This window comes from Schistocerca americana, chromosome 5 (genome assembly GCF_021461395.2).
Source record: "Schistocerca americana isolate TAMUIC-IGC-003095 chromosome 5, iqSchAmer2.1, whole genome shotgun sequence".
NCBI lineage: Eukaryota > Metazoa > Arthropoda > Insecta > Orthoptera > Acrididae > Schistocerca > Schistocerca americana.
Window position 1 is genome coordinate 105,726,923 of NC_060123.1, and position 72,089 is coordinate 105,799,011.

At 42.4% G+C, this 72,089-nt stretch overlaps 1 protein-coding gene across 1 annotated transcript; it reads right to left on the reverse strand.

Annotated features, from left to right (window-relative positions):
• Positions 1–2,878: 2,878 nt before the first annotated feature.
• On the reverse strand, positions 2,879–52,704 carry LOC124616222. Its single transcript, XM_047144525.1, has 4 exons — positions 52,303–52,704; positions 51,879–51,983; positions 26,346–26,501; positions 2,879–3,025 (listed from the first exon to the last, which is right to left on the reverse strand). The coding sequence occupies exons 1-4, from the start codon at positions 52,702–52,704 to the stop codon at positions 2,879–2,881; spliced, it is 810 nt and encodes a 269-aa protein (XP_047000481.1).
• Between the last annotated feature and the right edge of the window lie 19,385 nt (positions 52,705–72,089).

Consider the following 72,089-nt stretch of genomic DNA (forward strand, 5'->3'; position numbering starts at 1 on the left):
CGGCAGACATGTTGGTCACGCATCCAAGTGCTAGCCGAGCCCGACAGTGCTTTACTTCGGTGATCTGACGGGAACCGGTGTTACCACTGCGGCAAGGCCGTTGGCTCTGTAGACCCTCGTCGCCAGTTTTGTGAAGACCCCGTCGCTACTGCTGTGGAAGCTTAGATGCCACGGTTCTTAAGGTAGGTCGAATTTGCGAGTTCGTGAAACGGCTTGTGGTGCAGCACACCGAAAAGACGATTTGTCCCCCGCCAAAATCTAACAGATATGCCCCAGGGTCATACAAAAGGATAGGAGAACGAAGGTTCTACAATACGCCCAAAAACTAGTAACAAAGTCACGCAAATGAAATAAAAAGTTTACTTATATCTGTGGCTACTCGAATAACGACGTCTGCAGGACTGCATTTAAAATAACACAAAAAAGGCCGTCGATGGCTAATTGCAAAAAACCGTAGGTAAACTTCAGAGTACATAGCAAATGGAATTTGCAACAACTGTCTGTTCAATTCTAAGAGTTCACTAAACTACATTCCCTATCTAAGTCATCCCTGGACGATGTTCTATAACCTAGTACGGGAGCTGTTCTTCTGAGTTGGCTTCTGCCCGTAGTCGTCCGATTATTGGCGATTGTACTCGACAGGCAATTGGCCGAGGCGAAGTCGATACCTTAATCCTCAGCGCCACCCGTGGGGCTAGTGGAACTGGAGCAAGTGGCGAGTCTTTGTGGCACTGGTACCAGTTCTCATCTTAACGCCTGTCATGCTTTTGCCCTGGCTGTGTCTTGTTCGGACGACACAGCAGTATCATCGTTACTTATTAAAATATCTGGGAAAAAGATAAATTGTTTTACAGTCAGCTTTACATTGAATTAACACTTGATACTGAGCGGAAGATTTGGATGGGATTCAGTTAATGAAAAGGGGACATGTAATTCAAGGTTTATTTCCGCAAAACAATTAATTAAGTGTAATAAATTACACTGTGGCTCACAAATTAGAGTGACAAAAATAAATCAAGCTGCTTACAATATGAGGTAATAAAAATGTTATATGCCACGGGTGAACAGAGAAACTTCAAAACTGTTTACAATTTGATACATTAACAAGTAATCATTGTGTATTAAACTACACACTTTCACCTAATACTGTTAAATTTTATAATGTGAAGCACAAATGTGTAATTTAAAATTAAATTTTCAGTCGACGTTACTCCTTCCTATACCGTCTTTAAAAGAGTGATAAAATTTCCAAAAAGTATCTCAATTAAAAATGCCCTAAAACTCTTAACACAACAACACGTACATGACTAGCTCAAATAATAAATATATGTACGGCTAAGCCCAACATCAACAGCGCAGACCACATTGAAACTCTAGCCAACATGGGCCGCTTGCCGGTCAAAACATGTTACGACTGCGGCAGCGGGCAAACTTGCATAGGTAATAAAAGAACACAGGCCACCTAACAATCTTTCCAAAATCAGTTTACACGAAGGCGGAAGAAGGGGGGGGGGGGACTTATTAAATACCATACGCAAGTGCACTTGCCAAACCTACTACTAAAAATACAGTATAAAAGGATCTCAATTAATGACCAAATCTGGGATAGGCCCGGCAATATTGCACCTGAGCGCTAGTAGCCAAAATAAGGTTGACAGATCCAAATTCTGACATCATCTTAGGGCTAACTGGCACAACCAATAAATAAGAGTAACAGAATAAGCAAATGGCAACGCCCAAGAATTTAAATAGGATTAAGTTCACACGAGGCTAAAATCAATTGCTAGCACCTTGGACATCGTCTTAGGCTTAATTGACACTACAAATAAATAAAGGTAAAAGAACCAACAAATGACAATGCCGAGCAATTTAAAAAAAAAATAAGTAAGCACAAGGCTAAAAGCAATTGCTAGCAACTTAACAAGCACACATAAAAATATCAGACTGCTGCCACATCACAAAAAGGAACAGGCGCGCGCGCAGTCCCCAGCAAGCCAGAAAACCAATAACACACATTAAAACTGTGTGCCCGACCGAGACTCGAACACGGGCACGGTCGGGCACACAGTTTTAATCTGCCAGGAAGTTTCATATCAGCGCACGCTCCGCTGCAGAGTGAAAATGTCATTCTGGAAAAATCCCCCAGGCTGTGGCTAAACCATGTCTCCGCAGTATCCTTTCTTTTAGGAGTGCTAGTTGTGCAAGGTTCACAGGAGAGCTTCTATAAAGTTTGGAAGGTAGACGAGATACTGGCAGAAGTAAGGCTGTGGGACCGGGCGTGAGTTGTGCTTGGGTGGCTCAGTTGGTAGAGCACTTGCCCGCGAAAGGCAAAGGTCCAGAGTTCGAGTGTCAGTCGGGCACACAGTTTTAATCTGCCACGAAGTTTCATATCAGCGCACACTCCGCTGCAGAGTGAAACTCTCATTCTGCAATAACACACACGCCAGCAACCGATCCAACCCGACGACAGTAATTTCAACTCAGAATCAGGGCGCGTGAGCACACCGGGTCCACGCAAAACACACACTGCCAAATAATTCCCACCAACAGATATGGCTGCCCCCGGTCGGGAAAACAGGGGCGACGACCGAGCACACCGCAGCAGAAAACTCGACACCCAGACTCCTGCCAAAACGAAATCACGCAGAAAATATTAACAAAAGCTGAAGTAATGTGAAACGTACCCCGCCACGCAGACAGGACAGAGCAAACACACAGAAAGCCTGCCCTGCAGTCCTTACAACTCCTGGGTGCAGAAACCCAAGCGATTTCGTGGCACCCTTTTCAGAGGCGGAGAACCTCGAGCGATCGCGCGCGGGGATCCATCAGTTGTCCACTACAGCACATCACCAACACGCCGCACCGCCCAACGGCCAAATCAACGAGGCCCACCAACAACTAGACCACACCTCCGTGCCGGGGCGGAAGGCAAAATACCACCAGCTCGGTGCGAATCCAATTGCCGAGCCGAGCGCGCGCGGCCCCCCACGATAAACGCTCCAGAGGGCAGCGGCCGCCTCAGCGCCTGCGCAGGCCGAACCAGACGGAAACAGAAATACAAGTCGCTATCGATAGTGCCGGAACAGCAACGCGCCAGAGATATGGCACAGATACATTTATTTGAACAAAATTACAAATTTTTTGCTTGAAAGAGAAAACGCCTTGTCCTCGAAAGTGTTTTACTCCCTGCATTACATGTCTGAGGGACAATCTAATGTTTTACATGGCCAGAAACCGAAAGTAAAACCAACTGCCGCAGTGGTATTGACAGGTTTACTGACGAAGTGTTAGCCTATTAGAATCTCGTGTTGCGGATCACTGCTTCATTGGAGCAGCGGACCACCGACGCAATATAGTGCTGTTATCGTAGCGATGACAGTCACATCACATTCTGTTTGCAAGTGTACGTTAAAACCTACAGGTAAACAGATATTTCAGTGTGAGAACCGAAGATACGTGCGTGAAATGCCATCACCCAGTCCGACACAGATCTCATGTTACACACGATTAGCGACAATAGTGCGGGTAGCAATCGACGTGTAGCATGACCTCTGATCACATGCCTGTTTTGAGAATACTATGTGGACAATAGCATTTAAATTACCAGCAGCAGCTGCAGTCTTTGCAGCCGACAGACGTACCACGCTGAAATGGGTATTCCAAATTCGTACCCACAGCAAAATAAAGAAAGCCATGATTTTCTCACTGTTGGTTACACACGAGCCAACTACCCGTGTTAAAATGGAACGTTACCAATTGCGGAAAAGGTCGATATCGTGTTGATGTATGGCTATTGTGATCAAAATGACCAACGGGCCTGCGCTATGTATGCTGCTCGGTATCCTGGACGATATCATTGAAGTGTCCGGGCCGTTCGCCGGATAGTTACGTTATTTAAGGAAACGTCAACCACGACCTGCAACAAGTGATGATGCCCAAGTAGGTGTTTTAGCTACTGTCGTGGTTACTCCGCACATCAGTAGCAGACAAACTGCGCGAGAATCGGGAATCTTAAAAACGTCGATGTTGAGAATGCTACATCAACATCGATTGCATCCGTACCATATTTCTATGCACCAGGAATTGCATGGCGACGACTTTGAACGTCGTGTACAGTTCTGCCACTGGGCACAAGAGAAATTACGGGACGATTACAGATTTTTTGCACGCGTTCTATTTAGCGACGAAGCGTCATTTACCAACAGCGGTAACGTAAACCGGCATAACATGCACAAATGGGCAACGGAAAATCCACGATGGCTGCGACAAGTGGAACATCAGCGACCATGTCGGGTTAATGTATGGTGCGTCATTATGGGAGGAAGGATAATTGGCCCCCATTTTATCGATGGCAATCTAAATGGTGCAATGTATGCTAATTTTCTACGTAATGTCCTACCGATGCTACTATAAGATGTTTCACTGCATGGCTGAATGGCGATGTACTTCCAACATGATGGATGTCCGGCACATAGCTCGCGTGCTGTTGAAGCAGTATTGAATAGCATATTTCATGACAGGTGGATTGGTCGTCGAAGCACCATACCATGGCCCGAACGTTCGCCGGTTCTGACGTTCCCGGATTTCTTTCCGTGGGGAAAGTTGAAGGATATTTGCAATCGTGATCCACCGACAACGCCTGACAACATGCGTCAGCGCATTGTCAATGCATGTGCGAACATTACGGTAGGCGAACTACTCTCTGTTGAGAGGAATGTCTTTACACGTATTGCCAAGTGCATTGAGGTTGACGGACGTCATTTTGAGCATTTATTGCATTAATGTGGTATTTACAGGTAATTACGCTATAACAGCAAGCGTTCTCAGAAATGATAAGTTTACAAAGTTACATGTATCACATTGGAACAACCGAAATAAAATGTTCAAACGTACTTACGTTCTGTATTTTAATTTAAAAAACCTACCTGTTACAAACTGTTTGTCTAAAATTGTGAGCCAAAAGTTTGTGACTATTACAGCGCCATCTATCACAAAGCCAAAAAAGTGGTCCATCTAAGACATTCATATTTCTTTACGTACTATACGAATATGTAATAAAAAATGGGGGTTCCTATTTTTTTAAAAAAAGCTGTTGATATCCGTTTGACCTATGGCAGCGCCACCCAGCGAGCCAACCGTAGCGCCATCTGGTTTCCCCCTTCAAGATAGACAAGTTTCGTACTTGGTAGTTTTTTCGTTTGACGCTCATTTCGTGAGATATTTGGCCCGGTCACGATCAGTGGCCCACCCAGTATATTTCCTGTGCGCCTTGTACTTTTACTTACCGTAGAAGATTATTATTGTAGATCAGTTGTCAGCGTGTTGTTCACCCATAAGAAACGAAGATGTCACCTTCAATAGGCCTCATGAAAATCTAATAATGCAGTTTACCGCATTAGGAAGTCTGTTAGCGCTCGGGCTTCCCCTAGCACATATTATATGTCTCCTATGATAGTACTTTTATCTTGTGTGTTGCTAGGTCTGGCGGTACTTCAGATAGAAAGTAGGAACTCTGGAGTTGCACCTCACTACGAGTCATATTTTAATCATCTGTTTAACTCGTGTGCTGATTAGAGCAGGTGACGGAATGTTGTGGACAATTTTTCGAGCAGAATGAAAGTCTCCATGTCTCTCTGAAGTATGTAACAGATAACGTCAACCGGCCGGAGTGGCCGTGCGGTTCTAGGCGCTACAGTCTGGAACCGAGCGACCGCTACGGTCGCAGGTTCGAATCCTGCCTCGGGCATGGATGTGTGTGATGTCCTTAGGTTAGGTAGGTTTAATCAGTTCTAAGTTCTAGGCGACTGATGACCTCAGAAGTTAAGTCGAATAGTGCTCAGGGCCATCAGGTAATGCCATAACTTTTTTTTATTATTCAAAACGACTGCAGCATAAGACACCTCTCAAACAATCACATGGAAAAGAATATTATTTTATCCAATAAGCGCCATAAGGGCAAGGGATAAAGCGTAACAAACTGGACGGTATGTATCTCACCGCGACCATCTACGAATACTTCTATGTCTATCCCTGTGATTGGAGGTCTGAGTGACTTCGGTCGTTCATTTATGTAATAAAATGGAACACCTACAGCCGTCCTTACGATGTTATTTATTATATGGCTACCACTTTCGGTACCTTATCTGACGGGTGAGGGAGTTATCACCCTCCGTATAACACGATTTATCAGTGGCGAACGTCTATAACTGGTTTTTGCAGAATACCGGCAACAGGGATATTATCTCTTCAACGATCAAGTATGATAGTTGGAGAGAAATCATCGCTGTTATTGGTAGTCTGCGAAAACCAGTTTTACATGTTCTGCAAGGTGGTCATGTCATTTTGGTTCTTGTACGTTATAGATGTACAAGTCAGAGAGGGCATTGCGCCCTAAAACCATAACATCAGAGAGAGGGCAAACAACCTTTGGCTTCGTCATGGCGCAGTCTTTGCCTCTGCGCAGTCTAATACATTCTCAGTGGAAGTGCTATAGGTGATGGACACATTTAGTAGTGCTGTGTTGACTTATTGTATCTGTCAGAAGAAGAAAGATGTATCTTAAAGAACAGAAAGGCTGAATATTTTGTATATTCTGAAAAGCGAAAGGACTATAATTTTCTTTTTTTGCTATAGAGAAAAAGTTCGAGGTAAGACTTGCAGCACTGCGCACATAATTTGTAGAAATGATTGTTGGCTACTAGTTCACTTCGTTCATTTGCTCAGAGCTGAGGGAAAGACGGCCCCACTTCCCTGAATCATGCATTAAGATATCAATTGATTAATACAAGTTCTCTGTTAATATTGGACTTTTTTTAAACCATTGTTCACTTTGTTAAGCATAGTATTGTTCAAGAGAATGTTATGTGTAAACATCACGTAAAATGTTACTTTACCTGTTTGAAGATATATTTCATTCTAAAATCAATATCCTCGAATATCATTCCATAGGAATTCCCATCCCGCGGTCTATCGTTACGCGTTATCCCAATGCACCATGCGATATGCAGTATTTTGGAAATATTGCTTAGAAATAGAGGTTTACTTAAGCCGCTGCCTGCTTGCTGTATGCTGTTTGCTGTCGTGCTTTCGAGAAATCTGCAACACTGTTGTCAAGATGCAAGGGAAGTGTAAATTTTGACTGGGGCCTGATAATTGCTTTACTTCAGTTGCGCGTTTTGTATAAAGGGAAGGTGTGTTGAGACAGTTAAAGTTCAGTTCAAAATAGGTTCTGCTTAATCTGCGGTCAGCATAAAAGCTTAAGTTGGGTAACACTTGCCAGGGACATAGATTTGGTAACATGCAAGTCTTTTATACAGTGGGAGGTAAAGTCGGGCTAAATTTCATACAGAAACTGTGGTGTCACCGCCAGACACCACACTTGCTAGACGGTAGCGTTTAAATCGGCCGCGGTCCGTTAGTATACGTCGGACCCGCGTGTCGCCACTATCAGTGATTGCAGACCGGGCGCCGCCACACGGCAGGTTTAGTCTAGAGAGACTCCCTAGCACTCGCCCCAGTTGTACAGCCGACTTTTCTAGCGCTGGTTCACTGTCTACATACGCTCTCATTTGCCTTCAGCTACGTCATTTGCTATGTCCTAGCAAGGTGCCATATTCAGTTACTATTCTGAACAGATAATATTGTGAATCATGCACCGTCGAGAGCGACGATAATCATAAATGGATTAAAGTTAAGTATCAACTAGCTACGTCCGCTTTCTGAATTCTAATCCCTTGTCATGTTCCGGACTTCACGTCACTATAGTCCTTCCCTCCTCACGCCAGTCTGCGTGAGCTTAACGCGTGCATTTCGGCCTCCTCTAGTAACACGGTGTTGCCTCTTTAGCCAACACTACAGAAACGATTATTGTGTGGAGGTTATAGTTGACGCCTGCTGAATCGTGTATACGGATGCTGTTAACCCCCTTAGCGTCAGCTAAGGCCTGAAGATGGTGCACTAAAGCACCGAAACAGGTAGCCATATAATAAATAACATGATAAGGACCCATATAGGTGTTCCATTTTCCAGCATTAGCTAGAAACTTTTTACGAGAGTGCAATTTATCCACAAAGCAGACTGAAGCGCCTAGAACCGCTCGGCCACAAAGGCCGGCTACAGCAGTTTTATGAGTAACTACGGTGGTCATTGACCTTGGTTTCTCTCCGCTTCTATGCAACAGGCTTGCACCACAAACGTCTCCAAAGGTGAAAATGCTAAAAGTTGTGCAGTAACTGCTTTTTCCTAACACACGCATTTTACATAATATCAGCCAAAACGAAAACGAGTTTTTGTCGCATTCTCTGCATTAGCCTGGCGGTGAATTGAAATAACTTCGGAAGAGGGCTGATGAACCCGATGCGGCCTGTATTAAATATAGCAGTGGTACTCCTTCTGCCCCTGTCACAGCAAAGAAATCGCTACTCCACACAACAGTGTCTAGAAGATTCTGAAGTTGGTATGTGGATACTTAGACGGAGAAGTTGAGTGTCTTAGCGCGGAAACTGTGCACGAGAATTTTATAACACGCATATGGCAATAGCATGCAGCGAGGGCAATGTTATGATAAAAAAAAGTGCCGGATTGAGTCTTTTGCGGTTGTACGAAGCATTTTGATTATTGTTTAAGTGTTAAAATAATCCTATTTCATTCGTAAGTAGACTCGATCAATCGATATTCTCTTTCATATGCATGAATATTAACTTTTGCTGTTTACTTGAATTTTAGTGGACGTTTGACTTTACATTTCCTGTTAGTAAAACTCAAAAAGATTGCTGGGTCAACCTCATGAATAGGAGAGATATGAAGTCGACCAAACATAGCAAAATATGTTCTCAGCATTTTCGGGAAGAGGACGGAGAGCGAACATCAGTATGAAAAAAATACTAGATTACTAAGGCAGCATTTTCATGTCACATACTTCTCTTTATGGTTATTCTAAACGTGTAACAAAAAGGAATTTAGGTTAACGAGGCGGAATTCGTCGTATTAATTTATCAAAAATGCATTTACGTCAAGGAAAATCTTCTGAAAATACCTTCATGCCACTGTTTTGCACACGATAGCGCTGTGACATTTTCTGTTTGAAACTACTGTGCACGAAACAGAAGTAGCAATCGTAAACAGCATCTAACATAGTGACGCGGGCGTCTAAGCAACGTAGAACACAAGTCTGTGGAGCCATATCCTCTTATTGTAGGTACGTATCGCTGACCATTCTGCTGGTCATAACACCTCTGAACAGCGAGTTAGTAGATCTTTGTTACCTTAATTCGTGTGGTGACAGTGGAAAGGATACATATCAAAAGTTCAATTTTTATTGGAAAAATTTTAGCCTTGCATTACAGTACGGTATAGTACTCGATAATGGAAGGATAAGGGTATTATAAATCAAACTAAGTAAGGAACACTAGTTGTCCAGATTTCATTTGAAAACGATACGACACCTCTAGGCTTACGCAAATTATTTTCTCTCGATCTTTCTACTACTCTGTGGCTTTGAGCACTATGGGGCTTAACATCTGTGGTCATCAGTCCCCTAGAACTTAGAACTACTTAAACCTAACTAACCTAAGGACATCACACACATCCATGCCCGAGGCAGGATTCGAGCCTGCGACCGTAGCAGTCGCGCGGTTCCGGACTGCGCGCCTAGAACCGCTAGACCACCGCGGCCGGCTCTCGATCTTTACACAAGCCTGTAAAGATTACTAAGCACATCGGAAATAGGGAAACTTTAACTCGTATCACTAAAGGCATTCTAGTAGAGCAACATGGTACCAACAGAGAGTGTGAAAGATCAGTTGCTGCTTTGAATAGATTCTTTGAATCCTATATTCGAAAATTTTGTACTACTATGTGGGAAAATCTTACCAAATTGTGGCATGGCTTACCATGGATCAGTACGATTTCTATCGGGCTGATTAAACAAGTACCTTACTAGATACACAAACATCCCATTATTGATTTATTACTCATTAAACTAACATACCGGGTGAAAGGATATTCTTTGATTTAATTGGTGGTAAGAAGCATTTAGTTTTTATTTTATTCTGACCTGGGTACGGCAGTAAAGCCAGTTGAAACATGCAGATTGGTGAGTGATTTCAATGTCCGTTTTGAACGTCGTACGCTTCCGATCACTTTACATATATATCTTGCTGGAAATATTGATAGAGAGTCGCTCCGACGAAAAGTATTGCAGGATTTATAAAACGTTCCGTTGTTTCGAGATTTGTCAACAGGTCGCTATCACGCTGATGTTAGCTAGACAGGAAGCTCTTAAATGAACCTAATGGCCAGAATATCCAGTTACGGTTTCGCAGTTAAATTGCCATGACAGTTAACGACCAAGCCATCGGTTTCCCTTCAGCCACCACGTCGGCTCTCGCTACTGACGCAGCCAGTAATCGACTATGACATCGTGTCTCCACCATCACGCCATGTGTATCTCCCTAAACTGGCTACAATCTTCTTCCTCAGTTCCTCACCAGTACTGTTAAACTTCAAGAATTGCAGCTCATATACAATGACAGCAAGACTGTGGAATTGTATCAACAAAACAAATAACAATAACACGTTACGCAAGGTTTAATCTACCGATAGATGGAAATTATGAAATAAAAAAACAAAAGTGAAAAAGTTAATTCAGTCTTGTGGGACTTAACTGCTAAGGTCATCAGTTCCTAAGCTTACACACTACTGGAACTAAATTATCCTAAGGACAAACACACACACACACACACACACACCCATTCCCGAGGGAGGACTCGAACCTCCGCCGGAATCAGGCACCCAGCCCATGACTGCAGCGCCTTGACCGCTCGGCTAATCCCGCGCGGCAAAGATTTTATGACAGTGTCAGTGACAACAGTCGTCCATTCTGAACATTGCACGCTGTTGATCACTTTAATATGTTAAAAACAACAGTAGTTTACATATATATATATATATATATATATATATATATATATATATATATGCAACGGTTTTTTTTATTTAAAGGATGAAATACATAAGCTTATGGTGGCAGTTGGTCCATCATTTATGGTCTATCAGAACTTAATATTCGCTTTTCTAAGAATTATTATAATTATTACTGTCATCCTAATATGTGACATTGTATTGATGTATCTAAAAAGCACTGAAGATGTTTTAAGAAATTCTGTCAGCTACAAAAGACTGATATTTACAGACTCAGATAACTAAACCTCGTTCACATATGCGAGTTTATTTATCTTGCCGCAGTTGCTGAAGTTGGGATTCATTCAGAGAAATTTCTCAATTTGTAGATACTTGTTAGGAATTTTAAGAATTCCAAGATCGGATGAGCAATCTAATCGCCTACTTGCCGCGAGTTAATGCAGAAGCTCATAATTTGTCGTCTCCTTTACTTTTTTTTATTATTGAACAATGTAGTTTTAAGTTTAACATGTTCCTGTCCTTCTTTATAACAACCAAAAGAGACTATTTTGTTGAATGTCGATAGAAATAAAGAGATAGTCTTCAGTTACTTGTTATTTCAAACATACATTTTATTATTACATTAATCGTGATTGGTATAGCAAACTTATTGTGAGTGTTCATTTCTTGAACACTTGGTAACCCCATCTGTGCGTTAATCTAACCATTAATTTTGAAAGTTTAGAGTTCTTGCTTAAGTGAGAACAGAGACCAGTACGCGTCTATACCAATTATGTAAAATTATGCCATTATTAAAGGACACGTCAGTAACGCCTATACATTTTATCTCTGGATTTTACTTGTCCAACATAACATGGAAGTAATTAATGACTAAGAACCCACTTTCTAACTCAATGATGGAAGTATTCACGAAATGGGCCAGGAATAAGATCTAACAATCACTATTAATCACGCCGGTTTAGACATCGCCATTTAATGTGAATACATTTACATCTACAATTATGAGTGGTAGTATGTGCGTCGTATATACGACATGTTGTATCACTATGATTACAACCACTGACTAATCGTCAAGGAAATACATAAGTATCCAGCGAAATCATATTTTTTTATTCACCTGGAACTTCCATAAGTTGAAACACAAGTTTCATTGACATTAACGTCCACACATATCTAAATACAGCAGAAAAAATGTCTCAGCATCTTAGGTTAAGAAATTAGTTCCTAGGTAGCAAAATACACACACAACTCTCCCCTTCCCCCAGCCATCGTTGTGCGCGGTACGTATGTAAAGGGGTAGTCATAAAATCCAGATTATGAAATGAAAGAAATAATATTCCTTCATTAAATTCTTGTTTAACTTCTTCCGTCACGTACATTCAGGGAATCCGACAAACTGTGATAGCTGCTGAGTAACGCAGATGTGTGTACGGCAATGCAGGTAACATCTTTAGCACTATAACTGCCATGGATGACTTTGATCACGAAAACAATTATATTCAAGAAGTTTGAGATATCTGTACAAATATATAAGAAACATTCTCGAATAGATCGTGACCCATTTACCTCAATTTTTCACACAACATTCTAGTTAATAATCGAACGGATGTAAGCTATATATGAAATTGCATGAAATACACAGGTAAAGTGTATGAATATAAATCTTCTTATTCTACAACGTGATCAGGCCCATTGGACCATACGCTGCTATAAGTTTTCTCCAGTATTTTATTCTGTCAATTGCTGCTGTCCGCCATCCGTCCACATCTGTTGACCCTTGGTTTAAATCATCATGGAGACTATCCCTCCAAACCTTTTAGGGCCTCCCTGGGGGCCTCTTTCCTGTAGATGTGAAATCCAGGAGCTTCCGAGGCCATCTGTGATTCATTCGGGCCACATGGCCGACCCCTTGTATTCGTTTGTCTTTGACATTTTCTGCTATGTGGGGCTGCTGGTATAGTTCCCCAAGCTCTTGGTTGTTTCGGATCCTCCTTTCCCCTGTGTCTGCATCGAGGACAGGACTGAAGATCTTCCGAAGCATTTTTCTCTCAAGAACGAAGAGCTTATGGAAGTCCTGTTTTCGGATACTCCCATGTCTTACAACCATACGGAACAACTGGCTGGATTAGGGTTTTGTATAGTCGAATCTTGAATGTGTGGAGAGATATCTGAACCGAAGCAGTTGTGGTAGGCTGTGGTAAGATCTTTTTTATTTTTTTTTTGCTTCTATTCGTGCATTGATCTCAGTGAAAAGTGCCGCTAGGTATTTAAATTCATGCACTCTGTTGTAGGACTGGAACACCCCCCCCCCCCCCCCCCCCCCGCAGCGATTGTAGATAACCAGCAGTCTGACTTTGACCACGCGTCATAACAAGGTACTCTGTCTTGGCTTCGTTTATGCTTAGCCCAAATTTGCTGGCAGCCTCCTTTAGTGCTCTGGTCATTTGCTTCAACTCCTCTTCAAACCTAGAGAATAAACAGATGTCGTCTGCATAGGCTAAGTATGCCAGTCTCTCTCTTCTTCGACGTCAATCCCTTCGTTCTCTTGGAAGGCCTCACATACGATCTTCTTGAGGGCAAAGTTGTACAGGAGTTCTGTCGCTATTTCAAATTCATTAGTTACGCGATTTCCCATCTTCACATTGGCAGGTGTTTCACTGAGACAAGTCTTTATCAGATTCATGAGTTTCTCTGCCATGCGAGACTCTCTTAAACAACTGAGCAGGCTCTTGTGATGTATAGAATATATGTTGTTGTTGTGGTCTTCAGTCCTGAGACTGGTTTGATGCAGCTCTCCATGCTACTCTATCCTGTGCAAGCTTCTTCATCTCCCAGTACCTACTGCAACCTACATTCTTCTGACTCTGCTTAGTGTATTCATCTCTTGGTCTCCCCCTATGATTTTTACCCTCCACGCTGCCCTCCAATACTAAATTGGTGATCCCTTGATGCCTCAGAACATGTCCTACCAACCGATCCCTTCTTCTGGTCAAGTTGTGCCACAAACTTCTCTTCTCCCCAATCCTATTCAATACTTCCTCATTAGTTATGTGATCTACCCATCTAATCTTCAGCATTCTTCTGGAGCACCACATTTCAAAAGCTTCTATTCTTTTCTTGTCCAAACTATTTACTGTCCATGTTTCACTCCATACAAATACTTTCAGAAATAACTTCCTTACACTTAAATCTATACTCGATATTAACAAATTTCTCTTCTTCAGAAACGCTTTCCTTGCCATTGCCAGTCTACATTTTATATCCTCTCTACTTCGACCATCATCAGTTATTTTGCTCCCCAAATAGCAAAACTCCTTTACTACTTTAAGTGTTTCATTTCCTAATCTAATACCCTCAGCATCACCCGACTTAACTCGACTACATTCCATTATCCTCGTTTTGCTTTTGTTGATGTTCATCTTATATCCTCCCTTCAAGACACCATCCATTCCGCTCAACTGCTCTTCCTAGTCCTTTGCTGTCTCTGACAGAATTACAATGTCATCGGCGAACCTCAAAGTTTTTATTTCTTCTCCATGGATTTTAATACCTACTCCAAATTTTTCTTTTGTTTCCTTTACTGCTTGCTCAATATAGAGATTGAATAACATCGGGGAGAGGCTACAACCCTGTCTTACTCCCTTCCCAACCACTGCTTCCCTTTCATGTCCCTCAACTCTTATAACTGCCATCTGGTTTCTGTACAAGTTGTAAATAGTCTTTCGCTCCCTGTATTTTACCCCTGCCACCTTTAGAATTTGAAAGAGAGTATTCCAGTCAACATTGTCAAAAGCTTTCTCTAAGTCTACAAACGCTAGAAACGTAGGTTTGCCTTTCCTTAATCTTTCTTCTAAGATAAGTCGTAAGGTCAGTATTGCCTCACGTGTTCCAGTATTTCTACGGAATCCAAACTGATCTTCCCCGAGGTCAGCTTCTACTAGTTTTTCCATTCGTTTGTAAAGAATTCGTGTTAGTATTTTGCCGCTGTGACTTATTAAACTGATTGTTCGGTAATTTTCACATCTGTCAACACCTGCTTTCTTTGGTATTGGAATTATTATATTCTTCTTGAAATCTGAGGGTATTTCGCCTGTTTCATAGAATATAGGCCTTCTTAAAATCAACGAATAAAATATGCAAATGTTTACCATTTTCACCCAGTTTCTAAGTGAGCTGCGCGAGATTGAAGATGTTATTTACTGTTGACCGCTATGGGCGGAAATCTCACTGGTGCTCCCCAATCACTGATTCTGCAACTGGCTGAATTATTTGTATGAGGCAATTGGATTCTGTTTGCCGCCTTCTAATGTATTATACAAATCAGAGCTGTTTTCCATGCTGCCGATAGTTCTTCTTTGGTCCATATTTAACGTGTGAGTTGATGTATTCTTTCTGCAAGTTTCTCAACTCCTGCCAGAATCATTTCTGCCTGTATTCCATCTTCGCCGGGACTCCGATTCTGGTTTCTTTGTCTCATTCAGGGTAGGTGGGGGATAATCTGCATCGGCTGTAATTGGGTACTGGATATCATATTGCAGTTCGGATTTAGCAGCTGTCGAAAGTACTCTTTACATCTCTCATGTATATCGCTATGGTTTGTCAGGATCTTATCATGGAAGTCTGACTAATTTCTACTTGGCCAGGTGACTTTTGCAGATGTACTTCACCTTCAGAAACATCTTCCTGGTCTTTTCTCCTCTGAAGTCTGTTTCTGCTCCATTGATGAGATCCCTTATATATTTCCTCTTTGTTCTTCTCAAAGTTGCCTGTATAGTCTTTGGGAGCTTCTCAAATGGTGCTTTCCCCTGTGCCAGATTTTACCCCTTCAGCCACTTACTCCTGGCTTCCTTCCTCCTTTCCGGGCATCTGCACATTCCTTTCAAAACCAGATCTTCTTGCCCACTGTGTTTCCTTTACCGTATCCCTAACTGAGATCTGTATATCTCCCTACGTTAGTTCAAGGTCATGATTCGCCTCCATTTCACTGAGTGCTTCAAAGTGGCTACTAAGTTGCACATGGTATTCGGTCTTCTCTGCTTCATATTTTAGATTCTCCACATGGTACCTTCCAATTGTTTTTAACTAAGGCCCCGTTCTTCATTTACATTGTACGTTTAAAAGGCTTCTGACCAGCCTCGCGGCATTAGCCGAGCGGTCTAGGGCACTGCAGTCATGGACTGTGCGGCTAGTTCCGGTGGATGTTCGAGTCCTCCCTCGTGCATGGATGTGTGTGTTTGTCCTTAGGATAGTTTAGGGTAAGTAGTGTGTAAGCTTAGGGACTGATGACTTTAGCAGTTTAGCCCTATAAGGTTTCACACACATTTTTTTTTTTTTTTTTTTTTTTTTTTTTTGTTTCTGACCAGGAAATGATCACTCTCGCCCTCGACACCCCGTGCTTTCTTAACATGTGATCTCTTGGCTCTTAGACCAATGACAACATGGTCAATTTGATCTATAGTTCTCGCATTTGGTGACACCCAGGTTAACTTACGTATGTTTTTCAGCTGGAAGTTTGTGCTGGAGATGGACAACCCTGATGATTTAGCGAAGCTGATGAACCTCGGTCCATTATCATTGCTTACGTCGTGTAGACTGAGCCTTCCTGTTGTGTCTTCGATTATTTGTTCTTTCCCAACCTTGGCATGCATATCGCCAAGGAGGATCCTCAGATGTCCATTTGGTATAGCGTCCATCACTGCCTCTAGCTGTGCATAGTACTCGTCTTTCACTTCACTTTGGCTTTCTTCTGTGGGAGCATGACAGTTCAAAAAGCCAGGTTAATATGCTTTACGTCCACTGTTAGAACAGATATTCTTGAATTGACTGACGCGGACTCTGAAACATTAGTGGCCAAAGTGTTACTGACGCAAAAACCACTGCCTTGCAGATGACCTCTTTCACAGGCTCCATACAAAATAGTACATTTTTTCAACATCTACGCTGCCAGCATCCTCCCACCGGATTTCTTGCACTGCAACTAGGTCTAGTTCGTACCTCTGATTTTCTTTGACAACACTGATTGCAGGTCCTGCCTTGTAGTGACTCCTTACATTCCACATTCCAAATCGTATACCATTTCTTTGCCACTGACGTCGTCTAGTTTTATCAGTAATGTTCGGAGGCTTACTTTTAGTCTTGAAAGCATGTTTAACTTTATTACGAACAGAGGGTGCTGGACTCTCGTCCAATCTGCGGTGCTACCCTCACAGCATACAGGATTGCTGCTTTTCTTAAGCAGTGGACTCCCCTCAAGAGTTGGGTTAGAGATAGGAATGAGTAAATTGGAAAGATACTCTCGGGCCTCGAAACCTTATAACGTTGGAATAGAAAGCAAGAGTTGGCCAGGGGAGGCCGACAGGGGAGCAGAAAGAAGGAGCCTGAAGCAACGTCAGACTCAGCCCGCTGACTCCACCCTCGTACTTCTAGCTACTTCTACCTGAAGTCCCCTGGGCGAATGAATAAAAATAAATGTAACATAATATAAAACAGAAACCTTGTTGCCGATATCCCAAATAGTCGTCAGATTTTTGCAAGATACTCGTAAACAACACTGTACAGGTCTTCTTTTAATATAGACTGGGAGAAAAGAAATGCTGTGCTACGTAGTGCTGTGAAAATATGGAATTTCAGCGTCTTTCTCGGAGATGATTTTAACTACGGCAGCTTCCATTCATTTGGTAAATTAATTGGTAACGTATGCAAGAGACCACCACAGCAGCTAGATATATGAAGATATCAGCTTCAGTCACATTACTTTGTAGTTGTAATTTGTGAAAGGGCAAAGTTACGGAAGATTGAGATTACGTAGCTGTATCATACTCATAAAACAATGTAGTATAATACAAATTTCCTAATATAAACATTTTCTGTTTAAACCGGTTTCGAAGACGATAACATAACATCAAATTATCGTGTATATAATTTTTATTTAAAATTAACAGTACCAGAAAAAGTTGCAAACCCATAAAGAACTGTTTTCAGTGACACCAGGATGTAATACGAGGGTTATCCAGAAAGTAAGTTCCGATCGGTCGCGAAATGGAAACCACTGAGAAAATCCGGTAAAGCTTTGCACAGGTGTGTTTTGCAGTGTCTCTAATATTGATCATGTCGAGTCGCTCTTTTCAGTTTTGAGTGAACAGTGAACACGTAAAGATGCGTAGGGAATAGCGTCTCCCGCCAAATATGGGGGCCTGGTTAGAAATTTCGCCTGTGTCATGCAGCCCACATAACACCCCTGTCGAGGATTTCCTTCTTCACGCTAATTCTCGGCCGCACACTGCAGGGGCAATGAAGACGCTCCTGCAGCGTTTCCGACGACAAGTGTTTGAACACCCACAATACAGTCTGTAATTGGCTCCCCTGATTCTCATCTCTGCTCACAAGAACCGCTGGCTATGAAAACAAAATTTTTCCACAGACAACGAGCTGCAGACCAGTGCAGATAACTGGCCGAAAGCACAGGCGGCTGCTTTCTATGACGAGGATATTGGAAGGTTGATACAACACTACGACAACACTCGACGTTGGAGCGGCGTGTATGTAGAGAAGTAGGTGGAAGGTGTACCTAACTGTTGCAAATAAAACGTTTCTGGTTTTCACTGTGGTTTCCATTTCGCAACCGATCGGAACTTACTTTCTGGACAACCCTCGTATGTGCATTCCGGGGGATTTTAGTGTTGGTGATTCATTCGTCACGGTCATCGTGAACGGATGGTGTTCAGCAGGCCAGTCTGTACACGTTTTGAGTCTGCAGATAGTTACTGTCGAACATACTCAGCTACATGAATAAGATCGTTGCATTGTGGGATAGCAGGAAGATGAATAGATGTAACTATGGATCTATGCTCATGTCGTGCACAATATATCTAAGATGTGTCGCTGCTTTCAGTTGTGGTCTGTGGAATATTTCCAAGATTCTGGATGTCCGTGTGTTACTGACGCACGCCAAAACCGCTGCGTTATGCGGGCAGCGATGGCCGACCAAACATCATCCACGGACGAAATCTGCGCACATAACAGCTGGTATGTCACTAAGGACAATCGGGAACAGTCTGCTTGTAGTAGGATTGAGATCACACGTACCTCTGGCCAGGATACCACTAACACTTGGATTTCGCCATGCATCGCTACTGTGGTGTCGCGAAAGAATTGCTAGAGAGCGGATAGGCCCCCTGTTGACTTCAGTGATGAGAGTAGGTTTCGTCTGCATAAGACTGATGGATGTACACATGTATGGGATGGAACTGGTGAGCTGCGTATTCCGGAGTAAATTGACCCAGAATGCTTAAGTCATAACCAAAATTCCATTGTATGGGTGGCCATTATAAATAGCGGTCAAATTCGACATTTTTGCAGGATAGAGTAACCGGAGCTCACTACATTTCGCTGGTCGCTACCAGCCTGCTTCTGCCAATTCTTCGATGAGATCCTGATGTATTTTTTCAGCAGGACAACGCAGGGCCACGCAGGGCTGCTGCGCCGCTACGTGCTCTTCGTGGTGTACTACAAATACCCTGGGCGGCAAGTTTGCTAGTTCTGTCGCTAACTGAACACGTATAGACGTGATGAAGCTGGAGCCTGCTCATTATCTAGGGCTCATTATCTAGGGTCTGCAAGAACCATGACCGAAATGCAGCGAAGTGCGCAAGATGGTTGGGGCAGTCTGTCGCAGACTGGCATTCGCGATCTCTATGATCGTTTCAGACTATTGATATAAGTGTTTCGTCTGAAACTACATGTCAGTTCACTTATAAAAAAAAAATAACCTTGTCCTTGTGGGTGTTGCATTTTATTGACTCCGTTACATGTCGGAGGGACAATCTGTCTACTGTTTTACACGCCCAGAAACCTAAGGTAAAACCAACTTCGAGAAAGAAAATAAAGCACACATTTTCACAGTACAGCAAGCCAAAGCTATTTCTTTCTAGCAATCTGTTTTAACAGGAAATTTGTACGGTGTTGCTTTTTCTGAAAAAAAAGCGTTTGAATATTCATAAGAGTAGCCTATCTTATAAAATCGGCCGAGAACTTTTCGCACCATTTTCATTCACGTTATATCCGCTTCTTGTCATTTCAAGATCTGTACCTTCTAGGTGGACGATGTTCGCAAAGTGGATCTGCATTTCTCGTCCAGGCATAATTCTGAGGCATACCCTATGTCAGAACGCATATACAGTTCCCACAAGTATTCAGGAACGAAGCATTGCCTGATTTATTAGTATGATACAGGTAGGGCTTACTGCGGGCTGATACCCATTTAAAATTCATAGTTTTCATTTCGAATCAGACTGAGATTTTCTTAAGACAATCCGTTTTTATTGCTAGAGTTTGCTGGGTTGTTTCCACGCAGCAAGCCAGACATTAGGCACAAAACAGAAAAACGTTTGTCACACAAGCTTACCCTCCTGATGTGGCAGGCAGTGTCCGTTTCCCCTTCAAGAAACTGTAGTGTGGATTGCTCTTCTGAATGACCACAAGGGGATTCTTGCCCTAGTATCCATGCTGGACTCGGGCATAGGGATCGAACACACTCGCTTTGATTGCGCGTCCGTACCATTGGCGGCGTAGATTTCGCGTTACTTGCAAAGACCCTACGGTGGCGTAAACCAGGAGGAAAGTGTGTGTGCTTTGATCGTTCACTTCTGTTGATACTCTCGAAACTTCCCGAGAGCCGACGTCATCTTTTGAACCTTTCTAGCAACGACTATGGCTCTGGACTCCACATACTGTCGCTGCAAAGTGGCATGATGATTCTGTTTGGCCAAGGAGGATATGGATGCAGATTCCAGGGTGTGCACTGCGCGAGCGGTCAGTCAGAGCATGACAGTGACGAAGGTACGACCTGTGAACACTGCGGGCGAAGACCCGTAGGCAGTCAACATATGACTGCATGCTGTTACAAACTATGCTTCTGATATTGCGATCGGGCTCGATGTGGAAGTGGCTGTAACGTGCTAGCGTTATTGTCACCTTGTGGATGATAGCCTGCAGGTATCGACGAAGGCGAGTTTGTCAGTCCATAGTGCACAACAGTTATTGCTACTAAGCGTGGTTCTCCCGTTACTGCTGTGAGTCAGCAGTGTAGTGTGGCTTGTAGGTTAAACTGTGACTGATCGAATTTCGGACTACGTTATTAGACAGACATGTAGTTTTTTCAATGCGTTGCCCTTTCTTTCGTTGTGGCTCCCACGGTTCAGTCATTGGGTTGTCTGGTATACGGTTTCCTTCTAGAATAAAACAATGTGTTATTAGAACAGTATCGTTTATTGCATTTGTTTTAGTAAAAGCCAAGGGATTTTCTTCCAGCTGTAAATGTGAATGTGCATTATTTTCATTAAGGTTGCCACCACTTATGATATTTAAATATTTTGTATGCCGTTAATGCCAAATTACATAAATGGCCGTCGAATATATGTACTGTAAAAGGTATTCATGTATATTTTGTAATGCGGGTTCTTCCAGACTCATGTTTTAAGTATTGGATTTAATTTGTATGTCCCTTTAGTGTTACTTCCTGTTTTTTTTTACTGGTTTGATGAGGCATATTACAAATTACTGTAATGCTCCAATCACTTTTTGTTAGATTTTGATGGGTTCCTTTCCTCATTCCGTATCAGTCCACCTGATTTTCATCATTCTTGTGTAGCACCACAACTCAAACGCTTCGATTCTCTTATGTTCCATGATACTGTTCGACACATTGCCATGCTCTAAACGAACATTCTCAGAAATTTCTTCTCTTGGCAGAATTGCCACCTTGACTGTTGTTGTCTGCTTTTTATGTAATCCTTGCTTCGTCCATCAGTTTGCTTACAAGGTAATAGAACTTCCCAACTCCGTCTACATCGTGACCATGAACTTTGATGTTAACTTTCTGATAATTTTCGTTTCTGCTTCTTCTCACTACCTTTGCCTTCTTCGAGTTTACTCTCAGTCTATATTGTACTCTCATTAGAAGCTTCATTCCGTTTAATAGAGACTGTAAATTTTCTTCACATTTACTAAGAATAGATATGTAATTAGCGTTCTTACCATTTAAATCCTTCCACATCTAATTTTGGTCCACCTCTTGAACCTGTCACTTTTCCCCTGGGTGCTTCTTCGATGTAAATACTGAAATGTGCAAGAGTGCTAAGATATATATATATATATATATATATATATATATAGTTACGTTGCTCTTTCCCTGAACATTTTTTCACTTCCTTCATCCATCGATCACTTGAAACGTGTCTTCTTATACGCAAGGTTTCTTCGGAGTCACTCTCCTTTTACCTATATTACACTGTCCAACGTCTGTGGGTGTCATTTTTAGACTGGCCCTCATCTTTTCGACTGTACGGCCTACTCAGGTATTCTTTCAGTAACCACATCCTTAGCGAACTTCAATTACATTTTATTATTCCTCAGCACTTTAATTATCCACATCCTTCCGCACTCATACTTCCGGAAGATTCACTTAAACCTGACTGTAGTCTTCATTATTGCTGAATTGTGACTGGAGTCTATATGTACACCTCGCTACGCCTCACAGTTCAACATCTGATTTCGGAATCTCATTCAGACCAAGATTTAATCCAGCTGGATTCTTCCCGTATTTCTGCGTCCTCTGAAAGTATGGCTCCTCGTCTTGTGATTATTGAACAGAGTGGATTCTTGATCAGAGAGTTTGCTGTTACCATATGATATTAATTTCAGATCTCAATTCAGCCAGTCCTCTTTCATTCCTATTGTCAGGATCATATTCTTCCATGAACTTTCTTTGTATTCCTTCCCCTAAAATCTCAAAATCCAGTATGGTTATTAGGTTTTGGTCTCCCAAGCTTACAGAAAAGGATCGTTCTTACAACCCTAAACGGCTTAAATACACACATTAAAAAAAGTTTTCCATCTCCCCGGTTCCCAGAACTCCTGAAGACAGATGGATATTTTATCACAGACGCAGTCCCTATGACTGTTCAGAGATGTAACTAAACCCGCCCATACATGTAAACAACCATATATGAGCAGCGCCTATTAGACGGAGGGAGTCCGGCAGCTGCTCAGTTCCAGTCATTCCACCATGAAGGAGGTAAACGGCTCGTGTTGTCTGTAGTTCAACCATGCCTAGGCGGCCAATATCGCCATTAGATCGCGTCTGCGTAGTTACTATGTGCCAGGAAGGGCTCTCAACAAGAGAAGTGTCCAGGCGTCTCGGAATTAACCAAAGCGACGTTGTTCGGACATGGAGGAGATACAAAGAGACAGGAACTGTCGATTATGTGACTCGCTCCGGCCACCCAGTGGCTACTACTGCAGTGGATGACCGCTACCTATGTATTATGGCTCAGAGGAGCCCTGACAGCAACGCCCTGATGAATAATGCTTTTCGTGAAGCCACAGGACGTCACGTTACGATTCCAACTGTGTGCAATACGCTACATGACGAGCAACTTCACTCCCGACGTCCATGGTAAGATAAATCAATTCACTACGGGACAGTTGATATACGCTCAGAATTGGTATCACGTTCTCTTTACCGATAAGTGTCGCATATGCCATAAACCAGACAATCGTCGAAGACGTGTTTTGAGGCAACCCGGTCAGGCTGAACGCTTTAGACCCACTGTCCAGTTAGTGCAGCAAGGTGGAGTTTCTCTGCTGTCCTGGGGTGGCTTTATGTGGGGCCGACGTACACCGCTGGTGCTCATGGAAGGGGCAGTAACGGCTTTACGATACGTGAATGCCATTCTCCCACCGATACTGCAATCATATCGGCAGGATATTGCCGAGAGATTCGTCTTCATGGACGACAATTCGAACCCCCATCGTGCACATCTTGTGAATGACTTCCTTCAGGACAGCGACACCGCTCGACTAGAGTGGCCAGCATGTTCTCCAGACATGAACCCTATCGATCATGCTTTGGATAGATTGAAAAGGGCTGTTTATGGACGACGTAACCCACGAACCACTCTGAGGGATCTACGTCGAATCGCCGTTGAGGAGTGGGACAATCTGGACCAACAGTGCCTTTATGAACTTTTGGATAGTATGCCACCACAAATACAGGTATGCATCAATGCAAGAGGACGTGCAACTGGGTATTAGAGGTACCGGTGTGCACAGCAATCTGGACTACTACCTCTGAAGGTTTCGCTGTATGGTGGTAAAACACGCAGTGTGTGGTTTCCATGAGCTATAAAAGGGCGCAAATGATGTTTATGTTGATCTCTTTTCCAATTTTCTTTGTAGATTCCGTAACTCTAGGAACTGAGGTGATGCTAAACTATTTTTTGATGTGTATATGAAACTGTCATATTTTTGGCAGTTGAAGATTGTCGTGTGTACCGAAGTTTTATACTCTGATGATTCTTATTAATAAATTTTTAGCATTGATACAAGTACATCATAAAACCTTCACGTTCCCATATCTGTGCTCCATACCGTCTCACTTTTGCATGGAGGCACTCGCTTCGTCTTGGGTTTTGTGTTTGTTTGTTATTGTCACCTTGTCTGTACATGGTTCAGGATACTTGACTTTCACGTAATGGTTTACTCTTGGTCTGCCTTCTCGGCTTTTTATATAGCTTTTTTGCAGACGACCACTCTAGTCTTTCGGCTACTCACCATTTACCCAGAAACCGACTCATCGCAGTGTTGCGCGTTTGTAAACTCCCATTTTAGGGAAGATCTTTTTCCACTAACACATTACCAACTTCAACAGTCACAGTTTAATTTAACGCTGACTTGATGCACTTCTGTGGAGTGACATGCTTGACATAGGGAGTGGACCACATCTCAGTGACACGAGTAGTTATAACAAATAATATAATGAATACTTCTACTTGAAATATTTTTTGTAACTCTCAAAGCTTTCTTTTCAAGTGATATACGTCACACAATCAAAAAATAAAATTAGTAAATTCAAACAACGTAAAAATTGAGAAACGTTGATGTTTGTAGAAATATCATAATTTTTTATGTTGTTATAGGAAGGGCAAATGCTGTACGGAGTTAGCTCAAGATATAGCATTACATGAACGAAAGACTAATATTACTTAACTACATAAACTGATATTTACTATGGAAAATTAAAGGTAGGAATATAGTGTAAGACTAGAAAATCTATAATGAATTGATAAGCAATCAGTTGCATACAATAAATTTAACTTCTTGGTTGATTTCGACACTTAGTGCCCTTCTGCAAAAGGTTATGCCTGTCGCATTATTTTCGAGTATCAGTAATAAGTATTGCTTATTGCTCCTGCATATATGTTTAGGACCATGGAATTGTGCTTTATGTACTTTACTATTGATACTCGCAAATAATGCGATAGGCCTAACTATCTGAAACACGCCAAGAAACTAAATTTCGTACATTCAAGTGACTGCTAGTTATTTCATTATGTAATACTACAGTTGGTGAATATGGAGAAAGTGCTAAACTAAAAGATCCGTTACAATCAAAATCAAGAAGGTTTTTATTAATTAAACATAACAGATGTCCCCGAACACGAAAAGTTTCGAGGCGTTCATTGCAACTAGTACCCTTTGTTACAATATCGTCATCTGTGCAATCTTCCTCTCGTGTAGTGTTCGTACGATCGCCTTTCTACTAGGAATATTCTCCTCGTCATTTGTTTAACAAACGCGTCATGAATATCGTTGTCTTCAAGCAACTCCTGACATATACGTTGAGTTCTCACATTACATGCCAACCAATTATTTGAATAAAGTAATATATATCGTACAAAAAACATTAGACGTGATAAGTATCATAAACTCACTTTATTTTTGACTCTGACGCCAAAATGTACTTGATATAAACTGTACTTCAATTTCACATACTCGACTTTACTTGACGACCCTGGATGGCTACCGCAGACGTATCGACGCTTTTAGTGTGATACCACTGGCTTTATTGGTAGTAATACTGAAGAATTCATAACAGATGTCTCTAAAGACCCGATTTTCTTATGTCCACATACATAAAATTAACGAAAACTTGGCCAGGGGTGTGCTGAATCCCAGTGTACCATAGATGGGTTATTCAGGGTGGTAATTACAATATTTTATTATCTCTTTCGTAATTGTTGCTGCAGTTTTAACGATGGCGTGCAGCCGTATGATAAATGCAAATTTCCTTTACCTCACGTCTGTTGTCACAAATTTTTTTGTCATCAGACTACCCGTTTCTGTTTATAACGACCATCTTCAGATCTTTTTTATAAAAAGTGCCACTATGGCTCCAGTATATTAGGGCATGTTATTATAAAAGAGATCCGTAGATGGTCTTTATAGACCGAAACCGGCAGTCTGATGACAAACAAGTTTTTGACCATATATGCAAAGTAAAGGAAATTTATTCTATATTCGGTGTGGCGACCATGTGGCAGATGGTGAATAGTAGCGTGTAGTAAGCAGTGGGAGACGGCGCTCACCGCCAGGAAGGAGTCCCTGGTGACGGGCTGCAGCCGGCCGGCGGTGATGGCCAGCCGCCTCTGGGCGCGCACCGCCACGAACAGCAGCGCCCTCTGCACGGTGGGCGGAGCGTCCGGCCAGCCCGCAGACAGCGCCGCGTCCGCCACCAGCTGGCCCTGCAATGCGTGCGCGCACTCACACACACTCGTCACTCACAACGCACCGCACCGTCCGTGCCACAGCACAGTAGCAGCAGCGTGGCGCGGGCCGGCAACCCGCCACGCGCGAAATTGGCTGTTGGCGCTGCGAGGACTGGCCAGTGGATCGGCAAATTGAAGGACAAACAAACTGTTCAAACACTGCGGCTTCTGTGCCACTAGGTAGACGCCGCTCATCGCAAACCCAAAATCGCGTGACTATCAGTTTTGTTTTCAACCTATTTAAACGGCATGGAAACTGTCAATAAGGACAATTAATGACAGGGACCAGTTAGTTTCAAAATATACCCAGAATTCACCTACGCAGAGATCCTGGAGAAATGGTATGGACAAAAATGAAGCAGTCAGTTCTCACATTCCAAAGACAAAAGCATAGTACAGACATATTTTATTCCACTTGAGAACCAACTACAGCCACGCAACAAGAAACCTGACATTTACAGAGAAGGTGAAATTAATAAACATATATATTTACAATAAAAATCTTTGTTTATGGTCCGAATTATAAATCTGTCCAAAGAAGTGGGCCGATATACACTGAAGAGATAAGGAAAGCCGGCCGAAGTGGCCGTGCGGTTAAAGGCGCTGCAGTCTGGAACCGCAAGACCGCTACGGTCGTAGGTTCGAATCCTGCCTCGGGCATGGATGTTTGTGATGTCCTTAGGTTAGTTAGGTTTAACTAGTTCTAAGTTATAGGGGACTAATGACCTCAGAAGTTGAGTCCCATAGTGCTCAGAGCCATTTGAACCAGATAAGGAAACTGATACACCTGCCTAATAACGTGTAGGGCCACCGCGATCACGTGGAAGTGCCACAACACAACGTGGCCTGGACTCAACTAATGTCTGAAGTAGTGCTGGAGGGAACTGACACTATAAATTCTGCAGGGCTGGCCGTAAATCCCTAAGAGTTCGACGTGGTGGACCTCTTCTGAACACCACGTTGCAAGGCATCCCATATATGCGCAATAGTGTTCGTGTCTAGGGAGTTTGGTGGTTAGCGAAAGTGTTTAAACTTATAAGAGTGTTCCTGGAGCCACCCTGTAGCAATTTTGGACGTGTGGGTGTCGCTTTGTCTTGCTGGAATTGCCAAAGTCCGTCGGAATGCACAATGGACATGAATGGATGTAGGTGATCAGACAGGTTGCTTACGTACGTGTCACCCATCAGAATCGTTCCTAGACGGATCAGGGGTACCGTATCACTCCACCTCAACACACCCCACGCCATTATAGAGCCTCCGCCAGCTTGAATAGTCCCCTGCTGACATGCAGGGTCCATTGGTTCATGAGGTTGTCTCCACAGGCGTACACATCAATCCGCTCCACATAATCTGAATCGAAGCTCTTCCGACCACGCAACATGTTTCCAGTCATTAACAGCCCAATGTCGGTGTTGACGGGCCCAGGTGAGGCGTGAAGTTTTATATCATGTAGTAATCAAGGATACACGAGTGGGCCTTCTGCTCCGAAAGCCCATATCGATGATGTTTCGTTGAATGGTTCGTACGATGAAACTTGTTCATGACTTAGTATTGAAATCTGCAGCAATTTGTGGAAGGGTAGCACTTCTGTCACGGCGAACGATTCTTTTCATTCGTAGTTGGTTTCGTTCTTGTAGGATCTTCCTCCGGCCGCAGCGAGGTCGTAGATTTGTTATTTTACCCGATTCCTGATGTTCACCGTACACTCAGGGAATGGTCGTACGGGAGAATCCCGACTTCATCGCTACCTCGGAGTGCAGACTACAACACTACGTTCAGACTCACTTAAATCTTGATAACCTGTCATTGTAGCAGCAATAACTGATCCAAATGGTTCAAATGGCTCTGAGCACTATGCGACTTAACTTCTAAGGTCATCAGTCGCCTAGAACTTAAACCTAACTAACCTAAGGACATCACACGCATCCATGTCCGAGGCAGGATTCGAACCTGCGACCGTAGCGGTCGCTCGGCTCCAGACTGTAGCGCCTAGAACCGCACGGCCACTTCGGCCGGCAACTGATCCAAGAACTTGTTGTCTTATATAGGCGTTGTCAACCGCAGCAGCGAATTCTGCCTGTATTTGAATATGGATGCCTATAGCAGTCTCTTTGGTGTTTCAGTGTACATACTACGCAAGCCGCTGTACAGTGAGTGGTAGAGGGTGCTCCACTTGCAAATAGAGCGAGGGAAAACCGATTGTCTGTATACTTTCGTACTTTCACTAATTGCTCTTAACTTATGTTCGTGGTCCTTACGTGAAATGTATGTTGGCAGCAGTGGAATCATTCTGCAGTCAGTTTCAAATTCCGAGTCTCTAAATTTTCAGAATAAAATGAACGCGTCATGTCTGTTCTTTCGGAAATGAATGCAAGTGATTTCATTAGTTCTTTCCAACCTTTTTCCTTTTCCCCCCCTCCCCCACCCACATTCAGTTTACGTAATATGTGCCACAGCTGCGGATTGTGCATGATGTCGGCCCTTGTGGACATGTCCAGAAGAAAAGACACCACACATTCATGTAATCGATTAACGTCGATGATCAGTGACCCAAGAGCCTCCGGTGTTGATGCGCATATACTTTCTACCCCCAGTGGAATTTCAAATTAGCGAGCATGGAGGACACAGACAGGGACTGCCGATATGTGGACAGCGGATAGGTGACGCTGGGTGGGAGGGTGTCAGCCTGGGAGCGTGTAGAGGCAGTACGCGCATTTGTGGTAAACACTGTGTGTTGGTGGTGCAGTGGTTAACTAAAATGCTTAGTAAACAGCAGGCACGTTCTGGCACAAATTTTCGCTTGTCGCCACTGATTCCGCAATAATTCTCAATGCAGCTCATGTCATTATTTCCTTTCCTTTCCTTTCTCCCCCCATCCAACTTCAGTTTACATAATACACTCCTGGAAATGGAAAAAAGAACACATTGACACCGCCGTGTCAGACCCACCATACTTGCTCCGGACACTGCGAGAGGGCTGTACAAGCAATGATCACACGCACGGCACAGCGGACACACCAGGAACCGCGGTGTTGGCCGTCGAATGGCGCTAGCTGCGCAGCATTTGTGCACCGCCGCCGTCAGTGTCAGCCAGTTTGCCGTGGCATACGGAGCTCCATCGCAGTCTTTAACACTGGTAGCATGCCGCGACAGCGTGGACGTGAACCGTATGTGCAGTTGACGGACTTTGAGCGAGGGCGTATAGTGGGCATGCGGGAGGCCGGGTGGACGTACCGCCGAATTGCTCAACACGTGGGGCGTGAGGTCTCCACAGTACATCGATGTTGTCGCCAGTGGTCGGCGGAAGGTGCACGTGCCCGTCGACCTGGGACCGGACCGCAGCGACGCACGGATGCACGCCCAGACCGTAGGATCCTACGCAGTGCCGTAGGGGACCGCACCGCCACTTCCCAGCAAATTAGGGACACTGTTGCTCCTGGGGTATCGGCGAGGACCATTCGCAACCGTCTCTATGAAGCTGGGCTACGGTCCCGCACACCGTTAGGCCGTCTTCCGCTCACGCCCCAACATCGTGCAGCCCGCCTCCAGTGGTGTCGCGACAGGCGTGAATGGAGGGACGAATGGAGACGTGTCGTCTTCAGCGATGAGAGTCGCTTCTGCCTTGGTGCCAATGATGGTCGTATGCGTGTTTGGCGCCATGCAGGTGAGCACCACAATCAGGACTGCATACGACCGATGCACACAGGGCCAACACCCGGCATCATGGTGTGGGGAGCGATCTCCTACACTGGCCGTACACCACTGGTGATCGTCGAGGGGACACTGAATAGTGCACGGTACATCCAAACCGTCATCGAACCCATCGTTCTACCATTCCTAGACCGGCAAGGGAACTTGCTGTTCCAACAGGACAGTGCACGTCCGCATGTATCCCGTGCCACCCAACGTGCTCTAGAAGGTGTAAGACAACTACCCTGGCCAGCAAGGTCTCCGGATCTGTCCCCCATTGAGCATGTTTGGGACTGGATGAAGCGTCGCCTCACGCGGTCTGCACGTCCAGCACGAACGCTGGTCCAACTGAGGCGCCAGGTGGAAATGGCATGGCAAGCCGTTCCACAGGACTACATCCAGCATCTCTACAATCGTCTCCATGGGAGAATAGCAGCCAGCATTGCTGCGAAAGGTGGATATACACTGTACTAGTGCCGACATTGTGCATGCTCTGTTGCCTGTGTCTATGTGCCTGTGGTTCGGTCAGTGTGATCATGTGATGTATCTGACCCCAGGAATGTGTCAATAACGTTTCCCCTTCCTGGGACAATGAATTCACGGTGTTCTTATTTCAATTTCCAGGAGTGTATTTCTCACTAGTATTCCTCGAACAGAACGTCGCCCTTCCTCCAGGGATTCCACTGTGACATTCCAAAGCATCTCTGCAATACTTGCAAGTTTTATGAAACTACCGGTAACAAATGTAGCAGCCCGCCTCCGAACTGCTTCGATATGTACCTTTAATCTGACCTGGAGCAGATGCCAAACACTCTAGCAGTTCTCGTGGATATGTCACATCATATACGCTGTCTACTTTACAGATCAATTGCACTTTCCGTAAATTTTCCCAATAAATTAAAGTCGGGCATTAGCCTTCCGTACCACAATCTTTACATATTCTTTTCATTTGACATCGTTTTGCAACGCGACGCCCAAGTATTTAAAAGACATATCTGTGTCAAGCAGGACACCACTAACTCTGTAATGGAACATTGCGTCATATTCAGCCGCAATAAGTTACATTTTCTATGTTTGGAGCCAGCTGCCATTAATCATACCAACCAGAAATCTGTCTAGATTTTGTGTCCTCTTTCACTCAACTTCGACAACTTCCCTTACACCACAGCATCATCTGCAAACAACTCCAGATTGATGCCTACCCTGTCTACCAAATCATTTACTTATTTAGAAATTAATAGGGATCCTGTCACTTTTCCCTCCGGCACTTCAGATGGTAGCCTTGTCTCTGACGAACACTCGCCGTTAAGTATAACGTACTTGATTCTATTAATTAAGAAGTCTTCGAGCCACTCACATATCTGGGAACCTATTCCATATGATAACACATTCGTTAACATTCTGCTGTGGGGCAGCGAGTCAAATGCTTTCCGGAAATCTAGAAATACGGGGATTACGGAAGTGTCCGATTCCACCCCTCCACTTTGATCCAGGACTTATCAATATGGCGGAAATGGCTATTCTAAGAGTCTCCAATATGTCGCCTATGATGTCACTACATACACGCGGGATCAAACACGAAAATACGTATCAACAAGACAATAACGTCACCCTTCAACAATACAATCAGACTATCGGGTCAGTCGCGGAAAATTGGGGATTTTATGAAGGGGAAAAATAAATATAACAGTAAAAAAAGACACACCACGATCCCAAAACACTCAAAATGTCGAAGAAAAAAAAATTACAAAATCAACAGGAATCACACACTTCTTTATACCCAAGGCGTAATCAAACACAACATCTACCAACACAACCAACTCATAATCTACGTTCCGTAATTACGTTACACACCACAACATCCTTACGTCATGGGTCAAAGCGGACTGGTAGAAACGGACGCTTCCGTTGACCCGAGATTATGGAACCTGTCTGTTGCTCTTCATCCATGTTTCGCAGTGTATTATGTGAGAAGAGGCAAGCTGAGTTCTATACAAGCGATGTTTTCTCTATCAGTGCTAACTCGGAGACAAAAGGTTTTCGATTTCAATGAAATTTATTATATTGAAACCCAGAATATGTTCAATACTACTTTCGCTGCAAACCGATGTTAAGGATATTGGTCTGTAATTCAGCGAATTCGTTCTTTTACCCTTCTAATATCCGAGAGTCACATGCACTTTTTTCCGGTCACTAGGCACTTTTCGCACTGTGAGAGATCCGCGATAAATACGAGCTGCGTAAGTGGTCGATGTCATAGACTGCCCTTTGTGAAACCAAATTGGGATTCCATCCGGACCTGGAGACTTATTTGTTCTCAACCTCTCAGTTGCTTTCCTACGCTGGAATACATGCTACTACTCACCCATATGGATTTCTGTTCGTTGTTAAAACGACGGAATGTTGATCGATTTTCCTGCATGAACGATTTCTTAAACGTTACAATTAAATTTTGGCTTTCGTTTTGCTCTTTTCAACTACCACGCCATACTGGTAGATGAGTGACTGGATGGAAGCTTGAGACCAACCTAGCAATTTAATATTTTTCAAGTTAGTACACACAACACACACGCTAAAGCCAGAAGAAGGATGCCTCAGCCTAATCGATTTTCTATCGAAATGTTCGCTCTGCTGATGTAAAGGAGATTCAAAATAGAAGACAATCAGGCTTCTCCGACTGCTGTCTTTTTCGACGAATGTAGACTAGCAGGCCGAAACCGCATCAATGAAACCCCCATAGATTCCAATTACACAAAGCTACCTGTGACAGTACTTTATGCAGAAGAACTATATGACAGGAGGTGCCCTCTGTCAAAAAGAGAATGCTGCATATAAAATGTATGACGAAGTCACTGACAGTTCACTCAGGAGTACAACTGAGTCAACATTTACGCAATACTGGTGGAGCATCGTACAGCAAAATGTCCCTGCGTCTCATTTTTTTTCCTTTTTCATCATGGGAAATCCGCAGCTAATGGTACGAGGTTGTTAATAGGACGATACCGGCCAATGAATAACTGGCAGGCACGGACCTGGTCAGACAGACGCAAACACTCTGTAGCAAAGGCTTCTGTGTCGAACGGTCGCAGACGTTTGCTGATAGTAAAAGTTTTACCAAAAAGGATAACGTAAAGCATTAACACGCGATTCCAGTATTTGGGGAGTCTTGTAGGCCCCATATAGATTCCTGCTTACCTACAAACTTGGATGTAGATATTACACTGTATCACACAGTCAGCTAGGTAAATACCGGACTGATACCAACGAACCGCCTGCTTCACAAAGGTACTCTCATACTCATATATGTTTCACTCAATACACAGAAACATGGAGCACATGAATTTCGTCCAGTGGTATGTATGGAGTCATAAAGGGCAGCCAGCCACACATTGTCATTAACATTACTTGAAGCCATAAACAACATTTAAGTTCAACATACATGTTAACATTCAACATTAAAAATTCTTAATTTTTTCTCTATATTTACCTTCATTAATTTTTCTTAGCACATCGATCATTCCAAAACCAAATTAATGTTTATTCCAACATTTATTACATAATACTTTAAATCATCAAATTTTAAATCTCATGCAGTTAACTCATGATAAATATGATTAAAATTTGTGTCATCTTGCCTGAAATATTTAGAAAATTTAGATTATCTCTAACTAATTGTTTTGGTAATTTTGAATATGTTTTACTTACATAAATCATTCGATTCCTTAATGTCTCCCCTTGTGAAATATTCTCTAATGATTTCTTCATTTTTGAGAGAGAAGTCAAAAAAAATTACTGAATTACCTTCACACTCATCCAATAGAACAATTTCATTCTTATTTTCAATAAAATTAGCAATTTTTTTCATAATTGTATCCACAATTTGTAGCATCTTTTGATAAGTTATTGATATTTTGGTTGACCCAAACTTTTAGAAAAACGTACAAATGATTAATTGTATTCCAGTTCAACCATCCAAGAGTTAGAATATAATTATCAAACATTAATGTAGTTTTTCCACATCCACTCTGTCCGATTATTGTATGTTGAACTGAATTTAGATGAAGTTTACCATGTTTGATTTTTATTTCTTTTCAGGAATTCTTGCCATTGACCCCAGTCTGTCATTTATTTACAGAATTTTTACGATTATAGATGAGTAGATTTTTCAATTGAGAGATGAATCTTATGTTCTGAAGAAACGATTAACTGTTCCAGTAAGATATTTTAAAACTGTTTCATGGGTTGGCTTTTATTCAACTGTTTTAAAACCAAAAATAATATAGAAAATAATAAATTATATTGCAATGGAGAAATTATAAAAATTTATACTGGCCATTACAGTTTGAAATGAATATTAAAATCTGACAATCAAAAATCCAAGTATTCTTACTGAAGCAGATGAAATATTAAATAGAATTGTTATCAAAAGTGATAAAAAATATACACAGATAATGAAGATTGCATTATCAAGTTTTGGGTTTTAGTAATAAGGTTATTGAGCCAAATCAAAACACTTTTGCTAATAGTATTCCTAAAACCATGAATTAGAATTAATAAGCAAAAATTTTAATTAGGCTAATGGAATGCTTCTTAAACGTAATGCTTATTTGCATTGAGAAACTAACATTATAGCTTCATTGAAACCAAATTCTGAATATGAAGATCCTATAATTCAATAAAAAATCCAATTTTAGATACTATCCAAAATTTTGAGATAACTATAACTGATGAAAATGATAATTTGATTTACTTCAATAGTGATTTTCTAACAATAATTATAAAATGAATTAATGAATTTTTGTCTTAATATATCATGGATCAAAACAAGAGTTACCAATTTTACTTGATTCCTGTTAATGAGAAAACAATAAATATTTCAAATCTTCCAATATAGAATTTACAATTGATATTGGCGATGGCTGGGTTCATCCTAATCATGCTCAGTTATATTTGAACTTCAGTATTATTTGATATGATGGAACAGATTATCCAACTTGTAATGGAAAATCCAATAAAAGTTAATCAATAAATGTGTAGCAAAACTGTTCAATGTTATTAAAACTAAGAAAGGAAATAATATTCAATTCCAATTAAATATCCTTTTATTTTTCTTCAGCACTGATTTCACTTCACTTCTTGTCTTTCAAATGAATTGGTTATTGAAGGTCATATTCTTATCAATGGATAGGTAAAAAGTTAGAAAATAGATGTTCTTTACCCTACAGAATGATTTGGTGGATTTTTAAAAGTTTATAAAGGAAAAATGTTTGAAGGTCATTTAACTGTAATTTTTAGTTGGAGTTCAAGTTCTGAAGATTCACTTTTTCCATAGGATGCTGGAGTTGAAGATGTGACAACACATCCAAAAGAAGGATAAATTCATGTAGAATCGATAGAAATTCGAGTTCTTTTGTTAGTTATGAAGCACAATATTCACTGGAATTAGAACAAGAAGGACTAAAAATCCAGAAATTCATATTCTTTAATTGAACTCGAAACAGTCGAATTTGCTGGCTTACGGGGAAAACGAAATTCCACTGAACTTGACATGCCTTATTTTATTTTTGTTGTTTTCCAAACTAATCGAAAAGATAATACATTGTTTGATCCTTCTTTGTTCGATCATGTAAAAATATCTATATCAAAATTGAAGAAATGGAGGTTTTCCACAAGAACTGTGGAATCTTCATCCACCAAATAACTTCTTTAAGCTTGTGATTCTTTTAGATATTTTAAAAGAATGTCTCAATTAAATAATTATATTAATCTGAGTCCATTAAATTTATTCAGAATTATCCTATTTAAGTGATTAATATGACTATGAGATTGAATTTTGTAACTACTTTAAAGATAACAGTGAAATTATGTACATTCTTGTATGAAAATATTCCAAATTATGAAATAGGTTATGTTAAAATTTGTGGTAAAAGGAATTTGACTTATGAGTCACTTCATGGAATGCTTACTGAAAATTTGTAAACTGAAAACTTGATTTCTCAAAAAATGAAAACGCACTTCAAACACAAGGATTAGGGGATCAATTCAATTTATTTTCGTTCTTGGTTTTTTAAGGGTCTTCCTTCTTCATTTTACCATTTCCTAAATTTTTGAATTCTTTTCTACATAAATAAAAAAATCGATGAATGGTAGCATTGAAAACCTGTTATATGAACTTAACAATTTAGTCATGGTCGCTTGGAAGTTCTTAAAAAATTTTAGGACCTTAAAAAATATAAACCTTATGTTATTTAGAAAGCCATAATTTTGATAAAAAAATTTGAGGAAAAATATTTATTACTCTTTGATGAAAAACTAGAGTAGACTGATATACTGAAATTTACCTATCGATCTAAAAACAAAACATAAATTAGACAGTTCATGTTGTCAATTTTGAATGAAGTTTTTTATTTTTTCTCTTCTAATTAAAAATTAAAATTTTCTTTACTATGAATTTCTAAGCTGTTAAACAGCTAAACTTTGTCCACAATATTCTTTTCTATTTGGTATTTATGTGGAATTCGATTTTTATTTATTCAAGAGGGCAAAAAGAATTTTTTTTTAAATTTGGGGGTTGGGGAACGATATTTTTTGTTTGGATAAACAAGAAAATGAATTCTTGGATTGCAAACTTGAAATCTGTGCCTGAAAGACACTTCGAGCCTAATGTCTCATCTCACTAATGTCGGTGTTGTATTTGCTGATGGCAGCACCAGCACTTTTATATCAAACTGGGATCCCTATCTTGCTCATAAAATAGTAGATGTAATATTTTGCTGAAATCAGCATCAGCACATCCTTATCTCGAAGGTCATTGTGGAATCCTGATGTCAGCATCAGCACTTCATTAGTGCCAAGGTCATTTCGCGAATCGCATCAAGCTACATACACCAGCTAGATATGATAACACCACGGGAATAGTTTAATATATAGGGCGAAAATAGTCATCAAATACGATAAAGTACCTGAACTGACTAAAATCGACTAAATTTCCTGAGTTATGTTTCCATTACTGACTTCCAGAAATTGGCTTAAGGAGTGCCTCACCAGTCACATTGGTAAATACACCTGAATCTATATATTATTTGGTACGGAATTATTAAACAAGTAGATAGCATATTTCTCTATAAATAATTGAAAACCTTTGTTTGTTTGTAAAATATAAATAAGGCATTGAGAATAAGTACTTGCTGCTGAGGAGCTTTATTTTAGTACCATCCCACAAACACTAATAATGACCGCTACGGTCGCTGGTTCGAATCCTCCTTATGGCATGGATGTAGGTGATGTCTTTAGCTTAGTTAGGTTTAAGTAGTTCTTAATTCTAGGGGACTGATGACCTCCGCCGTTAAGTCCCACAGTGCTCAGAGCCATTTTGAACTAATAATGCAGAATAAAGTTTGTTTCACTGTCAGTTGCTTACTGATCTATCATAACAGGGAAACATTAATCTCCACAACACTGCCAGCAGCACAGTGTGTCCATTTTGATTGGCCCCAGTCTCACATAAAAACCAGAAACATCACCAACAAATCATTCCCTTACGTTATTATGTGCTGCAATTTTTTTTTTTTTTTCAAAATAAGCTACGAAATCAATAACATATGAACACTGCACATGATATTCAGATACTTTTTTGCCTCACTAAACTACAATAGAAATCTACATTAATGGATATCGGATGATCTCTATACTTCTGCGTTGTCATACAGTTCTATAACGTTTCCTAGGTGGGGAAATACGTTCGCCTAGGGATGAAACCTCACATGTAGAACGACACCTAGGGACGTACTATACGATAAAAGAGTGTGGGTTTATTGTGCACGGTGAATGAACTCCAAATGTGGAGGAAACCTATTAAATATATTTTTACTTCAAATCACTAGCCCAGAAGTGAGGTATGTTATTGGTAATCACCTTACACATTTCGAAAAAAGGCCAGGCATGCTACTATGGGAAATTTTTACGTCTTCCTTGGCTAAAGAATATGGCATTATCAGGCTGTAGACCACAATATACGGCTAGAGAATGGGTCTTTTGTTTGAACTCAATGGAAGACTTTTTGGGTATGTACACGATGACTTGCAATTTTGTTTTCAGTTAATCTGGTAAGGAATATTAATACATTACTTCGACACATTTTGTTAACCACACACCACTATCACTACTGTCATAACGTTAATTCGATTGTGTTTTATGTTTTACAACGTCGATACCATCGTCTCTGCAAATCGGCAACATCATTTCGTTGCACTCTCGCAAAGACACACACAAACACACACACACACACACACACACACAAACACAAACACACACACACACAACACACACACACACACACACACACACACACACGCACACACACACGCAAACTCTCACACAGCAGAGTTGAAGTACCATAACTTGTAAAACATATAGCCAGTTTGCTAAAGCTTTGGCTGCTGGGCATCCAAACATGAAAGATGTGGTTCAAGAAGTGATTTTTATCCGTGTAGTTAAGGTATACTAGGATCAATGGTTGGTGGAATCTGTGGCGTCTTTTCCGGCTGAGAAACACTAAATTTTAGAACACAACTACTTCTTCATCGACGTGTACGTATGTGGACATTGCAGAGAATATCATCACTTCAATATGTGTTGTGGCTTTGGGTTAGCATTTATAGCAACGGATTTTGGTCATACAATGATATACTAGCAGAAAATGCCTTGCTTTAGTCGTTAGGTGTTCTCCATTATGTGTACTTAATGCATCATTGTGCTTAGAATGTGTGCGAAGTCTCACATACAATGGATCCTCATTTTTTCCCTTATTATCGTGGACGTCTTTTATATTACAATAACCACGCATTTTAATAAGTAATACACGCAGTATAGATGCGCCAATGCTTTATTTTTGGGCCTTCTTTGTGCTTGTACGGTGTGAGATGTTTCACAATAAATGGAATGTAATTTCCTTAATTTTCGCTATATCAACTCTGCCATTTCCTTTGGATAGGTCACATCGCTCACTGTTATCGCGTTTGGTCATCTGTCTCGTGGGTGTATGTCCTGAAACTGGTCATGTACTTTTGCAGTTACAAGTGATATAAAATCCTAATAAAACATCTTTTTCTCCCCTCAAACACAATGCCCTATTCCTTCCTCACCTAATAGGACATTCGTATGTGTGTGTGTGATTATACGTGTGAGTGAGTGTCTCTGTATGGTGGTTGATGTAACTGATAATGTGATAATGGGTATTATTTTGACGAGACATCGTTTCCAAAAATTCAGCAGCATGGATTGAATAAACTTTCAAACATGTAATGCTTACGATGCAGTAGTATTGTAGAATATTGTGAAGTTATAATCCGCCCCAATAACAGAGTGGTCAGCGTTGTGGTTTATCATGCCAAGGGGCCCGGGTTCGATTCCCGGCGGGGTAGAAGATTTTCTCTGCACAGTGACTGCTTCTTGTGTTGTCCTCATTATTATTTCATTACCATCAGTGGAAGGCAACGGGACACCAGCACTGGAATCACTTCCCAAGACGCTTATGCGGTGGACCTCTCTGACGAGGCTCCCAGATGACAAGACCTGCCGTGCGTCAGATCACAAAGTTTAAAAAGTGACGTTGTAGGGGTCATATAATAATTGATCTGACTTTTACAGCGTTTTTATCTTGTACTTAAACTCAACTAGGCCCTACATAATCCAAGTAATCCTAGCTTTGTTTACATTGTTTGTTTACTTTTTACACAATTTAAAATATTGAGACACCATAAACGCGGAAAAAATATGGGAAATACAGTCAACAAAGCTTTAAAGAGCCTTGGCATCATCCGCACATAAAAAAAAGAGTTTCCTGAAGTCCTGAACATCGACATTGACTGTGGAAGTTGTATCACAGACACAGTTCCTTTGACTGTTCAGAGATGCCACTAAACCCGCACAAAGATGTAAACAGCCTTGCTTGAGTTGCTTCTATTTGACGGAGGGAGATCCGACAGCTGGTCAGTTCCAGTCATTCCACCAGGAAGGAGATACACGGCTCATGATGCCTGCAGTTCAACCACGCCTAGACGGTCAATATCGCGGTTCGATTGCGTCCTAGTTGTTACTTTATGCCAGAAGGGTCTCTCAACAATATAGGAACTGTCGACGACATGCCTCGGTCAGGCCGCCTAAGAGCTACTACCGCAGTGGATGACCACTACCTACGGATTATGGCTCTGAAGGTCCCTGACAGCAATGCCACCGTGTTGAATAATGCTTTTCGTGCAGCCCCAGAACGTCGTGTTACGGTTCAAACTTTGCGCAAGAGGCTGCCCAACTTCACTTCCGACGTCCATGACGAGGTCCGTCTTGGCACGACACCAAGCAGCGCGGTACGGATGGGCCCGACAACCGCTCAGGATTGGTATCACGTACTCTTCACCAATGAGTGTCGCATATGCCATCAACCAGACCATCCTCGGAGACGCGGTTGGAGGCAACTCATCAGGCTGAATGCCATAGGCACACTATCCGCGAGTGCAGCAACGTGGAGGTTCCCCGCTGTTTTGGGGTGGCATTATGTGGGGCCGACGAACGCCACTGGTGGTCAAGGAACGCCCGGTAAAGGCTGTACGATACGTGTATCTGATCCTCCGACCAATAGTGCCACAATATCGGCAGCAGACTGGCGAAGCATTCGTCTTCATGGAGGAGAATTCGCGCCGCCATCGTGCACATGTTGTGATTGATTTCCTTCAGGATAACGACATCACTCGAATACAGTGACAAGCATGTTCTCCAGACTGAACCCTACCGAACATGTATGGGATAGACTGAAAAGGGGGGTTTATGGACTACGTCACCCACCAAACACTCTCAGCGATCAATGCCGATTCGTTGTTGAGCAGTGGGATAATCTGTACCAACAGTGTCTTGATGAACGTGTGAATAGTGTGCCACGATGAATACAGGCATACATCAATGCAAAAGGACGTGCTACTGGGTATTAGAGGTACCGTTGTGTGTAGCATTCTGGACCACCACCTCTGAAGGTCTCACTGTATGGTGGTACAACATGCAGTGTGTGGTTTTCATGAGCAATATAAATGGTGGGACTGTTGTTTATGTTGATCTCTACTCCAGATTTGTATACAGGTTCCGGAATTCTCGGAACCGTGGTGATGTAAAAAATTTTTGTATGTTTGGTTCTGGGAGCAAACATTTGCAACTTTCGATTGCAAGTAGCGTAATAATCTTCTAAATTAATTAGGCTGATCAGGTTAGCCTCACGCCATTCATTTCTCATCTTCTAAAATGACACTTATTAGGCCTATTTTATAACTTTGTACACTAGTATGGTGACTATGTGTATATGTGGAAATTAACATTACAGCATTTGATCTTTCTTTACTTTGCAGACGTACTTTTGCTGACATTTTAAAGTATTATGATACATGACAATCATCATTTACGACTCTATTGCGGCTTAAACCACGCGTTCTAAATAGAGTGAATAGTTATCGTTTTTAACAGTGGCTACACCGTTCTCTACACTATAGCAATCTGTTAACGACAGTAGGAATCTCATGGTACAAGAAACGAACAAGGGATATTTTCTACAATGTTGGCATCCTTGTCAGTAAGAAACTATGTACCAAGTTTGAACCAATCTCGTATCTGAGCAGTGTTGCCATCTTCGTGTGACAATAAGCAACTACGATGTGAAACAGAACTCGATTTTATTTCCCGTTTTCGGGATTTATTGGACAGTATGTAGCTTAAACCTTATACAGGATGTTACAAAAAGGTACGGCCAAACTTTCAGGAAACATTCCTCACACACAAATAAAGAAAAGATGTTATGTGGACATATGTCAGGAAAGGATTAACTTCCATGTTAGAGCTCATTTTAGTTTCGTCAGTATGTACTGTACTTCCTCGATTCACCGCCAGTTGGCCCTCTTGAAGGAAGGTAATGTTGACTTCGGTGCTTGTGTTGACATGTGACTCATTGCTCTACAGTACTAGCATCAAGCACATCAGTACGTAGTATCAACAGGTTAGTGTTCATCACGAACGTGGTTTTGCAGTCAGTGCAACGTTTACAAATGCGGAGTTGACAGATGCCCATTTAATGTATGGATTAGCACGGGGCAATAGCCGTGGCGCGGCACGTTTGTATCGAGACAGCTTTCCAGAACGAAAGTGTCCCGATAGGAAGACGTTCGAAGCAATTGATCGGCGTCTTAAGAAGCACGGGACATTCCAGCCTATGACTCGCGACTGGGGAAGACCTAGAACGAAGAGGACACCTGCAATGGACGAGGCAATTCTTCGTGCAGTTGACGATAACCCTAATGTCAGCGCCAGAGAAGTTGCTGCTGTACAGGGTAACGTTGACCACGTCACTGTATGGAGAGTGCAACGGGAGAACCAGTTGTTTCCGTACCATGTACAGCGTGTGCAGGCACTATCAGCAGCTGATTGGCCACCACGGGTACACTTCTGCGAATGGTTCATCCAGCAATGTGTCAATCCTCATTTCAGTGCAAATGTTCTCTATACGGATGAGGCTTCATTCCAACGTGATCAAATTGTAAATTTTCACAATCAACATGTGTGGGCAGACGAGAATCCGCACACAATTGTGCAATCACGTCATCAACACAGATTTTCAGTGAACGTTTGGGCAGGCATTGTTGGTGATGTCTTGATTGGGCCACATGTTCTTCCACCTACGCTCAATGGAGCACGTTATCATGATTTCATAAAGGACACTCTACCTGTGCTGCTAGAACATGTGCCTTTACAAGTACGACACAACATGTGGTTCATGCACGATGGAGCTCCTGCACATTTCAGTCGAAGTGTTCGTACGCTTCTCAACAACAGATTCGGTGACCGATGGATTGGTAGAGGCGGACCAATTCCATGGCCTCCACGTTCTGCTGACCCCAACCTTTTGACTTTCATTTATGGGGGCATTTGAAAGCTCTTGTCTACGCAACCCCGGTACCAAATGTAGACAGTCTTCGTGCTCGTATTGTGGACGGCTGTGATACAATACGCCATTCTCCAGAGCTGCATCAGCGCATCACGGTTCCATGCGACGGAGGGTGGATGCATGTATCCTCGCTAACGGAGGGCATTTTGAACATTTCCTGTAACAAAGTGTTTGAAGTCACGCTGGTACATTCTGTTGCTGTATGTTTCCATTCCATGATTAATGTGATTTGAAGAGAAGCAATAAAATGAGCTCTAACATGGACAGTAAGCGTTTCCGGACACATGTCCACATAACATATTTTCTTTCTTTGTGTGTGAGGAATGTTTCCTGAAAGTTTGACCGTACCTTTTCGTAACACCCTGTATTTAATATGTTCGTATTCCATATCCGTAATTTATATCTTACAAGAAAACGTCAGTTTGTAGTTAGATATAGTGAAATATGCCAACTACTTGTTCTAATATTCCGTGGTGAATGACATGTAGCTTCGAATGGAATTTACCAACCTTGCTGGTGATCTAGTACGTAAACGAATTTAAGGAAGTCGGTAGTTCATATATAGTTGGCAAAATCTTCGTACTTACCCATAATTTATTTTTGTTGATGTTCATCGTATAATCCATATTGAATAAAGTATCAATTTCATTCCTTTACTGACCCTAGTCCTTTGCTGTCTATGTCGGCAGTACAATGTATCCTGCAACATTTAAGCTGTTTAGTTCTTCTTCATGAACTTCTATTCCCTTTCCTAATTTCTTGTTTGTTTCACTCACAGCTTGCTCAGTGTACAGACACGCTACAACCGTGTCTTAGCCGGTCGGTGTGGCCGAGCGGTTCTAGGCGCTTCAGGCTGGAACTACGCGACCGCTACGTTCGCAGTTTCGAATCCTGCCTCGGGTATGGATGTGTGTGTCGTCCTTAGGTTAGTTAGGTGTAAGTAGTTCTAAGTTCTAGGGGACTGATGACCTCAGATGTTAGGTCCCATAGTGCTCAGAGCCATTTTTTGAAGCATGTCTTACTCCCTTCTCAACAGCAGTTTGGATGTGTTGTCCTTCGAGAGTTATAACTGAATTCTATCTTTGTCCAATGTATTTTATCCCCACTTCTTTCAAAGTATTTAGTAATGTACTCAACTCAATATTTTCAAAAGCTTTTTCTCAATTTCATATTTATGCAGACGTAGGTCTACTTTTGTTCTGCCATTCATCTATTACCTGTGGGGTAAGTATTGCATCGCATGTTCCTATATTTCACCAGAAGCATAACATATCTTACCTGACGCCGGCTCCTGCCATAGTTTCCATTCTTCAGTAAATAATACATGTCAGTATTTTGCCAACATGATTAATTATACAAATGTTTCACTAGTATTTGAACCTGACAGTAATGCTTTATTTGGAATTGGTATTAGTATATTCTTCCCATAGTCTAAGAGTATTTAGATTGCGTCATATATCTTGCACACCAAGTGGAATTATCTAATCATGACTTGCTCTCCCAAGGACATCAGTAAGTCTGGGGGAATGACGTATATTCCAGGAATTTTATTTTCATTTCGGTCTCGTAGCTCTCTCAAATTCTTCTCCCACTTTATCATCTACTACTTACTCTTCTCATTGTACAATAGTGTCCTCGAGTTAGTATCCGTCATACTGACACCATATATATCCCCTTACTCTCAGCTTTCCGCTCTTCGCTATTTGAACTTTTTATATGAACATAGCCTCTTTTCTTTTCACCAAACGTGTCTTTAATTTTCCGATAGGCCTCATCAATCTTCACTCCAATATTACGTGCTATTACAGCCTTGCAATTGTCCTTTTGCCATTAGAACTCTGCCATTTTGCGAGTTCTGTTCATCTGTATTCCGTAGCCATCCCTCCTCTCCAAAATTTTTACATTTTCTTCGTTCGTCATCTACATCAAAATACAGGCATTCCTATTAGTCCTTATGTTTTTACCTATCTCATCAGATGTTTGTCTTCAAAATGTCTTCTCTCAAAGCGATCCACTTGCATTCTATTGAATATCCCCAGCCGCACTACGCCCCAACAGTTTCACTCAATCGTTCCGTAATGTTTCCTCTGCACCTCTCAACAAGCTCACATTCCTTCAGTTTATCCAATTCCCTTACCTTTTATTTCCTACTATCTTGCAATTTCTTCAGTTTTCATCTGTATTTCATAATCGTCAATTTCTGCCAGAAGTCAAACCTGCCTCAGCAAATATTTTACGAGGGTAATCCAAAAATTAAGGTCTCCTACTTTTTTTTACAAGCACGTAGACCTGTTTATTTCTACAATGGTTTACATTAGTTTACAGCTTGAACATTTAGCTATTTTTCGACATAATCACCGTTTCAGTCTATGCATTTTTGTAGACGCTGTGGCAGTTTTTGTATGCCCATGTCAAACCAGCTCACCGCCATGCTGTTCAGAAAGTTGTGAACCTCTTCTTTAACCTGGTCGTCAGAGTTGAGTCGCTTTCCGGCGAAATGTTCTTTTAACTAGTCCAGAAAGTTGTCCTCTTATGCTGCAAGGTGGTGAAGAAATGCGCAGGAAGCATCAACTCGTGGCCGCATGTGGTCTTCAGTCAGGATGCGTGGCACACATTTTGCGCACATCTTCCGGTAGTTCAACGTTTCCGTTAATATTCTATGAGCGGTGCTTCGGGAAACCTCAGGAACCAACGTGCAGAGATCATCCAGGGTTATCCGCCGATCTCCATGCATGCTTTGCTCAACCTTCAACACTGTCTCCTCAGAAATTGACGGCCCCCTGCTACTTTTTTCGTCGTGAATTTCGGTCCGACCAGCTGCAAACTCTCTACATCACAAACGAACATTTTTGACATCTATGCGCGACTCACCATACACTTCCGTCAATTGGTGATGGATTTCAATCGGCGCAGTGCCCTTTGGGTTGAAAAACCGAATAACTTCGCACAATGCGCACTTGGCAGTAACATCCAACGGGAGCTCCATTCTCAACGGCTGCTAAGCCAAGACTGAGCGCCTGAACGCGGGGTGCGCATGTTTACGCACAGCGCATGAAGCACTCTTCATTAGTGTGACCAAATGCCCCACAGACAGAGTTATGTACTTACAAAAAATGGGGGACCTTACTTTTGAGATTACTCTCGTACATTTTAAAATATAATTTTAGAAATCTCTCTCTTCCCAATAAATAATTAATCTGAAACCCTCACTGTCCCCAAGTCTCTCTGTCTTACACTAATTTCTTTCAAAATCCTTAAACTTTTTAGCACTGATTAAATTATGTTATGTGGAAAATTCTATCAAGCAGCTATTTGGTTCAAATGGCTCTGAGCACTATGCGACTTAACTTCTGAGGTCATCAGTCGCCTAGAACTTAGAACTAATTAAACCTAACTAACCTAAGGACATCACACACATCCATGCCCGAGGCAGGATTCGAACCTGCGACCGTAGCGGTCACGCGGTTCCAGACTGAAGCGCCTTTAACCGCACGGCCACACCGGCCGGCCAAGCAGCTATTTCTCCGTCTCATCCGCTTCCTACTAACGAATTCCGATACCCCATCACAATGACATTTTCATCTCCCTTAACAATCTAAATTTTTTTGTCTCATCATTGATTCTTTCAGTTTCTTCATCATCAGCGTAACGAGCTGCCAGACAATCTTGCTAACGTGCAGGGTGTCTCTAGGTATCTGTCATGGCTACGATAGTGTGTTGGCTCTTTCGTCCGTAGAAGCTTTTCTACATTGCTATTTTCTTATCCTTAGTTTGGCTTACGCTTACATTCACTCATTCATTCATATCCGTGTCCGGTCAGCATTTTCGGAAGGTAGCAACTCCGATGGCCTTGTTATTTCCGTCTGTCAGGTCCTGTGTTGTGCAGGGTTGTTCAAGTTGAGGAAAAATTAGCACGTGGGCCCGGTCGTGTGCCGTTCTGCACTCGCAGGATGTATCTCCATCAGCTGGAAGAATTCCCCACTTTCGCATGTTGGTCTTGCAAAGAGGAAAGCCCACCCTAAGACGATTGAGCGATCTCCAAATACGGTAGGGCAAGTCATCTCCTGGAGCTAGCTCTTCCTTCATAGGGATATCAGGTGGTAGTTTGCTCGTCCACCGGGTGATGCGGTTAGACTCTGGTGATTAGTGGCTGAGTCCTGTCGATGAAGCTCTTTCTCGACTTCAGTCAACGGACTACAGCCTGATGATCATGCGGTGGATGTCGGGGATCAAAAGTTTGCTTAGCCCTCTCTAGATCTGCAGCAGCAGCCCTCCTAATAGTGGGAGGGGGGGTGGTGGGGGAAGCTATTCCAACAATCAGGTAGATTGTGTCGACTGGAGTTGGCTTGATACATCCCGACAAGATTCGGACTGTCTCATTGATTGCAATATCAAGTTTGGTGTGAGAGCATGCACTCCACACAGGTGAAGCATACTCTGCAGCGGCCACACACAAAGCAAATTGTCAGGACGGGAGGACTTGCTCCCCAGCCGGTGGTTGTGAGCTTCCTCAAGATATTATTCCGTGAACTAACTTTCAGCCTGGTGTTATGGCTATGTTTCTTGAAGGACAGAGTTCCGTCGAGGGTAACACCCTGATACACTGGTGTTGAACAATTCTCCTGTGGTTTGCCTTGCCACGTAACGTCTAGTTCCCGCCGAGCTTCTCTATTTTTCATGTGAAATGCACACAGCTGAGTCTTGTTGGGATTTGGCTTTAGATGATCAGCTTTGTAGTAGGAGCCAAGTGTATCTAGCTCAGATGTGAACTCTTCCTCTACTTCTTCAAACGCCTTTCCGTGAGCAGCCACTGCAGTATCGTCAGCAGAGATGAACAGCCTGGAATTTTCAGTCATGGTCTGGTCATTAGTGTAAACACTGAAGAGCACAGGGGCGAGCTCTCTGCCTTGAGGTAAGCCATTGTTTTGCATGTGCCATCTGCTCTTCTTACCATGGAGAGAGACTTGGAATATTCTGTTCTGCAGGAGAGTACCAATAAGGGATGTTAGTTGGTAATTCTTGGTGAGTTGGTAAATTTTCCTCAGAAACTTCATATGCAGCTGTTAGGTCGACAAAGGTCACTCCTGTTAGCTTACCCTGTTGTAAACAATCTTCGATGTGTTGAGTGAGGGTCAGTATCTGACTGCAGCACAACTTTACAGGTCGAAAGCCAGCTTCTTGAGGGAAAAGCTTTTCTTCGAGGATGTCTTTCATGCGGTTAAGGATAGGACGCTCGAAGACCTTGACACAGCGGCATAACAGTGATACTAGGCGAAAGTTTTTAGGGTCGTTTGGCCCCTTACCGAGCTTAAGTAGTGCAACCACACGAGCTACCCTCCAGTGCCTGGGAGTACGGAAACTTCATACACATTCATTAAACATTCTAAGCAGCAATTGCAGAGTGGTACGGCCAAACTTCTTGATCTGTTGTACTTTGATGTTATCGATGCCAGCAGCTTTGCTATCTGATTTTGTATCTATAGCCCAGTCCTCGCCTCATCAAAAGTCTTCTTGCCACAATATTTCACTGTCTTTCATTGTGTCTAAATTACAAATTTCGCTTTTTTAACTTCTCTCGTCTCCCTACCAGTTAATTGATAAATTTTTCACACTCTGACACGTAGAACGCCATTTCTCTTTTTCATGATACAGCATCCACGTGGAGATCCGAATAGGTGACATTTCGTCCAAGAGAGTGCCAGCAACACTGAATCATACAGTGGAGCCACGCACCGTTTCTTTCAACATTTAGAGGCCATGTTGACTATCGTTACAAGGCCAGTTTAACTTTTCATCCAGACTGGTTGTAACACTATAGCTCTAATGCTGGACGGATTTATTTTGCTTTTTTGCTTTGGTTTAAGGTTACATCGTTGACCTTCTGTAAATGTTGTTAGATTGAATCGATAACACAAAACTGTTTACTCCTTTCTTTGTAAAAACTTTGATGTCATGGTTTGATTCTATGCAATGTAGTATATCTGTCATTTAAATTCTTTGTCTCAATTGGAGGGAGACAAAACTTACTGCACGCATTTCGAATTTGTTTAAATAATTTTGTTTAGAACTACCTATATGTGCAAATGTTCAGTTTTATTTAATGTATTTGGTTACTGTTATGTAAACTGCTGATCCTCGCTTAGGGTTCTTAGTTATTCTGTGTATAAGAGGTAGTGTGGTTCCCCTCGGGAAAGGAACTGTGTAGCGCGCGCAAATTGTGGTTGGCTAGGTAGAAAAGGTGGAAACAAGAGTCAGTCGGGGACGAGCTACCAAACGGTGCACTGCCATGTAAAAGTTGTATATTGTGCTGGTTCCGAGATAGGCTTATCCTGCCTCTTACCAATGCCTCGGATGAATGGATAAATAGCTGAAACGATTCTAGAATTGGTATCCATCATCGCCACCAAGAAGGGACAGAGTTCAGCAATTCTGCCTGCAAATCCACCTACCAACATGCAGTTGCCACCACATTGCGCAATCACTGTAACGGAGTTCTATAATGATGTGTAGTGAAGGATCAGCTTATTGGATGTGTTAGTGTGCTCAAATATGAGGTAACTTATAACGGAATTTATGTACCTACCTTGATTAATTCCCTATGACAACAGCTTTCAGGTTCCTCTCCATTTACACTATGATTACCGAGTGTCCTAGTTTGTGGAAAAAATGAAAGCCTCAGAACATTAAATAATGTTGTTTGATCTTTGGTAAGAAGGGAGTGTTCAGATTTACTGTGGATTTAGTGAAATTGTGGGACGTAGTAAATGTAGTCTTTTGAAAGCCTGCCTGGGATGGAACCAATCTAATTTAAAGTTTTGTGGAGTTTCAAAGTCTCCTATTTAATCATTTACTTGAAAGTAGAAGATTGTGGTAATAAAGAAAATTTGCAGTTTCTTTTAAAGATTAAAAGCTTTTAAAATTGAGGCTTATAAAGTGTTGCGTAGTTAATGATCATAGTGCTACCTGTAGTAAATTTTAAAAGGTGAGTCAGTTTCTTGTAAATTTGTCAACATTGTGTCTCACTGTAGTAAAAATCGTGAACTGCATTTATGGAAAGTTATACACTTATGCTTGATAAGCACTTGTTTCTTTTTGGTATTGAAAGTGCATATTAATAGTGTAATAAAATCCACAGGTTATCCTTTACCACTATTTATGAAAACAGTAATTTCTTTATTCAAAAGACATTGAGAAGTAACTTGTTAGAGAATTCCATTTAACTTTCATTCTAAACAGAATAGTATTTAGTTGAGGGATACTTAACCTGTGACCAGTTGATAATTTTGCAGTGAACCACATTTATAATTTCATGCCAGCTAGGAAAATGTTTGAACAATAATACTGAACCTATGTCCAATTAATGATTCTACAGTGAATGTTAATAGTAATGTTATAAAGACCATTCAATTTGAACAAACCCTGAAAGTAGTAGTGTGTTTCGGTATCTGTAATATTTTTGCAAATAGTTTGTGCTGCTCTAGGTGTTAGCTTCAATCGTACTATAAACATATGTATGTGTCGGAGTTCATTGCACCCGCGTGTGGCCAAGTATAGGTTGTGTTTGTCCGTTAAAGTTACTCATACCTACTTTCTTAAACGAGAACGTTAATCTTTCTCTTGCCTAATTAGGCTGGCGACCGTTTTCCTTATTCTTTAAACAGTATAGCTAGGCAAAAATATGGTTTGTTACTGTTCGAATGTTTACGTAATTCTGACTTTCATTCCCGATAAGCCATTTCCGTTAGGTACAACACGGTCAACCTAGCAAAATTCCTCTCAGAGGGTAACACTGTTCTGTTACGCTATACCATAATTGCTTTAATAAGATAGTTTTATTTCACAACCTGCCTCCAGCTTCGAGGTTATGGTATAACTGTAGCTGACAGAAGTGTTATATGGTGACCCTGCTGCTACTGAAAAGGGTGCTACCCCTTTTCAGGAACCACAGTTTAATCTAGTCTATTCAAAGACACTCCTCCATTGTGGTTGCACCTACGGCACGTCTATTTGCATCGTTGAGGCGTGAAAGCCACAGCACAACGGCCAGTTCCATGGTCCATGGATGAGGTCGTATAGTCATAAAGATCATCATATACTGAAATTAACACTAGCCCTAAATATCAGAGGTAGGAAGAATAAAGTTGATGTGTTGATATTTCATTCAGAAACTGCCATCACGTTTCAAGAAATGGATGGAATAACACTAAAAACGAGCTCATGAGGATGTAATTGGAAGAGAATGTAGACAAAGCAAAGTGACTGTATAAATAACAGCAATTTAGCGAAAAAAATTCTGTTCAGAGTTTTATTTGGCATATATTTTGAGAAGCACCATATTTTAATACACAAATGAATATGGTTGGTCCTGCTAATTATCGTGTTTCCTGAAATCAGACAGGAGAACATATCAAAGAACGGACAGATTACCGAAGGGCTATTGATCTGCACGGATCTCTATAAATGTTGCGAACACTAACGCGCCCTTCATTAATATTTCGCTAACTCAGCTGATTTCTAATAACCCGCTGATAATCGTATTTGAATAACATAGCCCCTCAAAATATCTAATGACACACGGGGCTTATCAGAAAATTAAGCACTACTCTAATAACTATGCAACAACAACTTCATAATTAAAGGTGTCTAATTACGAAACATAATCTGAAAATCATTACTGTAGTATTTACCTGTTCCATGATATCGTGCGCGCACCAGCAGTAAATAAATATTTGGAAAACAAGCATCAGCAGGTAAGTGGCAAATTTTGAGGCCCATAGCAGACCGTTGGTGTCCTACAGAAAAAAAGTAAACCATTATAACACTGTAACTCGTTACATGTACTCTGGCCAATTCAAAATGTTCGTTACTTCAGATGAACCTGAGAAGAAAACACTTACTGTGGTTGTATGGTATAGGTTCACGCATATGACAACGATACCTGCTAGGAACTGTGTGAGTATTAGAGGACTCACTATATCCTCCAGATCTCTCACAAATCTGGAAAGACATCCAGTGTTAATAATCTACAGTAAAAATGTAATCATATATATGACAGTTACCTGAGTTACATGCGTACGCTATGACACGCTGGTGGTCCTGAATACAATTTACACAGTGCTGATGCATGTATTCAGTCGTAGCTACATCCATCATAATCATCTCGTGGTTATTTTCTGGAGCTGCAGGTGTTTTGTTTCGCTGGTACACCTGAGTGCTAGGGTTGCTGTAATTTGTTGTAGCAGTCACGAGAGAGAAACGAATACAAACGATCTTCAGCAGAGCTGAAATGTGTATCATAACAGAGGCAAGAAACAGATCTAGTCCCCAGCTGGCGAGGAAGCAGTAGAAGATAACGAGGCATTGCGACACGTACAGCATCTCGTAAATAGGACTGTCGCTCGTTTCCAACCCGTACCACGCCACCAGTGGCAGTTGCTTGTTTGTGGCGTCTCCTCCAAGAAGCAACGGATTTAAGACCCAGCCTGTAGAAGAAGCGACGCCGAATACCAGCATGACGAGTGTTATCGATCTGGCGAGCCTGTGAACGAGGTGTAAAAGTTTAGGAAGTTCCACAAAAGCTAGGCACGTGCGGAGGAAACATTTCCACATGAATGTCACTGCGCACTATCCTTCACACTCTACTCTGATAACGATCTCTCAACAGTCAACTTATAGCAAGAAAAGATTATATTTTCTTTTTCGCCTGGGAGAAGGAGAGTTGGAACTCCTGTATTCCAAGATCGTTTTGAACTTTTGAGAGAAGGTCTCGTACTGTAACGCTAGGGCAGCTTAGCATATCTGCGAACGTATGACAATAAACAGACTTCCGGGCCACACAGGCCTTGAGTGAAAGATTCTGCATCTCATTTCAGTTATCCCAACACAAACACACGAAGACAAGGCCGTGTGCAATTTCTTGTTCCACCAAATAATAAATTTAGAAGAAGAGTTGAGGAAATATGAAAATACGGTAAATGAATGAGAAAGAAAACTGAATGCAGACGTACATAACATATGAATGCATGAATGCCTAAAGGAAGGAGGCTGCCAATGGGAAAATTGAAGATATCATTAAATCAGAATTTACAGAGTTCTTGGAAGAGCCATCCGTGACAAAACAATTCCACCTCATATTGAAGACATGTGAGACAGATTAAATAACCTTAGACATCGAATAGAAAGCTTTTGTTTCAGTTCCAAAGAGGATAGGTGCGAACATTACGGATCCATTAGCAGAAGGAGTTACGGTGGGAACATACTAACGAGAAATATGTACGGATGGAACAAGCGAGGTGAAACCGACTCTACGGAGTTTGGGTTAAGAAAGCCAATCAGCAAAAAGGGGTGAAACTTCGACAAAGCCAGCCATTTGTAATGACGAAATGCCAGGAAAATCGAAAAACAAACATCAGCTGAAGAACCCGAGACTGAAACCAACAGGCAATATGTCATCCAGAGGAGACGCTATATTTTATTTAGCAAACCAGATGTCTTTCTAGATATCTTGCACTATCATAGAGGTCCGAGTTTTGGCATATGAACCTTTTTAAGGTAATAATTAACAAGAAATATTTTGCAGTCAAGAAGAAAATGTCAGTACAACTTCTGACTACACTGATTTCTTAAGAACCACCTTGAGAGCCATCTTCTAACAACAACAACCGCTGCGAGATCTACTTATATTCTGGTGCAATGTGAAGGGCCTACATTTCATCAGCAGTACCAAAGGGGCGACAAACTAATTTGAAATGTCAGAAAACTGGAAAGCCCTTCACAGTAGCATCTGCTTTTCGACAGTAGGCAGCCTAAGGGGTACCCACATGAAACAAAGCTTTCTCGCAGTTTACGCTTCATTTAACATATGTAAGCCAGTCTAATCAAAACATCTGTTGTCACCACAACCTCCACACCCGAACAATTAACCTCTTATGGAGAAAATATTCCTAACAAAACTGCTCCAACCGGAATGCAGGGTTAATGAGACATGTGAAATACCTCAAGCTTCAAGATGAATTTCATAAACCGAGTGCCAAAGAACTAGATGCCGACAAGTGCGATTATTACCGAAACGTTAGTTCATTAGGTCATGGTTGCCATATATTAACAGTAATCGTATAAAGAGAGGAGACACTGACTGGTAAAGACCGTCCTCGGGGAAGATCAATTTGGATTCTGGAGAAATATATAACGCATGAGCCCCACTGACTCTGTGACTTATCTTCGAAGGCACAGTGAAATAATAACAGTCCACATTTATAGCGTTTGTACGTCTGGACAAAACTTTTGTCAGTGTTGAGTGGAATAGAACCTATGAAATTCTGAAGGAATCTGGGATAAAATGTAGGAAGCAAAATGTTTTCTACAACTAGTACAGAAGCCAGACTGGAGTACAAGAGCCGAACAACATACAAGAGAGCAATAATGGAGAAGCATATGATACATGAATGAGGTCAATATGGGTGTCTTGCTTTCCGCACATTGAACATGCACTCAGGTGGCGAAAGTGATGGCAAGCTTTCTAATAGCGTGTCGGAACTCTTTCCACCCGGCGTACCTCAGCATCTTGAGGTATCATGGACTCAGCATGTCGTTTAAAGTCCCCTGCAGAAATATTGAGCCATACTGCCTCCAAAGCCGTCCATAAATGCGAAAGTATTGCCGGTGCAGGATTTTGTGCTCGAACTGACTTATAAATTGTATACCATAAATTTCCGGTGGAATTAATGTCGGGCGATGTTGGTTGCCAAATCATTCGCTCCAATGAGAAAGTTCTTCAAACCAATCGCGAGCAATTCTGGCGCGGTGACCTATTTTGTAACATGAACTCCATGAATGGCTGCAAATGGTGTCCAAGTTGCCGGATGTATCCACTTGCAGTTAATGGTAGGTTAAGTTGGACCACGAGACCTAGTCCAAAACATGTAAACACAGCCCACACCATTACTGGGCCACCACCAGCTTGCACAGTGCCTTTTTGACCACTTCGGTCCACGGCCTCGTCAACCACACTTCAACCCTACCATCAGCTCTCACCATCTGAAATGTGGGGTCTTCTGACCAGGTCACCGATTTCCAGTCACCTCGATGCAACCAATATGGTCACGAGGCCTGGAGGGGAGCTGTAGGCGATATCGTTTTGTTGGCAAAGGCGCTCTTTGCCGTGGTCTGTTGTCATAGCTCAGTAATGCTACATTTCGGCGCATTGTCTTAACGGATACGTTCTTCATACCTTTCACACTGATTTCTGCGGGTATTTCAAGCAGTGTTGCTTGTCTGTCAACACTGATAAGCCTTCGCAAACACTGCAACTCTCGGTCTTTAAGCGAAGACTGTCGACCTCTGTGCTGTCCGTGGTGAGAGGTAATACCAGAAACGTGCTACTCTCTGCAAAATGTTGACACTCTGGATCTTGGGATACTGAATTCCCTAATAACTTTCTAAATGGAATGTCCCACGCGTCTAGCTCCAACTACCATTCTGCGTTCGGAGTCAGTTAAATCGTGTCCTGCAGCGATAATCACGTCGAAAGTCATCTCACATGAATGCACTATCCTTTTATGCGTTGCGCACGGGTGCTGCCGCCATCTTTATATATGCATATCGCTATCCGATGATTTTTGTCATCTCAGTGTAGCAAAGGAAACTAAGTAGAAATTTGAAAAGAGAATTAACGTTCAGGAGAAGTAAACAAAACGTTTACGGTTTTCTATTGACGCTGACTGAAAAGGACTTGGAAGGTAAGTCGAAAGGAACTGACGAAACGTAACCGCATTTTTTTTATGGGCTCACAGTTTTGTAGAATTTTGGTGTGATCTCATATTCGCCATCGACTGTACTATTTATTAAAACTTCCACGAATACAATTTCGAACTTCGGTTATTTTCAAGTGCTAATAAGGTAAGAAACGAGGAGCTCCTCCGCATAACCGGCGAGGAAAGGAATATATGCAAAACACGGTTTTAAAACAACCGTTAAGAAATCGCGGAATAACTTCTGTGGTGCTAGAGAGACGTGTAGAGGTTAAAGACTGTAGAGGAAACTGGAGATCGGAATGTATCCAGCGAATGACGACGTAAGTTGCTTTGAGATGAAGAGGTTGGCATTGGAGAGGAATTCATGGCCTGCGTCATCAAACCAGTCAAGACAATGAAAACGCAGTACTTGCAAAAATTAATAAAATAAATATAAGTGATACGAGCCTCCAAGGCTTGTGTCAGCATTCGTTAGATATAACATCGATACGTAACGAATGGAATTGAAGAGTTTTAAAAGCTTAAAATGACGCTAGTTCTTAATTGCGATTGTGGAAAATGTAATAATTATTATAGCCGATGGCAAATTTTTTGTCGCTTAAAATTGTGGACATTTTTTTGAAAGAGTTTATGACATGAGTATCTACAAAAGCGAAACACGGATAACAGGACAAATTGGACCCAAGTTACGAGGGTTGACTGAAAAGTAATTTCTCCACCTTCGTAGCTCTTCAACAGTTGGCAGCATTGGTATGCGGCAGGTACTTGCTTCTTCCGGAGCCTCCTTTCTACAGCTGCAGTTGGCGAGAAGCCTTAGCATTGAACGTTTGCCAAAATTTTTAACATGGCTGAAGCAGTAACTGTTGCAAATCTTCACGGTAAATGATAACGGCCAAACAGTTGCCAAAGTTGCAACTGTTTGGCTGTTATCATTTACCGTGTTGGACGTTTGTGTTTTTGTTGTAAAGTAGGGAGCCCGGCGCTGATGGTCGGTCAGTGCAAGTTAAGCAGCATGCTGTCATTGAATGCTTGACGGCGGAAGATGTCACCCTAGAGGAGATTCATCAGAAAATGAAAGCTGTTAATGGTGATTGCGTTGATGTGAGTACTGTGCGTCATTGCGCGAGTAAGTTTAAAGATGTTGAAGCTGGAACATCTAACCTGTGTGACAAAGAGTTGGACTTTCTATGTCAGTGACCACCGAGTTTCACAAGCAAAATGTTGACAGACTGATACAGGACGATCGTCGTAATACTCAGTGAGAAACTGCAAGCACGATCGGCATTTCACAAGACCGTGCGGGTCACATTATTGCTTTGGTTGGCTAACGAAAGATCTCTGCACGATGGGTACCCCGGATGCTGACTCCTGAAATGATAGCTCTCTGAACTGAAATTTGCCAAGAACTTCTCTCGCGTTACGAGATCGAAGGTGATGCCTTACTCCATTCAACTGTGACAGAAGACACAACGTTGGTACACCATTACGAACCAGAGACGAAGCATCGGTCTGTGGAATATCGACACAAAGACTCGCCCCATAAAAAGAAAATCAAGATGCAGGCGTCAGCTCGAAAAATCATGGCCACAGTGTTCCAAGACGCAGATGGTGTTATCCAAGTCGATTTTCTTGATCGTGGAACAACAATAAATTAAGAGCGTTACATCACGGCATTGCGATCTCTGAAACGACAGCTAACAAGATTCCAAAAGGAAAAGGGAAATGTTTTCCTGCAGCATGACAATGCCAAACCACACATTTCAAGTGCCACCATGTCAGAGATTGAATCTCACCACAGTATGGCATCCTCCATACAGTCCAGATTTAGCACCGTCTGACTTCCATCTGTTCCCGAAAGTGGAAGACGATCTGCGGGGACATAATTATGCTTATGACGAAGACGTTGAGAGAACTGTGAGACTGTGGTTGCGGAAACAGAGTGTCGAATTCTTCCGTGACGGCTTCAGAATACTTGTTCATCGTTGGCAGAAAAGTATCCAGTTGGCTTGTGTTAATGTGTGAAAAGTTAATATTAGTAATTAAAGATCATATTCTAAGGATTATCTCTGTTTTTGATTTATTAAAATATTTCCATCCAAACTCAATTAACGGAGTTGGAGGCATTACTTTTCATTCAACCCTCGTATGTTGTAAAAGTCATCCACAAAGCAGGATAAATCCACGTTCAGCCTGATCTATATCCTGCACACACTACACACAGTGCGGGCTATACGTCTAATTTTGCCTTGTTACAACTGGATGCCTTGCATCATTTGAAAACAGGCCAAACCACAACACACCGGGACGCAATATGCGTCTCCTGTAAGTAACTGTCAAATTTCTGTGCAGTTGTAAGCAGCGATGTGTTGTAAGGCAGTTGATTTCGAATGTCCACCGCATGCAGTGGTGCTAGAAATCTGAGATGTATTTGCATTCGCTGACAGCAGGACCTCCTCTCAGGTTAGGAATCTATTGCCGCTGACAATCGAGGCGTGACACTAGACGATCGCTTTGGTACCACTGTACTTAACCCTTGTTACAATACTGCGAATGCCATACCCTCCGTTACAGATGCTTTGGATTATCCGCACTGATCGATCAGCCTCATTCACATGTGATCACGGATTCGTCGAAACACTGTGCCCTTTCTGTCGTTGTATTGCATTTCTAATTTGACTCAGGTAACAGCGTGACCCTCCGACGAAGACTTCAGTCATGTCAGTGAAATGGTGTATACGTGACAGTCGGATGCATTTCACGTATACACCATTTCACTGCCAAGACTGAAGTCTTCGTCGGAGGCTCACGTGACCGATCGTGCCATTCCAATGTCGTGTACAGGATGCCTGTTCAGGAGACGACTAGGCGATCACGAGTGCTCAAGCTCGCTCGCCACATGACTAGTAAGCGTTTGCGGTACGATGTGGCTGTCGGACGTGACTGTGTAGCGCGGGGTAAATGTTAACTGTTATCTGTCTTCCGAGTGATGACAATGTGTTGAGTTTTAAACGCAAGGGTGGACAGAGGTGACGAAATTTGTGGGATAGCGAAATAGGCACACATCCAGATGGCGGCAATATCGCGAACACAAAGTACGAAAGGTCAGTGCATTGGCGGAACTATCATTTGAACTCAGGTGATTCGTATGAAAAGGTTTCCGATGTGGTTATTGCAGCCCGACGGGACTTAATAGACTCTGGACGCTGAACACTAGTTCGAGAAAGACGTGTGGGACATCGCTAGAGATTCCAGTGTTCCGAGACCCACATTGTCAAGAATGTGCCTGCCCTCTTAACATGGGCAACTCAGTGGCCGGCGGCCTTTACTTAACAGCGCAGAGCCGTGACATTTGCGCAGAGGTGTCCGTGTTAACTAACATACAAGTAGCGCTGCGTGAAATAACCGCAGAAATCAATATGACATGTACGATGGACGTATCCGTTACGGCAGTGTGGCGGAAACTGTTGTTAACAGGCTACGGCAGCAGGCGACCGACGCAAGTGCCTTGCTAACAGCACGACGTTGCATCCAGCGCCTCTCCTGTGCTTTTGACCATATCGGTTACACCCCAGAGGACTGGAAAATGGTGTCCTGATCAGATGAGTATCGATTTCAGTTGGCAAGAGATGGTGGTAGGGTTCGAATGCGGCGCAGACCCCACGAAGTTATGGACCGAAGTTGTCAACAAGGCACTGTGCAGGATGGTGTTGGCTCCATAATGGTGTGGGGTTTTACATGGAATGGACTTGATTCTCTGGTCCAACTGATCCGTTCATTGACTGGAAATGGGTGTGTTCACCTACTTGGAGACCATTTGCAGTCGTTCATCGACTTCGTGGTCCAAAACGTGTCACTGTGCCACAAGTATTCGTCATTGAATGGAGCAAATGATTTGGCCACCCGCATTGCCTGATATCAATGACATCGAATATTTAGGTTACGCAACCGAGAGGTCAATTTGTGCACAAAAGCTCACACCGGCAAAACGTTTACAGTTATGGATGGCTGTAGAGGCAGGGTGGCTCATTGTTTCTGCAGGGGATTTCCAATGACTTCTCTTGGTCCATGCCACATCGAGTTGTTCCACTACTCCGGACGAAAGGAAGTCCGACACGATATTAGGTAATATACATGACTTTTATCACCTCAGTATATATACTTAATGTCGCAATGCTTGACGTAGCTTTTATTTGCCGTGTTAGGAGCTTCAAACCGAAGATCAGACACACAGTATCAATTTGCAGTATGACAGAGCAGGGTGCCTTGGAACAATTAGGCAGTTGACTGACAAGTTTCTTAATAAAATAACTCCTGCATAAAAGTTTTATTCAACATGAGTTCTGAAGACCTCATAGGTTTGTGTCTACAATTATGTCGATATTTCAACCCACATATGTGTGCTACCCATTTTTTCCGCAATGATCAGAACGAAACCTACACACAGAAGCTCACTGACACACTTCAGTTTAAAAGCTTACGTTCAAATTAACAGTGGTCAGAAAGTGGTAACAGACATTGATGCTGTAGTGAAACACAAAGTAAGAAGTACTTATTGACACGCAGGTTTCCTATGTTTAGCGTATGAATAAAACAGTAGGGAGATGAAGTAAATGTGAATTCAACCATCGTCCGAAAACGACAGTCATCATTAAGCTTCGTCTTTCGAAAAATATCGTGTTCCATACTTATATGCCCCATGTTCTTTGCTGCTTCGACTCAAAGAAGTGTTAGGTTTCATTTCGATTCTCATCAGTGCAACAGTTATAGGAAACAAGATTTCCAGGGAAGGCATTCGTTACCCAACCTGAAGCGATACAACTCTGTACAAGAATTAACGGCCGTACTATAGACTAGTTGACGACTGTTTCTCGTGCCTACCTGCTTTGTCCTGATTTCCCCTCCCGTTCCCTCTTTCCCTTCATATACTCGCCATGCGCTACCCGTTTGCTCGCTGGCGAGACGCGAGCGCCAGCCAGCTCGCACTAGCCTATCGGTGAACAGGTGTCGTCTACAACGCTGTGTAGCGACCGCTAAAAATGACAACAACAGGACTGTTTACGTTGTTGTGTAGACTCAATGAGTCTCGCAGTATAACGTCTGACTTTCGGGAAAACATGACCAATACAATTCCGAAGACCGCAAGAGCAGACAAGTGCGAGAGTTTTCGCGCAATCAACTTAACAGCTCATGCAGCCAAGTTGCTAGCAAGATTAATACCCAGAAGAGTGCAAAAAATTTATAATCTGTAATTTAACTATCAATTTTGATTTAGGAAAAGCAAAAGCACCAGAGAAGCAGTTCTGACCTCCTGTTGACAATGGAAGCAAAACCAAAGAAAACCAAGACCCCTTGTTTTGATCTTTTGACCTGGAAAGAAACGTTCAACAATGTCAAATAGTGCCATATATTCGAAATTTTGAGAAAAATATGAATCACATATAGGGAAAGACGGGTAATACACAATACGTGCTTATAGCCAAAAGGGAACAACAAGAGTCGAAAACCCTACTGCTCAATCTGCATGCCGGAAAAGCAATGGCGGAAATAAAAGAAAGGTTCAAGACTGGAATTACAATTCAACGTGATAGGATGTTCACGACAAGATTCACTGCTGAGATTGATATCTTCAACAGATTTAAAGAAGAACTACAGAATCTACTGAAAGGGAGGAACTGTCTAATGAATACAGAATATGGACTGAGAGTTAACTGAAAAAAGGCGAAAGTCATGAGAAGTAGCAGAGATGAGAACAGCGAGAAACGGAAAATTAGGATTGGTGATCACGAAGTAAATGAACATAAAGGATTTTGCTACATAAGCAGAAAATAAGCCCATGACTGGACGAAGCGAGGTAGATACAAATTAAAAGCAGACTAGCATTGGAAAAAAGTCATTCCTGGGCAAGAAAACTGTACCAGCATCCAACATGGACCTTAATGTGAGGAAGAAATTTCTGCTATGAACGTTTGGACTACAGTATTGAGTGGCAGTGAGGCGCGTATAAACCGGAAAATAAGAGAATCTAAGCATTTGTGATGCGGTGCTAAAGCAGAACGTTGAAGATTAGGTGGAATAATGAGGTAAGAAACGATGAGATCTTCCGCATAACCAGCGAGGAAAGGAATATATGAAAAACACTGACAAGAGGAGGGGACACGGTTTTAAAATAACTGTTAAGAAATGACAGAATAGCTTCTAAGGTACAAGAGAGACATGTAGAGATTAAAGACTATAGAGGAAAATGGAGATCGGAATACATCCAGCAAATGATGACGTAGGTTGATATGAGAGGAAGAGGTTGGCAATGGTAAGGAATACGTGGCGGGCAGCATCCGACCAGTCAGAAAAGAAGGCGAGAACAGTTTTATGGAAAGTGTATAACTAATTTTTTCTGTGGGATTACGCTTAGTGAATTACCAAACATTGGTTATTTTATTATGGCATCTCTTATAGCGCTTGAAACTTGTGTACTAAAAGACTGCCATATACACTAACAGAGCTTTAGGATGTTGGTGTTACTTGCTATTGCCGCATTCGATGCTTTTGCTAGCTAAGCTACATATATTTCGTCTGTAGAATATGTACTCAGACAAGGATTGTATAACTGGGGTGTTAATACACGAAAACTGTAGGACATCAAAGCACTGAATTTGATATTAACCTGTGTGACTCGTGAAGCAAGGATGTGATGTCGGGCTCGTGTCGGCTTCTCTGGTACTGTTCAAGTACGAAGGTGTCGATCTGTGTGACAAGCCGTCGAAGACCTTCCCTGTTCGATACCGCCGCAGCAATTTTGATGAGGCACGGTAGTATGGAAGCCATGGTACACACGATAAGTGTCGCCGTGTTCATGTCTCCCTGCGACCTGCCGAGCGCCAAAACCTCTGCTACAAAAAAGCTGCACTCGATCAGGAACACCAACGCTGTATATAGGTAGGACATTGGACCCTGTGCGCCAGTCCAAACACCCCCGAACGTGAGGACTCTGATGTTGAGAGAAAACACCGACGGGTGCAAATGCTCGTTCTCCATTCTGGAGTAGAATGTACCAGTGCGAAGGTTTCCCTGTGACTAAATTTTTGCTGCTGTTTCCCAGTCTCCAAGCAAGAAGAGGGTACACAAAGAAGAAAGTGTCCACAGTTGTTTAACTTCCGCACTCGTATCCGACATCTGACGTAAATAATAATGCGTGCTACAAATGAGGCAACTTGAAGTCGTTTTTTTTCCCTAGTCTGTTGTGCAAGGAACTCTTTCAGGCTAATCTGAAAGTCCGTTTGTGACAATGTTTGCGCTCCGCAATTAACATCGCTTCCTTTTCTAGAAACTTTTCGGCATCTCGCTTCTTCTTTTAATGGGGCGAACACAAAATCAAAAGTTCATACTTTTGTCCCATTAGTGAAGCTAAGTAAAATGAGAGTTCGCTCAAAGTTATCCGATAACTTAAGAAAACAGTAAAGTGTATCGTAATGAATACCGTTTTGCCACTCGGGAAGGAACATAGTTGGCAGCTTGTACAATTCAGCTTCGATTTCCTTAAGTTTATTGCGTTAATTTTAATGTACGAAGCATCCTAACAGCTCCTGCTCTCCGATGAATTAGCAGTTTACATGATACGCTAAACGCTACCATAGTTTTGGAAAGTGCTACATTTCCACCATAATCAAAAATGTTGCTTATTGCCTAACACAGAAAAATATTACTAGATTTTGGTAGACGGGCTGCATTTATATTGTTTTGATCACTGATTATAAAGCTGATGTAAGTTTTTCCAGATATCCTCTCCATTTCACAATAACTGCTGTATCCCACATTTACCTTAAGTACTCAAATCTAGGCTCATTCCAATGGTTCTTCAGATTATCCTCACTTAAGAGAGGAGTTCATCAATGGCTTATAAAATTTGTCCCCAACCATTTTCTCTCTTTTCTTCATTACGTTCTTTATTAGACATTTTTTGTTGACTCGTGGCAGTTCGTCTTCTTTCCACACTAGAAAAATTTGATCTGTAACACTACTTAGCAGAAATTAGTAATCGTTTCATTTCTGCCTTCCCCACTGTCTAAGATTCACACCCACACACAAATGACCAAACATAGCATTTCATTTCCATTTTTAGGACTTCTGATTTATATTTCAGGTGTTAGTTATGGTTTCTTTTGATGGAAAATTTTTGCCGTTTGCAATATATGCCATGATGTCATTTTTGCATCTACTTTTTTAGAGACTCTGCATCCGAAACGTTCGTCCATCTCGTGGAGAATCTCTTGTCCAGGTTCCACATTGAGACACACAGCATGTCCACATGCAGTGCACACCATTGTTTTTAGTGTTTTTTTTCACTTAAGCGCACATAGTAATCCCGTAGCACACGACTTATTAAAAAGCTACTCGGTTGCGGATTTTCAGCCCGTAAAAACAACTCTCACATCGATATAGCCTATAATTCTGTCCATGGCTCTTCAGTACATGTTCATAAAATGTTTGAACAACGCGACAAGGTGCTAGTGTCATATTTGTCACTATATATGCTATATATGGTAAAACAACACGCTGCAGAATTGGTTGAGCAAAACAAAGACATTCCGCAAAAGGTAACACAATTAGACGAACGCGTAGATCAATTAGACAAGGCGCATAGCGTCTTAGAAAATCAAGTGACAAATGTAGTTAAAGCTGTAGACGAAATTTCAAAAAATTTAGATAAAAAATGATGACTGTGTAACGCTGGCTGTGACTCGATTGGAACTATAGGCTCAATCACTGACGTGTGCGACACCTCGTAGAAAAATGCAATACAGAAATGCACCACCTGATATATGCGGGGTAGAATTAACGATGAGTCATACAGGTATTGTCGCTGCAAACGAGGCCGGAATGCTACCAACCGTAGCACAAGTAAAACATGAAGAATCGTTAATCAAACACTGGCAATTTCAAACATTTAACGATGAAAATAAAAGCGCACATCCCGTGATTTTCGTAAAAAGATTTCGAAACGTGTTATCGGTGTCATGGACTGAACATCAAAAAATTCAGTTCGTGATTTCATTTATTATGGGAGACGCGGAACTGTGGGCGATGGAAATCGCGGAACAGTGTCCGACGTTCTCGGAATTTGAAAGCAAATTCCCAGCCAGGCACTGGTCTAGATCTTTACAGGAGAGGCTACGTAAACAGGTGTACAATCCTGAACCCTTTAACCCTCTCTGTGGCAACCTAAAGAAATACTTCGGGCGATATCTGAACAAGACGAGATATTGGGATGAATCCATGCCCGCGAGAAATGTTTTACGAATACCAAAAGGCAAATTACCAATTGCGATTAGGGAAAAATTAATGCACGTACCTGATACCGACCTGGAACTATTCATGGCAACAATAGATTCTTTGGACTTAATACATGAGGATACCCGGTGGAATGAGCAAGGGAACTCAAATGGCGGTCAAGGTAATAATAAAGCAAGAAATCAGGGTGATATAGCCCTCGGAAAAGTGGTTATGACAAAAATAACGAATATTTGCATGGAGAGAACCTCAATAAGGAGGCGAACTCAATCAATAATGGGCCGCCTGAGAATAACAACTGGAGCAGCAATGGTTAAAATGCGAAAGGGGGAGGGGGAGACAATTATAACCGAAAGAGGCGGAGCGAAGGGAGAGGAAACTCCAACTTCGTACACAAAAATATGAGAACAAACAATGGGCAGTGGCAACGGACAGGGCCAGCGAATTCACAGGCACATCAAGCCATGCCAACAGGTCATGTACCTGTCAATCATATTAACGCTATTCCGGTGCCACCCCCGCCCCTCCCTCATCCACCAAATAGTCAGCCACATGTGTATGTAACGCATGGTGCATCGCAAACTGTGAGTGACGGGGTGAAAATCACAGATGTGACAGACCAAGTATCGGCAGGGTGCGACAGACCGTCAAACTCTGGCCAACCTCTGTAAGTCCTTGGCAGACGGCCAGCAAGTTTAAAGAGGGGGGGGGGGGGCAGACAGAATGTGCGTGTGTACTTACTCCGTTATAATGACGGATGAGATATGAAAGAAGAATTAACAGCTGATCTGGCATCGGCGGAACAACAGGAGGTAGAATATGTATTCAGAGCAAAAATAAGTAGCATAGAAGTGACAGTAATACTTGCTACCTAGGCGACTACCTCCTGCATAAATGAGCAGTTATTTAAATGTATAGATCGTGTAAAGAAGTTCCACAGTTTGCCAGTGGATAATTGTAAGGTCGTAAGTGCTCCACGGGGCAGAGTGCAAGTGATAAGGAATCAGGTGCAGGCTGAGATTGCCACGGAAAAAGAAGCCTCATTATGATCATTCCTTGTAAGAATCTTACAGGGCCTTGCATTCTGGGACTTGATGCGCTGCGGGAAATGAAGGCTAGAATTGACCTCTCCCGGGCCAACTGCACTTCATCCTATCGCAACCGGGAAATTGACTTGGCACTGATAAGGACTCCGGACGCGTATATAAATTACTGCCGGAATGTCCGAGTAACTGTAAATGATCCAGATACATTGAATATCAATGACTGTATCACTAATCAAAATAGTAATGAACAGGAACCCGATTGTTAGTCGGAAGCTGTCACTATCAAACAACAAATTGAAGAAATGTAGCCGGATCATCTTACTTAAGCCTGTCACAACAAGCTGACTGCAGTCAAGTATTAAATCAATTTGTAAAAGTGTTCTCAGAGAAACCATAAATCATTAAGGAATATGATTTTGACATGGAGGTTAAGGCCCATCAAGCATTCTGTCGTGCTACCAAGTCGATACCGTGGACCAAACGGGCCGACCGTAAGAAAGGTGCAAATACATTGTTAGTTAAGATTTATTTCATGTATGTTTAACTTTTTATATATACTTATTACATACGTGGTAGTTTTTAAGTATGTGTATGAGTGAGTTGCTTGTGAATGAAGATCATGCATTGAAATGTGTGCAGTCAAACAAAGTATTAGTAAATGAATCCGCGTAATGGTACTTTGCACAAAGGTGGAAGTGAGAGAGAGGCATTGTGCATAATTATCGGAAACGTATTCTGGCAGCGGATCATTGACCGAATACGAAAAAATAGGATGATTTAAACTCTAGACAGGATAATACCTGAAGGTATGACCGATAATTAACATCTGCACAGATTCCAGCTAGGAAGCGCTTGCAGTTACACCCGTACAACCAAGGCAACTGCAAACTCAGCAACAATAAAAGCAATGAATCAGTATTGAATGAATATAACGAACATACGTAAAAAACCTACTGAACTCACGAGTCCAGAAAGACCAATTGGTCGACACTTTAAATAAGAGGTGCCAACTAGATCAATCACTTAGTACACAGCGATAACACTTGTATAGAAGGAACTCCGATTTGTGTACGGTATAAAATACGATTATGTAAAGTGAGAGCCATATTTCTTATATAGCTCAAGTAATAGGTGTTAAAATACGTTCCAATTAACAAGTGAGACTATCCGGACTCTTAGTTGGTGCAGTACGAATAAATTGAATCAATAATTGGAATGTGAGGCAAAAAGTGAACGGTAAACTGTGTGGTAATACACTGAGTGTTGATTGTATTTAGCAGTGAAAAACTGTTGTTTAAGTACAGTGAACTAAAATAAATGGAATTAACAGCATACATGGTGCCTTCCGCAAGAAACAATTCAATATGCGAAATAATACTGACATTCATATTGTGGAAAAATGTTTCTGTGGACAAGAGAAGCTTCCTATGAACGAAATATTTCCACTGGACTGTGAATGGTCGCTACGGGTAGCGCACAACGAACTGCGGATTCCGGGGCCGACAAACGCACGCCCGAAGCGACGCAGGCCAAACATAGTGAAGTGAAAGGTGTCACAGCAAGGTACTCGCATGAACGCTCACCACAGTGACAGTGTGTAGTGCTGAGTAGTGATCACCCCAAAAAAAAAAAAAAAAAAAAAAAAACTATGATTAAGTCCGAGTATTGAAATGTGTGAGTTCAAGTCAGAAACTTATTTTACAAAGACGAATGACTGTGGAATGCTTGAAAACTAATTACATTTCTCTCAGCACTTGCAATATGTGTATTTGTCTTGTTTTGCTGATGAACTGATAGCCGTTCGTATATATTTTTTTAAACAAAAATTCTTTATTTCATAACATAATAATTATACAAACTGACCCCCCACCTTAATGATTAGTGGGTCCTATGTTTCTAGTTTTACAAAAGCAGCTTCTACATTCTACTTGACTACAGTCAGTACTATAATTATTACTAGGCAAACTACTTCTAATTTTACTTTTGTTAGCATAATTTCTGGTTAGTACGAAAGGTTAGTGTTAACTGCCTGCAGCGGTACAGTTGTGCCAGTGTTAATAATATCAACCTACTTGGATGCCTCGGTCATACAGCTAATCCCTATGAGCATACCCCTGGCACAAGGCAGGCAAGAAGTTATTTATCGCTGCAGCTTCCTAACTTACTATCCTATTCTAATTAACTAAATCTACTTCCTATTCTACGTCGTAACTGGTGCGTTGTCTCAGTTCAGGATCACCTCAGTCCCCCTGGTCCTGCACGTGGCGGATTCCGACTGTAAAGTCGGCCTATTCACGAACAGGCGGTACGGGATTGGGGCAGTGGTCGCAATCGGTGATTTCTATTTATCTAGGCATGAAGGTCTCTCAAGAAAATATTTAATACTTTTTGTGATACCTCGTTGGCTAACGTATTCAGTCTCTGAAAGGTCTCCTCTTGTCTTAGACGGTCATAAGTGTATGTACTTGTTAGATGTCGTCTCAGTGTTTCAGCTGCATCATCGAAAAGGTTGCACTCGTAAACCACATGGTCAGGAGTACCCTCCGGTGCGCCATAGTCACGCACAGGCGTCGCCCTTTTCCCAAACCAACATAGATAAGTCGGATAGGGGCCATGACCAGTGAGAAAGTGGAACAATCCCAGAGTTGGCTCGAATTATTTCATTTCCAATCTTTCCTTAACATCTGGTAGGTGCTGAAAGGTTCTTCTACCAGTCTCATCTGACTCCCATATCTCCTGCCATAGATCTTCACCCCTTCCCCGTATCTCTCCTTTTTCCCTGACTGGTGCCCCCATAATTTCCTCTACTTTGGTGATATTATCTTTTTTGGCCCAGTACCATGCAGCCTGTTCCCATATCTTTATATCCAGGGGACAGAGCCCCATTATAATTAACAGGGCTCCTCCCGGAGATGTTCTGTATGCTCCCACGGACCTTAGTATCATGTTCCTTTGTACTCTCCTCACCGTCACGGCAGGCACCACCCCCGTGAGCCTGTAAGCCCAGACTCCCGAGCCGTAACCTACTATTGACGTCAGTATACTATTATGATAGAGCTTAATCAGATGAGGCGGAAGGTGGAATCTCTTATGTCCGATGGAAATCAGGTTATTTAGTAGTTGTAGTGCTTTCTGGGTTACGGTTTCAATGTGCCTTGCAAAGTTCCACCTTTCATCGATGATGATTCCCAAGTAGCGCGTTTCTCGTCTCCGAAGAACCGGCATACCGTCAATTCTCACGGTCGGGTTTCTTATTAGCTGTCCTTTGAGTAATAGGTAAGTCGACTTGGTTGGTGAGATAGTCATCTTGGTGTTGCGGCACCATGGTTGTAGTTTGTCTATTGCTCTCTCTATTTTCGGTTCTACGTCCTCGCGACTTCGGCCGCCGACCAGCAGGAGGAGGTCGTCAGCGTAGTCTATCATCTCTAGCACCTCGTCGCTCTGTTGCAGGCTGTCCAGAAGAGGCTCCATGTGGATGTCCCAGAAAAGGGGACCCAACACGGAGCCCTGGGGGCATCCCTTGGTGATATTTTTCCGGACTTTCCCGCTAGGGGATGATAGCCATACCTCCTGATCTTCACAATAGCTCCTCAGAGAGCCATATAGTAGCCCTGGGAACTTCCTCTCCCGAAGGCAGGAGAAGAGCGATGGCCACCACAGGTTGTCAAAGGCGCCACTGATATCCACCATGATGCCAACAACATACTTACGCGGGGCTGAGCCGCAGACCTCGGCCGCCAGGGCGATTACATCAGATGCCGATCGTCACGGCCTGTAACCGAATTGCCTGCCGCTCATCCCCTGCAGCATGCGATGAGCATCAGTCTGTCAGCTAATAACTTTTCGAGGAGTTTGCCAAATCCGTCCTGCAGGCAGATGGGCCTGTAGGATTTGGCCTGAGCAGGGTCCTTCTCAGGGCCTTTCTTAAAGATTACCACATTTGCGGTTTTCCATATTTTTGGAAATCTGCCCTGCCTGAGGTATTCGTTAAAGAGATGTGTGAGTGGCGCAACTAGCTGTGGGGCTAAGAACTGCACCACCTCCGCCGCAATGCCGTCTGACGCGGGGGCTTTTCCTTTCTTTAGGGACTTGATGAGAGCAGCAACCTCCTCCTCAGCAAGGTCTTCATTCCTTAATTGACGCTGCTCTTCGGTGTCGCCATTCCTATCATCGTCAGGCAACAGGGACCGGAGGAGGACCACAGCAGTTTCCTGCCAGGATTCCGTCAACCCGTCCCCGTGCCTGAACGTTGATATCATCGTTGGGGAGCGGATCTTCTCCCTCACCAACCTATATGGCACACCCCAAGGGTCGAGGGCCAGCTGGTTGATTACAAAATTTTCCCAACTTTTTATTCTGGTCTTCTATGGCTCTTTTTGAAAGTTATCTTTTGCCTCCCGGTATAACTGCAGCCATCTTCCCTTTTCCCACCAGATGACACTGCGCTGGTAGTGCTTTCTCACTCTCCTGACAGACTGACGCAGTTCTTGTAGCTCGGCTGACCATGGTGACGGTGTGGCCGCCACGGGCCTCCTCCTGGTTGGTACGGCCGCCTTAATCGCCCTTGTTATTGCGCGTACCAGCCCCTCGGCTCTGTCGTCCACGTTAAAGTCCTGTCGTGCGTCCCCTTCTGGTAATGGAGGAATGTCGCACTCTCTGGCTAAGCGTTCCCAGTCTGTTTTCCTAAAATTTCTTTGCACCTCCCGCCCCATGGCCCAGCGGCACTCTCTATCTCCTACAATAAAGGTAATTAGATTGTGATCACTAGTGGTGGCATTGTCTACCACTCTCCACTCTTGGAGCATATTTACTGCGTGTGGCGTGACCAACGTCACGTCAATGTTGGTACCCTGTCCCCCTCCGGCCACGTAGGTGGGGGGATCGCCTGGTCTGTTTGCCACCACTAGTTGAAGAGCCATAATCATTTCCTCTGCTTTAGCACCATTTTCATCCCTTGTGCCACTGTACCATAGGGGGGATTTGGCGTCCCCGCAACGCGGTGGCCGCACTCACTAGATGGTCTATCTGCTGTAAAATTCTGTCTGCGTACTGTAAGCACATGTTAATGATGATTACAATTCCAGCAGGATATTGTATCTCCACGACGCTGCAGTGACTATTGGAGTACTGTGACAGAGGTGTTGCACGCAGTGCAGTGTTTGTTACCAGGATGGCCGCTCTGGGGGCGTCCCCACTGCTAACGGTTTGCCATGTTGCGGCAGTGAACGCAACTTTTCCAGCCAGACAGTACGGCTTCTGTAAACAGAGTGTGTCCAGTCTCTTTTCCACCACTTCCTTACGGAGCTCCTGCATTACTAGTCGACTGTTATTAGTATTGAGTTGTCCTATTTTTATTTTGGTCGTCATGGAAAGTAAGTGTGTATTGGGTCATGTGGCCACGTTTTGTTCCAGTCATATGCCAGTCTTCCGTTTGCCATCGCAGATTGATGGTAGATTTCATCTAGGTCAAATTTGTCTCCTCGTCTTTCAAACACTTTTTTGAGTAGGTCGCGCTGTGCTCCGAAGTCAGTGGGGAGGTTCACTGACTTTAATTGTATTCTGTTCACAGCCTCCATCACCGAGAAGGTTACCCTCCGTCCGTTCTCATGTCCTACTCGGACCACATGTCGTAAGGCAGTGGTCTGGGTAGTCGGCTGCTCCAGCGTAGCTAGTTGCATGGTGTACTCGAAATTCGGGTACACCCACACCGGGTCTACGGGTGGCAACCTGACCACCGGGCTGTCTTTTGTGACGGAGTTGGCGGTGGAGCTTGTTATCGTGTTTCCTTGAACAGGTTTTGCAGCTTTATCTGTCG

What these genes read in the sequence shown, in the direction of transcription:
- LOC124616222 (XM_047144525.1), bottom strand. Translation starts at nt 52,704, where the DNA reads ATGCTGGTATTCGGCGTCGCTTCTTCTACAGGCTGGGTCTTAAATCCG. An exon ending in AATACATGCATCAGCACTGT is followed by an intron (nt 51,984 to 52,302) that starts GTAAATTGTATT and finishes TTTTTTCTGTAG; the next exon opens with GACACCAACGGTCTGCTATG. An exon ending in CCAGGGACTCCTTCCTGGCG is followed by an intron (nt 3,026 to 26,345) that starts GTGAGCGCCGTC and finishes CGGCCTGCGCAG; the next exon opens with GCGCTGAGGCGGCCGCTGCC.